Source organism: Myxine glutinosa, chromosome 1, assembly GCF_964187855.1.
Source record: "Myxine glutinosa chromosome 1, kmMyxGlut1.1, whole genome shotgun sequence".
In the NCBI taxonomy this organism is placed as follows: Eukaryota; Metazoa; Chordata; class Myxini; order Myxiniformes; family Myxinidae; genus Myxine; species Myxine glutinosa.
Window position 1 is genome coordinate 256,968,615 of NC_136261.1, and position 71,857 is coordinate 257,040,471.

A 71,857-nucleotide genomic window follows, 5' to 3' on the forward strand; every position below is an offset into this window, starting at 1 on the left:
TAAATCCTCTTAAAATTTTGTCAATTGGATTAAAATTGAGGATTTTAGAAATTAGAAAACAGTGATTGACCTTTGGCCTCTGTTGACGTTTTGGCCGAGGCTGATCTCAAAAATAGTTGGTGGTTGAATTCATTTGGCCGATCTGTAAATCCTATTCAAATTTCAAGTCAATCGGATGAAAATTGAGGATTTTAGAAATTTTAAATTGTTGTTGACCTTTGGCAAATGTTGACCTTTTGGCCTATGCTGATCTAAAAAATAGTTAGGGGTTGAATGCAGTTTGCTGATATGAAAATCCTATTCAAATTTCAAGTCAATCGGATGAAAATTGAGGATTTTAGAAATTTTAAATTGTTGTTGACCTTTGGCAAATGTTGACCTTTTGGCCTATGCTGATCTCAAAAATAGGTAGGGGTTGAATGCAGTTTGCTGATATGAAAATCCTATTCAAATTTCAAGTCAATCAGATGAAAATTGAGGATTTTTGGAATTTGAAAAAAAAATGGTTGTCCCTTGGCCTATGTTGACCTTTTGGACTCCGCTGATCTCAAAAATAGTTGTTGGTTGAATTTCGTTTTTTTAGAATTTTTCATCATTTTCTTCATTTCATTTTTCATTTTAGAAATTTAGAATTTAGAATTTAGAATTTTTAGAATTTAGAATTCAATTTAGAATTTAGTTCGCTGATATGAAAATATCTTTTAAATTTCAAGTCAATCGGATGAAAATTGAGGATTTTAGAAATTTGGAAAAAAGAGGTCGACCTGCAGTGCATTCAGAAAGTAATCAGACCCCTTCACTTTTTTCACATTTTGTTATGTTGAAGACTTATGCTGAAATCATTTAAATTCATTTTTTCCCTCATCAATCTACACTCAATACCCCATAATGACAAAGAGAAAACAGGATTTTAGAAAGTTTTGCAAATTTATTAAAAAGAAAAAACTGAAATATCACATTGACATAAGTATTCATCCCCTTTGCCATGACACTTGAAATTTCGCTCAGGTGCCTCCCATTTCTCTTGATCATCTTTGAGATGTTTCTACACCTTGATTGGAGTCCACCTGTGGTAAATTCAATTGATTGGACATGATTTGGAAAGGCACACACCTGTCTATATAAGGTCTCACAGCTGACAATGCATATCAGAGCAAGAACCAAGCCATGAGGTCGAAGGAACTGCCTGCAGAGCTCAGAGACAGGATTGTGTCGAGGCACAGATCTGGGGCAGCCTACAAAAAAATCTCTGCTGCATTGAAGGTTCCCAAGAGCACAGTGGCCTCCATAATTCTTAAATGGCAGAAGTTTGGAACAACCATGACTCTTCCTAGAGCTGGCCGCCCGGCCAAACTGAGCAATCGGGGGAGAAGGGCCTTCAACGATGACCAAGAACGTGACCAAGAACGCGATGATCACTCTGGCTGAGCTCCAGAGATCCTGTGTGGAGATGGGAGAAACTTCCAGAAGGACAACCATCACTGCAACACTCCACCGATCTGGGCTTTATGGCAGAGTGGCCAGACGGAAGCCTCTCCTCAGTGAAAGACACATGAAAGCCCACAGAATCTTGTTTCTCACAGTCTGAGAGTCCTTTTGGTGCTTTTTTGCAAACTCCGAGTAAATTTCATTTCCGAGTAAATTTGCGTAAATTTCAAATAAAACTGGAAAATTGAGGTGTTCTGAAACTTTTGACCGGTAGTGTACATTTACTTCTTTATGCAGCTGTATGAATCAAATTGGTGCCCCTTTCTATGAACTTTTCTCGAGCATTAATTGGTTCCTCCTCAGAACACAAGGGTAGTCCAGCAGGCACACGAGATTTTTTGAATGGCCTGTAGGACTTGCTGACAACGAGAGGGCGAGACACTTCTTGGCTTGTTCAAAGCTCCTTTATTCCAACAGAACTAACTAAACTACTACCGGAACTCACGCATCTTTTATAACACAAATCACTCTTAAGGGGGCGTGGCTCCAACAACCGAGCGCACGCCACGCCAATACCATCAATAGCCCCACTGGTCCCGTGCCTGTGGATTATGTCTCAATGGGGTAACCTCCACATGCCGCCCCACAGAATTCACTCGCACGGGCAATGTCAGTTTTCGGGGGGCCTTAACCACCCGGCCGAAACGACCCCTGATGACCTGAGCAGGGACTGTTAGCAGCTTGGCGGTAGGCGGGCCAACCGGGGACTTCCCCGACGGGGGACAGCCCCGCCGTGGGGGTTAAGCCAACCGAGGGGCTGGTCTAGGTCCAAGTGAGCCGGCTTGAGGCGGTCCACCGAAAGGTGGTCCGGTTTGCCGCCGATGTCGACCACGAAGGACTTGTCCCCGGCCTCCAAAACGCAGAAAGGCCCATCGTAAGGCACCAGGTCCACGTTAACATGGTCAAACCGTCGATCGGGCACTGTGAATGGCACCAATGGGGCCTGGGTATGGCGATGCACCTTCGAGCGTTGACACTCGACGCAGGTGTTGGCCCAGTCGCGCACATCCTTCCTGAGCCCGTGCCAAACGAACTTCGCAGCTACCAACTTTTGCGACGCCTTCCTGCCTGGGTGAGAAAGACCGTGGACGGCATCGAACACCAGCCGTCTCCAGCTGGTGGGTACGACGGGGCGAGGCTGTCCCAAAGATACGTCGCACAGTGGCGTGGTGCCCGTGTCCTTGAACGGCACGTCAGACAGTCGAAGCCCCGTGACCGCCGCCCTGCAGGCCTGAACATCCGGGTCGGAGATCTGATTGCCCACCATGCGGGCATAGTCGATGCCAAGGTGAACCGCGCCAGCTATGGACCGGGAGAGACAATCGGCGACCGTATTATCCTTCCCAGCCAGCAACATGTTGGATGTCCGTCGTGAATTCTGAAACGAAGGAGAGCTGGCGTTGTTGACGGGCAGACCACGGCTCCGAGACCTTAGCCATGGCAAAAACCAGGGGCTTGTGGTCCACAAACGCCGTAAATGGGCGGGCTTCCAACAGGTAACGGAAGTGTCGGACAGCTAAGTAGAGGCCTGGGAGCTCACGATCGAAGGTACAGTACTTTCGTTCGTTAGGGCGGAGCTGCCGGCTAAAAAAGGCAAGCGGCTGCCAGGCCCCGTTGACCCACTGCTCGTGCACAGCGCCAACCGCGTAGTCCTAAGCGTCCGTGGTGAGAGCAATCGGTGCGTCGGGCGACGGATGCACCAGCATGGTTGCGCTGGCGAGGGCCAGTTTAGCGTCCGTGAAAGCCTTGGCCATCTCATCGGTCCAGTCGATGGCGCGTTTGGTAGGCTTGCCCTTGAAGGCCTCATAAAGGGGCCGCATGAGCTGGGCCGCCCGGGGCACGAAACGATGGTAAAAGTTCACCATGCCCAAAAGCTCCTGCAGGGCCTTGACGGTGACGGGGTGCGGAAAACCCTTCACAGCCTCCACTCTAGACGGCAGTGGGACGACCCCCTCCCTCGTGATGCGGTGGCCGAGAAAGTCAATTGAAGCCACCCCGAACAAGCACTTGGCCGGGTTAATGATAAGGCCGTGCTGACTGAGGCGTTCAAAGAGCGCTCTGAGGTGAAACATGTGCTCCATCCTGGAAGCGCTGGCGATGAGGATATCGTCCAGGTAGACGAACAGAAACGGCAAATCCCGCAACACGCTGTCCATCAGGCGCTGGAAAGCCTGGGCCGCATTATTGAGCCCAAAAGGCATACAGAGGAATTCGAAAAGTCCGAACGGTGTAATCACCGTGGTCTTAGGAACGTCCTGCGGCCGGACGGGGACCTGGTAGTAACCACGAACGAGGTCCACCTTAGAAAAAAAAAAACTTTACCGGCCAAGCAGGCAGAAAAATCCTGGATGTGCGGGATTGGGTAGCGGTCAGGGTTAGTGGCGTCGTTAAGGCGGTGATAATCCCCGCACGGGCGCCAAATGTGGAGAGGCGAGGCCCACGGGCTGTCGGACCATCTCACAATGCCAAGACGCTCCAACGTGTTGAACTCCGCCTTTGCGACAGCGAGTTTCCCCGGGTTGAGGCGTCGAGCCCGGGCGTAGACAGGCGGGCCGGTGGTCGGAATGTGATGCTCCACCCCGTGTCTGACGACAACGGCTGAAAAGGTGGGCCATGTAAGGGCCGGGAACTCGGTGAGGAGGCAGGCAAAATCATCAGAGGTCGAGAGCGTGCAAGCAAGCCTCGTCGAGGCGGATCCGCTCAGCGAGCATGGAAGAGAACTGAATGTCTCCGCATTAATGAGCCGCCGATTTTTAACATCCACCAATAGGCCATTGGCGCAGAGAAAATCAGCGCCCAGCAAGGGGGTGGACACCCTCACCGTGACAAAATCCCATGTAAACCGCTGCCCGCCAAAGCACAGTGCCACGGTCCGTTTGCCAAAAGTCCGAATAGCACTGCTGTTGGCGGCTTCCAGGGCGGGGCCGTGACTCCCGGCCCCCCGGTCCAATGCCGACAAAGGTAGAACGCTCACCTGGGCCCCTGTGTCGCAGAGGAAACGACGTCCGGAGTCAGTGTCCGAAATGAACAACAAACTGCCTGAATGGCCGACGCTCATGGCAGTTAACGAGCGCCGGCCACCCAGTTTCCCGGCTCGCTGAAGCTGCAGGGTGGCCGGCATGCCTTGGCCTTGGGCCCAAATCTTGCGTGGTAAAAGCACAAGCCTGGAGCCTTCCGCCGCTGGGCCGTATTGGCGGCCGCGACGGTGTCCGCCAGCGGCGTAGGCTCGATGGGGCCGGGGTCCCATGCAGCTACACTGCATTGCTGTCTGGCAGAGAAAAACTTGTCTGCTTCCCTGGCCAGGGCGTGGAAATCCTTAACGGACGAGTTGGCCAGGGCTGTCCGTACCTGTCCAGGCAGCTGTTGCAGGAACGAGTCTTTGAAGAGGAAACATGGTCGGTGGCTGCCCAGGAGACATGTGGTCCATCAGCTCCGATGGCTTGGAGTCGCCCAGCCAGGGTAGAGAAAGTAGCTGGTGGGTGCGCTCGGCCTCAGTGAGCTCGAAGGTTTCGAGCAGCAGCGCCTTTAGCGTCTTGTACTTGCCGCCCTTCGGAGGATCCTGGAGAAGGCTCACCACTCTGGCCGCAGTGGAGCCGCTGAGCGCAGACACTACATAATAATACTTCGTGTCGTCAGCAGAAATGCTCCGAATGGCGAATTGGGCCTCAGCTTGTGCGAACCAAACGGCAGCTTGTCATTCCCAAAACTCCGGCAGTTTAATCGAAACTGCACTTGTCGCCATGTCCGTTTGAAGCTCCGAAAACGTTCGAGAGCAAGACGGGGCCACCAATGTAGGAGTTGCGGACAACGAGAGGGCGAGACACACTTCTTGGCTTGTCCAAAGCTCCTTTATTCCAACAGAACTAAACTACTACCGGAACTCACGCATCTTTTCTAAAACAAATCACTCTTAAGGGGGCGTGGCTCCAACAACCGAGCGCACGCCACGCCCATACCATCAATAGCCCCACTGGTCCCGTGCCTGTGGATTGTGTCTCAATGGGGTAACCCCCACAGGCCCTTATTTTGTATTGTTTGGCATTTTCTAGAAGCTATAGAATGACCTTTCTTTTCTATACTTTGCCACATGGCACATACCCTTATGTAAAGGCACCATTTCTATGCCCCTGGCATTTTTACCCAAGAAACTCCCTCCTGGATGACAAACAATGGCGATAACTCAATTCAATATGGAACTGTGTGTTTTGCATTTGCTTATAACACACGATAATGAATGTATTTTGGTTGGTCTATGGATTTTCAGACCAGTTAGCTCAAATTGTTTCTACAGAACCAGTTGAACTTAAAGGTTCCTATTGGTTTATATGGGTTTCAGACCAGTTGCATCTAATGGTGTCCATTGGTTTCAACCAAATCTGGTTAGGTTTTTAATGGAAACTCTACTTGTTTCTGTAGAAACCAATAGGAACCGTTTCTATGGGATTTTCGACCATACAATCATGAAAAGACCATACAAAAAACTTGAACATTGAAGCATGAAAGGTAAATACAATCAGACCTGGGGAGTAGTTTCTCTTTGTCATCAATGGGTGGAGGTTACGTGCCCAAGATACTGTTTGGGCCCAGGTTGTTTATTGCGTTTATGGTGATGTGGGGGTGGATGCGTTTTTTTGTAGTTTCTGTTGTTTGGTGGGTAGATGTTATGATGGATGTCACTGTAGTGTTTTATGATGTAGTTTCATGTGTCTAGGGGCATGTGGGTGTTTGTACATGTAGTGGCATGGGTGATTAGGGTAATGCAACATGCTAAATAAGGGGATGTAAAAGGCACTGCATCAACGGCGGTAAAGTTTGGAAAAAATTTCTACAACCTTTAAATTCTTTATTTTACTTCAAACAAACTATATACTTGAACACTGTTGAACATAAATAAAATAAAATACTTTATTTTCTTTTCACCAAAATTAACAATATCAATACATCAGAGTATAAAAAATACTTTACTGGCAAGAACATGAACAGGACCACAGAAATAGGTAAAGAAATACATACAACTGACTCACATTATTAAACATACAATTAAAATGTACCAAAGTGAAACTGACAGTTTAAACAAGATAACATCTCTACGCAGAACGTTCTCAGCTGAAATTGCAGGCAAATTCTCTGAATTTCAATACAAGAGTCCACCCCTGACAGCTGCAGTCATAACATACAAGTACGGTCTAATCTTGAAAGCATTCGTGGCAGAAGCTCTCTTCATACCTCCCTTCATAACTGAAAAAGCAGACACAAATAAAGCAACATTTGCAAAGTCCAATGGATGTGGCATTCAAGAAGAGCATATGTAAGCAAATTTGTTTTTTAATGGACTGAAAAAAATTAAGCAGGTTGTACTAACTTTAACTTGTACATTGAACAGTAGGAGCATACGGAGCTGGAGCAGTGACCACATATACGACAGCACTCCCTGCACAGGCGCCGCTCACAGCGAGAACAGTGCGACTGTGAGGGCTCAGGGCGCACACAGGTTTCGCATGATGAACTCATCCTGGCTGTGACGGTACAAAAGGGTGAGAAAGTTGTTGTGGCATCCCTCTGGCATATCAAATCCCAAAGAAGCTGCTGGAATGTTTTTCAAAGAAAACACAAATGTCAAAGTGAGGGACAGGATGCAATTACGAGTACTTCATAATCAAAACACATGAGTAAACTGGAAAGAGCAATCAGATGGCAGACCCTCGCCAGGCCTTGTTGTGTGTAATGTATTTGTGTGGCAAATAAATGGAAGGATGTACCAAATGAAAGTTTGTTGATTTCAAATAAAAGGTCTAAATGGTGTATTGGTAAATGTGTAAAGGTCAAAGATCTCAAAGGTTGTTACGGTCTAAAGGTTTGAAAGGATCAACATGGGTCCAAATGGTCTGAAGTGTCTTAAAAGACTGAAGTGGTCTTAAGGGTGTAACTTAAAGTCTTTTCTTTTCTGTCTTGACTCCTCTCCATCCTTGCTCCCCCGGCTCTGTCCCCCAAATATTCCTGCAGGACCCACAAGATCCGCCAGCAACACTCTTCTGGTGAAACTGCAAAAATAAAGACTCTTTGCTCACCTTCACTCTTTCATTCCTCTTTTCTCCCACCTATGGAACAAACTCCCTCACTCTCTTCAATCCCTCTCCTCCCTCCAGGTCTTTAAAACAGCTGTTCACCACCATCTCTTGTCTTCCCCCATCCAAAACCTTGATCTTTTCTACCCACGTTAAAACACCCCAAATCCACCCCTTTCAATCCCCAACTTCTTTCCTGAAATTCCTAGTCGTGAAATTCCTAGTAGTGTTCATTTGCTTTACACCGTGTACCCCTCCCTCCTCCCCAGCCCTCCCCCTTCCACAGATCGACTGACGTCCTTGTTCTCTGCTGTTGTTGTGCTTGTGTGCTTCCCTCTCCCTCCCCCTCTTGTCTCCCGCTCCCTTCATTGTATGTTTTATGTGTCTGTGCATGTTTTCATGTTCAATGTGTCAGCTCTTACATGAGCCCAGATTCTGTACACAAAAAAAAAGAAAAAAAGAAATTGTCTGTAGGGGTATGAAGGGTCTTAAAACGTCTAAAAACGTCTCCATTTCAAAGGGGCCAACAGGGTATTAAAAGGTCTGAAAGACATGAAGGTTTAAAGGGTAGAAATGAGTCTATGGGTATTAGAGGTTCTAAAATCTAAAGGGTATGAGGATCTAAGAGGATCTTAGAGGTCTAAGGGTTATAAAGGGTCTAACAGGGTGTAGATGGTCGAAGGGGATCTATAGGGTCTTAGGATTCTTAAGAGTTTGATGTGTTTTAGGGTCTTCAGGGGACTTGGGATCGTAAAGGGCCTAACCAAGGCGTCTTACGGGTATCAAAAACTCAAAAGGGGTCTAATGTAATTTATACACATACTCGATGTTCTGTGTGGACAGACAGACAGACACAGACAAGCAGACCCAAATGCTAGAAAGAGCAATCAGATGGCAGACGCTCGCCAGGCCTTCTGTGTAATGTATTTGCGTGGCAAACAAATGTAAGGATGTACCAAATGAAAGTTTGTTGATTAAAAATAATAGGACTAAATGGTGTAGTGGTAAATGTGTAAATGTCAAAGATCTGAAAAGTTGTTAAGGTCTAAAGGTCTGAAAGGATCAACATGGGTCCAAATGGTCCAAAGTGTCTTAAAAGACTGAAGTGGTCTTAAGGGTGTAATTTAAAGTATAAAGGGTACAGCTACACAGTTGACATCGCACGTGAAAAAGCCGAATTCCTCAACTCTGCGTTTGCCTCAAAATCTTGTGTCCCGAACCCATCTCTCTCTGTACGCACCTTACCCAGTCAAACTGGACTGGACTCTGTGTCCTTCTCTCCTGACAAGGTGGAGAAGTTTCTGTCAAGCCTCGACTCTGATTCTGCAACTGGACCAGACAGCATCACGCCACAGGTCCTAAAATCCTGCTCTGCTGCTCTACATCACCCTCTCTCTGCTCTCTTCACCCTCTCTTTTGCTCAAGGTCTTTTGCATTTGAATAAATCACATTCAGATCAGGGGTCGGCATCTGAACTATCTGCAGCGAGTGCCCCGGAAACATTGACGGAAAGAGAGTGGCAATCATATGTGTGGGAAAATTGCTTGCTCAGTCAGGGTCGCCCAGATAGCTCAGATGGCAGAGCACTGGTATGGTTTTCCAGAGGACCTGGGTTCGATTCCTGGTCTGGGCATGTAATTTTCCCACAAATATCAATTTAATTATTTAATCCTGTTCATTAATCTAGACTAGATGATGTCATCGGTGCCTTCATTATGACGTCATAATTTGACAGGACATTGCTTGGTCTGATCAGTTTGAAATATATTGAGCGTGATCTATGGAACAATTATATTGGAGAGTATAAATTTATGATGTCATCTCTCACTCGGTCTGGCAATCATATTGGATCAAAGGAAAAAACAAAACACTTCAAAAACAGAAGAGTTGGCTTGCACCAAGTTGACAGCGCAGGTATGAATACCATCCAGTTGCCCTCGACTGAGGAGAGGGTATTGCATTGGAGTCCATCTGTCTGTCTGTTTGTTTGTCCGCACAGAATAAATATGATTTTCTCTGCAACCGTTGGTCTGATTGACAGGAAATTTTTACCAGTGGTGCAACTCCACCTGGATAATTTTTCATGATAATTATGACATCATAGGTCACGTGGTATGGCCGCCATCTTCGAAAACCCGAAAACTTTGCACCTCTATATCACGGAAAGCACTGAATAGAAAAAAATTGAGACATGGCTCATTGTAAAGAACTCTCCATGGGGAATAAAATATGTTAATGATGATGTCATAGGTGCCTCCATTATGACGTCATAATTCGACAAGTACAAAACTTCATCCAATCAAGATGAAATTTCTTGAGCGCCATGTCGGCATAAACTAGTGGAGAAAAAAATAATAATGATGACGTCATCGGTCACGTGGTTCGGCCGCCATATTTGTTTTAACACAAAAGCCTTAAAAACCACTGAAAATACATCCTGGCGAGGGTTTGCAATCTCTGATTGCTCTTTTTCTTGTTTTATTTGTTTTTGATATCAAAACCAAGCACTGACGATCAGTGAGGCATGAAAATTTCAAAACAAATCTGTTTGCTTACCATCAACACATAATGTAAAAGGGGATAAATAGATAAACAATAGGTTTTTGCAACTTACAAGGAGATTCAGGCAGAGAGGTGCTCAGCAGACGGCCAGACCCATCAAGGCAGCGCTGCCGACCACCTGAACCTGCAGCCCGAAGACCTTGAAGTACTTCCTCTCCAGCTTTCCCATTAATCTCGGAGATGAGTTTGTGGTCAAGCGCCTGTTGTTTCGTTGAAGACGCCATGTAGGCTTGAGCCCCAGCAAACAGAAGATTTCGAGTTCGTTCTGCAAGTGAACCATCGAACACAGGATAAATTAACCAGTATATCCCATGGTCATCATCAGTGCCATACACTTTACAGAGCATCGGTAGTTCCAAAGCAGGTACTGAGCAAGGGTCGTGCTGGGTGGTTAGCCGTTGCCTTCTCAGTCAGTGCAATCGTAAGTTATTTGGTCATGGTACGTACGACAACTCCCCGACTCTTCACCAAAGGACCCCGTGCGAATGCAACGTCCATCAGCGATCAGTGCTGGCAGATTGGTCTCCTGGCTTAACGTCCTTCTGATGGATGGTGCGCACAAATTGATGAATCACCCTGACAGATTATACCTGGGCCAAGATTCAAACCCAAGCTAAACAGCTCATAGGCGAGTGTGTATGCCTCTATGCTATCCCTGAGCAACCCACACAATATCTGAAGTTTACATTAAAAATATCAAATGAATAAATAATATACCAAATTTTATGTTGGTGAAAAGCAGCACACCAATGAAATATTCTACCACGTCATATGAACAGCAACGTAACGCAACCCTCCCCACCACCCCAACCCTCCCCCGCCACTACGATCCACCCTCTCACCACCATCACCACGATCCACCCTCTCACCACCACCACGATCCACCCTCTCACCACCACCACGACACACCCCTCTCACCACCACCACGACCCACCCTCTCACCACCACCACGACCCACCCTCTCACCACCACCACGACCCACCCTCTCACCACCACCACGACACATCCTCTCACCACCACCACGACCCACCCTCTCACCACCACCACGACCCACCCTCTCACCACCACCACCACGACCCACCCTCTCACCACCGCCGCGACCCACCCTCTCACCACCGCCGCGACCCACCCTCTCACCACCGCCGCGACCCACCCTCTCACCACCGCCGCGACCCACCCTCTCACCACCGCCGCGACCCACCCTCTCACCACCGCCGCGACCCACCCTCTCACCACCGCCGCGACCCACCCTCTCACCACCCGCCGCGACCCACCCTCTCACCACCGCCGCGACCCACCCTCTCACCACCGCCGCGACCCACCCTCTCACCACCGCCGCGACCCACCCTCTCACCACCGCCGCGACCCACCCTCTCACCACCGCCGCGACCCATCCTCTCACCACCGCCGCGACCCACCCTCTCACCACCGCCGCGACCCACCCTCTCACCACCGCCGCGACCCATCCTCTCACCACCGCCCCGAACCACCCTCTCACCACCGCCCCGAACCACCCTCTCACCACCGCCCCGAACCACCCTCTCACCACCGCCCCGACCCACCCTCTCACCACCACCACCCCGACCCACCCTCTCACCACCACCCCGACCCACCCTCTCACCACCACCCCGACCCACCCTCTGACCACCACCCCGACCCACCCTCTGACCACCACCCCGACCCACCCTCTCACCACCACCCCGACCCACCCTCTCACCACCACCCCGACCCACCCTCTCACCACCACCCCGACCCACCCTCTCACCACCACCCCGACCCACCCTCTCACCACCACCCCGACCCACCCTCTCACCACCACCCCGACCGACCCTCTCACCACCACCCCGACCCACCCTCTCACCACCACCCCGACCCACCCTCCCTCCTCCACCCCGGCCCACCCTCCCCCCTCCACCCCGGCTCAACCTCCCCCCTCCACCCCGGCTCGCCCTCCCCCCCTCCACCCCGACACGCCCTCCCCCCTCCACCCAGACTCGCCCTCCCCCCTCCACCCCGACTCGCCCTCCCCCCTCCACCCCGACTCGCCCTCCCCCCTCCACCCCGACTCGCCCTCCCCCCTCCACCCCGACTCGCCCTCCCCCCTCCACCCCGACTCGCCCTCCCCCCTCCACCCCGACTCGCCCTCCCCCCTCCACCCCGACTCGCCCTCCCCCCTCCACCCCGACTCGCCCTCCCCCCTCCACCCCGACTCGCCCTCCCTCCTCCACCCCGACTCGCCCTCCCTCCTCCACCCCGACTCGCCCTCCCTCCTCCACCCCGACTCGCCCTCCCTCCTCCACCCCGACTCGCCCTCCCTCCTCCACCCCGACTCGCCCTCCCTCCTCCACCCCGACTCGCCCTCCCTCCTCCACCCCGACTCGCCCTCCCTCCTCCACCCCGACTCACCCTCCCTCCTCCACCCCGACTCACCCTCCCTCCTCCACCCCGACTCACCCTCCCTCCTCCACCCCGACTCACCCTCCCTCCTCCACCCCGACTCACCCTCCCTCCTCCACCCCGACTCACCCTCCCCTCCTCCACCCCGACTCATCCTCCCTCCTCCACCCCGACTCACCCTCCCTCCTCCACCCCGACTCACCCTCCCTCCTCCACCCCGACTCACCCTCTCCTCCACCCCGACTCACCCTCTCCTCCACCCAGACTCACCCTCTCCTCCACCCAGACTCACCCTCCCTCCTCCACCCCGACTAACCCTCCCTCCTCCACCCCGACTCACCCTCCCTCCTCCACCCCGACTCACCCTCCCTCCTCCACCCCGACTCACCCTCCCTCCTCCACCCCGACTCACCCTCCCTCCTCCACCCCGACTCACCCTCCCTCCTCCACCCCGACTCACCCTCCCTCCTCCACCCCGACTCACCCTCCCTCCTCCACCCCGACTCACCCTCCCTCCTCCACCCCGACTCAACCTCCCTCCTCCACCCCGACTCACCCTCCCTCCTCCACCCTCTCACCACCACCCCGACCCACCCTCTGACCACCACCCCGACCCACCCTCTGATCACCACCCCGACCCACCCTCTCACCACCACCCCGACCCACCCTCCACCACCACCCCGACCCACCCTCCCACCACCACCCCGACCCACCCTCTCACCACCACCACGACGCACACCATCACCATGCAGACCACCCCTACCCACACTCACTACCCAGACCATCCCGACCCACACTCACCACCACATTGCCCCTCCGTCCTCCACCCCGACTCGCCCTCCGTCCTCCACCCCGACTCGCCCTCCGTCCTCCACCCCGACTCGCCCTCCGTCCTCCACGCCGACTCGCCCTCCCTCCTCCACCCCGACTCGCCCTCCCTCCTCCACCCCGACTCGCCCTCCCTCCTCCACTCCGACTCGCCCTCCCTCCTCCACCCCGACTCGCCCTCCCTCCTCCACCCCGACTCGCCCTCCCTCCTCCACCCCGACTCGCCCTCCCTCCTCCACCCCGACTCGCCCTCCCTCCTCCACCCCGACTCGCCCTCCCTCCTCCACCCCGACTCACCCTCCCTCCTCCACCCCGACTCACCCTCCCTCCTCCACCCCGACTCACCCTCCCTCCTCCACCCCGACTCACCCTCCCTCCTCCACCCCGACCCACCCTCTCACCACCACCACGATCCACCCTCTCACCACCACCACAAACCACCCTCTCACCACCACCACGACGACCCATCCTCTCACCACCACCACGACCCACCCTCTCACCACCACCACGACTCACCCTCTCACCACCACCACGACCCACCCTCTCACCACCACCACCACGACCCAACCTCTCACCACCATCATGACCCACACTCTCACCACAACCCACACTCTCACCACCACCCCGACCCACACTCTCACCACCACCCCGACCCACACTCTCACCACCACCCCGACCCACACTCTCACCACCACCCCGACCCACACTCTCACCACCACCCCGACCCACACTCTCACCACCACCCCGATCCACCTCTCACCAACACCACCCCGACCCACACTCTCACGACCACCCCGACCCACACTCTCACGACCACCACCTCCTCCTCGACCCACACTCACTACCACACCATCACGCGCTATCACCATCCCTCCCCTCACCCTCCACTCTCTCTCCTCACCCTCCCCTCGATTTCCCTCCCGGTGTTACCGTAAACAGCGCTCATCTTGGTGTGACAGCAAACACCTTCATTAACTTGCCGATTCGCAACGTGAGTCTTCCTCTGGAGCGGTGAGCAATCGCCAAACGGATTCCGCCTTTTGGGCATCTCAGCAACTGAGTATGAACAAGACACAATGCAGTGAAAAGCGTGATTGGAGCAAGTCCTAAAGTTTAAAAAAGTTGTTTTTCGGAAAAGTTGTTCGGAAAAAAGTTGTTGCCGTCTCGGGAGCTGTACCAGGAAGAGACCAACATCACTTACCGAACTACCGTGAAAAACCCATACGTAGAACGCCTGCTCAGCGCCAATTTATATCTTACACATTCTGATATAGATGCACCAGTTTAGACAAAATCAGAAGGAGAGTATAAAAATAACAATTCTCACACGATTAAAGAAGGCATAAAAGTTACACAATTTTCCACGTGAAAAAATTCCAGTCTGGCTGGGATTCTATTTCCGTTTTCTGAGATCGTACAAATAACTTTCTCCTATTTAACTCTGCATGTACATTTATCCATTCTATTATATTTAAACTTTCATCCATTATTAAAAAGCAGGTCATAAAAACAACAAAACAGAAAGATTTTCAAAATGTGCATCCCGTTGGTACACCAACAGAGACGCTACCGCCAACTACACCGTGGGAAATAGACACCACTTGATTAATAAACATTAGCAGGGACCCACGGAACATACAAACGCACAATGTAGAATGTGACTTCAAGTCGTTAACTTCCCCTCAGAACCCTCGAGATATCAACCTCCTCCCCTTCAAAACCCCAAGTTACTCTTGGTAAGCCGTGAGGTAACACGCCGCGTCATAATTCTGTTTCCGGGTCCAAACACGAAAATGGAGCCTGTGACACTTTTCACTCTGACCAACTTCTTTTCTTCTGACCCCGAACGCGTGAAAAAGGGATTAAACTCGTATAATTCCAACCGTGTCAGTGCGGTGAATGTCCAAACAGGAGGAGCCATACAGGGAACTGTGCAGGCTTCAATGAAGAAGAAATTTTACAGGGTGGAGGTAAGTTTGTTTACATGTGGGCAAGCCTGGTTCTGACATTTGGCTGGTGGAGTATCAATCATTCATTATATAGGTGGCAGCATCTCCTGGGTGCTTGCATGCATAGTGCTGTTGCAATTACAACTCGGATGTCATCAATTCATATCAGGAACTTCGGGAGGGACAATTTGGATGAGACACCAAATGGATTAACATTTTGTTCTTTTTCTCTTTGATAAACCTTGTCCTGTGACTAATTGACGAGGGTGTTAATAGCTTCTTAACAAAACATATCTATTTATGTACCTGTTATGTGGAAATATAAACTTTACTGTAATTGATCTCTATAAATGGCAATTATCTATATGTAACTTTTGTACAGTTGCAGGTGGAAAATCAAATGGTTTCCAGCCACTCATGTCAATGCCCTATTGGCCAAGAGAAATGCCATCACATGGCAGCCCTCCTGATCTGGGTGGAGAAAAACATCACCAGAACTGACATGGAGTGTCAGTGGTCAAGACCCAAAGCAGTGAAGGAGAAAGAGATAGTGGCCAAGAGGGTGTCTGAGATGGCACCAACTACTAGTATAGGTACTTTTGATTTATTGATTTACAAACCACACCATATTATACTGCAATTATTGTTTTAATTACCTTTACATGTAGGTATTATGTTTTTACAGCTGGCATTAAAAGACCTGTGGCTGCTGAGGACAAGGAATGGGCCGCTGAACAGCTGACTAAGCTTGGCCGCTTTACTGGCATGCGGTGGATTTTATCTGCTGAACCAGCTGAGGTAATATCAATTTACCCTGTATGCAATATATATATTCTTTTATGAAAATTTGAAATATGTAGTGTAACTGCTTGTATTGTCATGTAATGTTAGTGCTTGGGTGAATTGGCCGTTAACGAGAAATGCTGGAATGTTCAAGGAAACTCCTTGTGGAAGAATGTCTCGGATGGTGAACCCGTTGTCGGCGAGAATCATATCACCTGGATGCAGTTGCTTGAGGATTCCACAGTCTGAAGTTATTGCTTTGTCTGAAGCACTCCCACCATAGAGGTCACTGGCGAAAGTCATCACGCCATTCGGAGCAACACCAATTAGTGACCTGAGTGTTGTTCTGCCCTTGTACTGACTGTACAGATGACACTGGGTGTCCAGTTTTTCTGTGTTCGACACTGCTACTTCGGTACAATCCAAGACAATTCTACAGTTCGGAAACGGAAGAAAACAAGATGGAAGACACTTCTCGTTCTTGGCTATGGACGGAATGTTGTTCTCCATCATCCCAACATACAAAATGTCATAGAGTGCGCCCACAACTGTAGTGAAGATGTTGGTCACAGAGGCAGTACTACAGTTAAATCTGGTTGCCAGATATAAATTGCCCAAGTTGAGTCTCAGCTTCATTAGGGTCAACAGCAATTGGTCAACAAGTGCCAACATCTGTACAGTCCAGGTGCCGTGGTAGGTCAGTTCAAATCTCCCCAGTAACTGTTCCAGGAATCTCACAGTGGTGACATCTGGCAAACCCGTATCGTACTGAACTTTATCAGCATCATTTTCTATTTGTTTGAAGGAAAATGTTTGTTTCTGTCTCTCAAGTTCTTTTTTCAGGGTTTCATTTTCCTTGATCAGCATGTCCTTTTCTATTTGTAAAATAGTCTCACCAGCAGTTACAGAACTTATACTGTTCACTGTGCTCGCAGCAGCCTCTGCTAGAACCAAGAGACCTTGGACTGCATCGTCTTCATTCTCATCCACAGAGTTCTCCAACAGCTGTTTGCGTTTCCGACCTCGCACATGGGTTTTCGGTTCAGGATTAGGAAAGTTGAAGGTCTTGTCCGAGTTCCATGATAACCGTGATGGTCCCTCAACCTTTCCATTGGAGAAGTTCCAGCTGCACGCTCGAGAGTTGCAAGTGGGGATGAAATCTTTGCTTCTGAAAAAAGCAAAGTTTATGTTAGTCTAGTAGTAAATACTGAATGATTGTTTTGTGAGTAAGAAGAGGGTGTGTATGGACGGGGTGTGTGGTGGGGGAATATGTACAGGGAGATATTTGTGTGTTTTTGAGGAGGGGTGGGGGGAGGGGTGATTTGTGGGTAGGGGGAGGGATACTGTGAAATATCTGAGAGGGATTAATTGTGTATGTGTAGAAGGAGGGTAATAAGTGTGGGAGTGGGAATAGAGGGAACATCTGTATGTGTGTGAAGAGGAGGGTTTGATATGACCTATTTATTTAGGAGGGTAGAGGTGTAGGAGGATAGTGAGGGATATTGAAGGGGATATATGTATGGGGTGGAGGGGGAGCGAGTGGTTGGGTATCTGCTGGGTATTGCAGTCTGTACACAACACAGCAGTACACTGACACTGTGTGGTGGCTTATGCCATATTATACAAACTAATTTACCTTATCAGCTTAAGCCACTTCAGCCTTTGTTTTTCATTAGCAGGAAATCGGTAGAAAGACAGTTCTTGGTTGGTTTCTTATCTATTTCCACACTCAGGAACGCAACACTGCGGCATGACCGAGCACTTTTCTCACTGAGTCCAGCTGGTGTTTGGCTCCAGTGGTTTTGTGTTTGGACCCGGAAGCAGAATTATGACGCACGCGTTACGTCACACTTACCAAGAGGATATACCAGGAGTAGCGACATTGCGTATCCCGGAATTTTTTTGTCAAGTAGGTCATCGGCACCATTATTTTGTTTCACAATGTCTAATTTGACATGCAGACTTACACTACTGCGTTGCCACTTCCACGCAGGTTCACCCTTTTCATTGCCTCCGCCACCGACGGTGGATGGAGGTTGTTTTCATCCCTGTCTGTCTGTGAACAAGATATCTCAAAAAGTTGTGGACAAGTTATGATTAAACTTGGTGGACGAGTTGGTTATGTGACAAAAACAAGCCGATTCGATTCTGGTTCAGGTCCGAATCCACATCCGGCAAATCAGTGGAATACAAAACATAAACTGTTCAGGTTTCAGGTTGGCGAAGGTATACATTAAGCCCAACAATGCACAGCGTGAGAGATATAGTCTGAGAGGGAGAAGCAGCGCCATTATGGGGAGACCCTACAACACCCACAATCTGGGTGAGTGCCGTTTTTTGCCGGACAGTGACAAACGATCCATTGGTCGATTCCGATTAGTTGCTGGTGATAATTGTGATGCGGATGAGGCTATAATGTCGGATGAGGCTATAATGTCGGATGAGAACAACTTCGCTGAACAGATGTCTGATGATTGTGATCGTTCAGTCCGTCGTGTTGAGTGCTCTCCGCTCAGCCGTAGAGTGAATGTCATCGAATCTCAGGGTTGAACACATTCTACCAGCACCATCCTGTCGCACTTACGCTCGACACTGGGGCTACGACCAATTTTGATTCGTGCTTCCACAGCTAATGCCTACAATCTACCAATCCATCCAGCCTCTCAGATATCTCGGCAGGCGGATGGTGTTAACCTCACTCAATGTCATCGGTGAGGTTCAATGCAACTTGTCAAGAGGGAACCTAGAGTTCAAATTTGATGCCTTGGTTGTCAAGAAACTTGACGTCGGAGTGCTTGCTGGCAATCCATTTTTGGTTACGAACGACATTGCTGTGCGACCCTCAAAGAGACAAACATCATTAAAGGTGAAGATTCTGTCGAGTATGGCTCACACAATAGTCAACGCAGTTAAGTACCCTCGGCCAGACGCACCCAGGCACTCCTACTGCGTAATCCTCACAAGACGGCTCTCCTCCCCAGAAAATACCTAAAGCTACACACTCCTGCCGGCACTGAGCCAGACACAGTATGTGGCTATGCTAGCTTGCTGGACCCCTTGGGCATGACCATGGGTTAGGTGAGAATGAATCCCTTGGACATTGCTGGACCCCTTCGACCGCTGGCAAAACATCAAGCGAGAGGATAGTGTGGTCTGATGACTTATTTCATGCCTCCAGGGCTGCCCAGAATGCTCTGAAAGACCGCATGACTATCACGATTCCTCGACCTGATGATTTACTGTGGATCGTCACTGATGGGTCTGTCAAGAACAAAGGCATTGCAGCTACAATGTATGCGCACAGGAATGGTGACTTGCTCTTAGCAGGGTTCTTCAATGTGTTACGGGGTCAACCTCGAGGGGAGCCCCGGCAGAAAGATGTATGGTCCTTGGGTGAAAATAAGTCAATCAATAACGAGTCCACACCAAGGGTTACGAACAAACCCCAATATATTCCCAAATCCTGCACAGGAATCACAATGCGTTTACAGCACTTCCATACAATCCTTATCTATAGTATAGGTGGTGCCACCTTAACTCACAACAGTGTTGGCAACACTCACGGCCCTTGCCCCCAATGTCTCTGCACACCTCCCAGGTGACGTCGAGTCGATCCAGCGATCGGGGAATCTATGTCCGATTCCAATCCGGGGCTGGGAGTGAGGATACTCGACAACCTCAGCGAGGATACCCGACTTCGCAGGTTCCACAGTAATCCGGCGCTCTCCTGACGCGCGGACTTCGCTTCACCGAGGCACGGTTCCCTTGTCCTTCACGTTCGGCGGCTCGGTCTCGAGCTGCAGTCTCAACTCTCAACCGTCTCCCTCCAATCTCTTTCGCGCGCCAGGCCCAAGGTGCGACCCATACACGCCCTCGTAGGCGTCGAGGCGAACAGTGCCAGGCGCTTGGTTCCTTCCAGGACCACACGGCACCTTGACACGTAACCGGCAATCAATCACCCCGTGCAGGTAACTCCTCTCGCCAGACGGGCTTTTCCAACTCCGTTCCGAAGTATCTAACGATCGCCTCCGCTCGCGTCGGAGCTCTCGAAGCTTAAGATGGCCGCCCTTTCTTCTCCTCCTCCTCTTCTTCACGATCCCGTTTCCGGTCTCGTTTTTCCCAGAAGGGCTCCTGACCCTTTAATCACAACAACCTTTAATAGAATATACATGAATAAGAAATGACCTGAATTGTAACCCCCTTAAACCCGGAATTCGTAACACTCCCCCCCCTTCAAGAAAGAAAGTTTGAACCCAGCGAAAACTTTCTTTGCAGGCCAACTTTGATAAACAAACCAGATAACTCACACCCCCAAATCATCAGTTCCCCCCGGGCAAAATTATCACTTAAAAATAAAGCAACAAAATTTCACAAAACCCCCAGAGATTCCAAAGGTAATTCACTCTGGACCCAGCGTCAACAACTTCTAGTTTCTCTTGAATGACGGTTAAGAGGTGGTGACCAAAACCCCAAAGTTAAACCTCTCTATAGCACTTTTTCAGGAAGCCCAGCTGAGTATTCACTACATGGACGCCTTAAGGAATGTGGAGTTCATGGTTAGTCCGGGGAGGAAAGTTCATTACATGGACGCCTTTAAGAACGTGGAGTTCACGGTTCGTCCGTGCAGGAAAGTTCACTACCTGGACGCCTTTAAGAACGTGGCGTTCACGGTTAGTCCGTGTAGGAGCCCAGGCTCGGCGGCTCCACCGTATATAGTGCTTAAACTTCTCCGGACTCCTAACAGTTACGGTGGGACCCCTGGTCCCAGCCGTTACCTGACTGGTGGTCTCCTTCTCAGCCACTGCTCTGACAATCATTATTTTGGGAGGTGCCGTAACTCTGGGAGCCTCCATAGTAATATCGGCTGCTGCCAACACCAAAACTACCGCCAAGTTGTCCTCTTCTGTAGACCTCTCGACGCCTACGAAATGCCTTCCCTACTGTTATGGTCCGACCCTCCAAATCCTTACCATTCCAATTCTTATCTGCCTCTCTGGCGTATTTTGTGCTTGCAAACGTGACAAAGCCGAACCCTCTTGACCGTTGCGTTTCCCTGTCTTTTACCAACCGCACTTCCACCAGCGCCCCATATCTGTTGAAGACAGAGGTCAGAACTGCTTCCTTTGTTTTGAAGTTCAGTCCCCCTACAAATAACTTGGTACGTTTGTTGCCATCCCGAGCTGGTGTGGTGTTATTTTCCCTGCTGGGCTCTTTACCAACCCCCGGGTTACCATAAACTTGACCCCCGGCCAAATCATTCCCGATAACCACAGATACTCCCTCTATAGGAAGCGTGGCTTGTAAACCGACGGTGACCGGTCCTGACACCAAATCGGATTCCAAATGGATGACATGAAGTGGCGCACTAACACAGCCAACGATCCCTTGCAACCGAACACTATCACCAGTTGCTGTACTCTTTGACAATGGCAAAATGCCTTCAAGCATTAAGGATTGATGGGCTCCTGTGTCCCTCAATACCCTAACAGGTCTTGGGTTAGTCAAGTCTCCCTCTCGTGAGACAAACCCCTCATAAATAAATGGTTGGTAACTCTTCTGTGGGCGATTTCTTACGTTTGCCATCGCATTCGGAGTTGTACTAGTCGGACTCCGCTCTGGGTTGTCCCTTTTCATGAGGTAACAACTGGACATCAAGTGTCCAGGTTTTTTGCAAAAGGCGCAAGTAGGCCCGGAGGAAAAACTCGTGGTCTGCCTCGGGAAATAAGTTTGTCTTGGGCCCGTAGCCCCCTGATTTCGAACAGTTGGGGTATCAGAGTTGTCCCCATAATCCTCTCGAGGCCGCCGCCATGTATTGTCGTTCTCCGCACGGGGTGTTCCATAACTCCCCTGCTGAAGTATAGGCGAGGAGCTAGGTTTGTGGACCCCTATCCGGTGTGTTAAGGCATAATCATCTGCCATGGTGGCTGCGTCCCACAACTTTGGTACTTTCTTTTCCTGCAGGTACACTTTGATGTCCTCGTGGACACACTGTTGAAATTTCTCCACCAGGATGAAGTCACGCAATGCTTCGAAGTCTTTCCCAACCCCTTTTGACTCACACCACCGATCAAACATGTTTTCTTTCACTCTGGCAAACTCCACATGGGTCTCACTCTCCCTCTTCCTGGCATTCCTGAATTTTTGCCGGTAAGCTTCAGGAACCAACTCATAGGCTTTGAGGATGTGCTTCTTCAATACCTCATAATCTGCACATTGGTCCATTGGTAGCGCCGAATAAATCTCTTGAGCTTTACCCACCAGCACACTTTGCACTAGTATGGTCCAGGCCTCCTCCGGCCAGTTTAACTGTCGAGCCACTTTCTCAAAGTGTGGAAAAAATTGAGTGACCTCCTTTTCACTGAAGGGTGGAACCAGCCTCACATGTCTGCCCACATCCCAGGTTTTCTGGCTAGGTGTCGACCCCGTCAGCAAGGGTGGTACCTCTCCCCGTTCTCTCATTAAATCCAGCTCCTTTAATTTAATTTCTTGCTGAAGCGCCATGTCACGTTCCTTTAATTCCCTTTCGGCTTTTCTCTCCTCTGCTTCGAGTTCCCTTGCAGCTCTCCTCTCCTCTGCTTTTCTCCCTTCTAACCTTTCCTGGAGTTCTCGTTCCACTCTCCTTTCCTCTGCTTGTTTCTCTTCTCTCCTCTCTTCTGCTTTCCTTTCCTCTTCTGATCTTTCCTTTTCTGCTTTCCTTTCTTCTTCTGCTCTTTCCTTTTCTGCTTTCCTTTCTTCTTCTGCTCTTTCCTTTTCTGCTTTCCTTTCCTCTGTTTTCATCCTTTCTAACCTTTCCTGGAGTTCTCGTTCCACTCTCCTTTCTTCTTCTGCTCTTTCCTTTCTGCTTTCCTTTCTTCTTCTTTGATCCGTTCCTGGCTCCGTAATTGCAACTCCAGTTTCCGGAGCTCAACGTCTTCTGGTTCTTCGGGTAGCCACTCCCAGGCTAACTCGTCCCATGTTCCTAATCCCACCATAGACTGTATCACCGTGGTCTGCAACTCTGCCTTCCTCAAATTAGTTCGGACCTCCAAGTTAAAATGTTTGGCCAATTTCAAGAGGTCCGATTTTAGTAATGCTCGGAACTGTGCCTCACTAGGGGTTACCGCAAAGTTCTGTGCCACAAACGCCATGGTGACTACTGGTAACACCTGTTAACCTTCACCCCAGAAATTTCCAACAAAGAAAAGCAACAGTATTACTATTATTGATTTTGTTTTTTGTTGTTATTGTTGTTGTTTTGTCGGCAGAGCAAAACAATTTTGGGAACATTGGAAAAGTTCCCACTCTTGGGAATTCTTTCCCGGACTAAAATTTAGAAAATTTTATAGATCCCGGACGTAGACCCAATTGCGAATCCGCAAATTTAATTTGGACGAGCCCCCAATTCTGTTACGGGGTCAACCTCGAGGGGAGCCCCGGCAGAAAGATGTATGGTCCTTGGGTGAAAATAAGTCAATCAATAACGAGTCCACACCAAGGGTTACGAACAAACCCCAATATATTCCCAAATCCCGCACAGGAATCACAATGCGTTTACAGCACTTCCATACAATCCTTATCTATAGTATAGGTGGTGCCACCTTAACCCACAACAGTGTTGGCAACACTCACGGCCCTTGCCCTCAATGTCTCTGCACGCCTCCCAGGTGACGTCGAGTCGATCCAGCGATCGGGGAATCTATGTCCGATTCCAATCCGGGGCTGGGAGTGAGGATACTCGACAACCTCAGCGAGGATACCCGACTTCGCAGGTTCCGCAGTAATCTGGCGCTCTCCTGACGCGCGGACTTCGGTTCACCGAGGCACGGTTCCCTTGTCCTTCACGTTCGGCGGCTCGGTCTTGAGCTGCAGTCTCAACTCTCAACCGTCTCCCTCCAATCTCTTTCGCGCGCCAGGCCCAAGGTGCGACCCGTACACGCCCTCGTAGGCGTCGAGGCGAACAGCGCCGGGCGCTTGGTTCCTTCCAGGACCACACGGCACCTTGACACGTAACCGGCAATCAATCACCCCGTGCAGGTAACTCCTCTCGCCAGACGGGCTTTTCCAACTCCGTTCCCAAGTAGGTAACAATCGCCTCCACTCGCGTCGGAGCTCTCGAAGCTTAAGATGGCCGCCCTTTCTTCTCCTCCTCCTCTTCTTCACGATCCCGTTTCCGGTCTCGTTTTTCCCAGAAGGGCTCCTGACCCTTTAATCACAACAACCTTTAATAGAATATACATTAATAAGAAATGACCTGAATTGTAACCCCCTTAAACCCGGAATTCGTAACAAATGCTAAACTCCGTAAAATATCAGGTCACATGGCGGCCTTGCGAAGTAGAGGCGCTGTGTATTGGGGCAGCCATGCGACACTTCGCGCCGTTAATCGTCCAGTCTCACCACAGTGTCCAAGTATTGAAGGACAGTTGTCCCTGCGTCCAAGCTTACAGCAAACTTATGTGCGGCGAGTTCTCAGCCAGTTCCAGAGTGACTTCATTCCTCTCCACTGCCAGCCGTTACCATGTGCAGGTTAGGCATATTGATGGTATCGCCAACTTTCCTTCTGATTCTGGGAGTCTGGGTGTGCCTTGACGCAAGCTGTCAAGTGTGCAGGTTTATCGAAGAAATGTAGTCCGCTGTTGTGCGTGGTGTCTCTGTAGGTGAAGTCCTGGTTGGTATGGCTAGAATGCCATTTATGGGCCGTGTTGCCTGGTATGCTACTCAGCTGGAGTGCCCTGACCTCAGACGCACCCATTCTCACCTAACCCAAGGTGCTTGCCCATCTAAAAAGTTGACAATGGTGGGGGATGTCAAGAGGTACCTCAGAGTGGTGACTGGGGACAATGATGGTCTCATAGTCAACAGGGACAACCAGCTGTTCCAGCCCTTTCGTGAACGGATCGTGATCCCCCGCTCAGTGGTTGATGGGCTGCTGACTGTTTTGCACATCAGGTTCAACCACCCATCGAGACACCAAATTAAGCGTGCCTTCAACAGATACTTTTTTGCCCTACACATCGACAGGGTCACCAATACAGTCTCCTTGTCATGTCACCAGTGATAGACAATAAAGTACTTACCTCTGCATCCACATCCCCAGTCATCCACTGAGCCACCCACTGTTGTTGGGGCATCGTATGCCGCAGATGTAATGCGCAGGCATCACCAGCATATATTTGTCCTCTGAGAGACCATATCCTCCCACACATGGACGAGGCTTAATGACTGTGAAAGACACGATCAGTTATGCAACGCTATCCTCACAACGTGTGCAGAGCTGCGCCCACTTGGAGATAGCCCCATCACCATATGGGTTTATCCCGCACCCGGATTCGTAGCCTTAGTTAATGATTCCCCATTAAAGAGGCATGCCATCCATTTACAGATTGGCCAAACCAAAAATCGTAATAAAAATCCTGTGGCTGAACGAGTGATTGAAGAGTTAGGCCTGGCATGCTTATGTCTGTCCCCAGAGGGTGGGCTTATATCAGAAGTTACATTAGCCCGAGCTACAGGTAACATTAATCAACGTATACGCAGAGATCGCCTCTCTGCTGGAGAGGTCTGGACACAATGGGACCAACTCACTGGCGAGCAGTTACCGATATCAGATAGACATCGGTAACTGTCTATCTGATATCGGTAATTACCGATATCAGATAGACAGTTAATTTTCAATCAGAATATGAGCAGGAAGGAGAACCTTGCCCCAAGCACCCGGTCGAAGTCTCGTGGCCACTCTACTACTACCACCATCCCATCCGCTTTGACGTAGGTGACCTTGTCTTCCTCAAGGGTGACAGAAACAAATGCAAAGCTCGTGACAAGTATTTGGTGACATGGATTTTTCCTGACAATGGATGGTGCCAACTCGGAAAATTTACCTGTTATAAACAAAGCCTATGATGTTCGAGCATGTGACTGCTATCCTGTTGTGTCGACATTAATAGGCCAGGCCCCCGTTCACCCAGTTCGAGGCCGGGATGTAACTTCAGAGTCCGAGTCCGAGTCACATTCTGAACCTACCTCACCTTACCATCCTCCACAGGACACGCCAGGCATGCCAGGGTCCATCTCACAGGAGGCCCCTTTGCATACAGTGGTTCCTGCCCTATCGGATTTGCTTATACTGCCTACACCACCAGAAGCTATTGCCAGACCACCAGATCTACCCACTCGTGGCGTCTCAGCTACTGGACCTGCCAGTCCGAAGGAGACTGCTTCTCCACCTTCAAGGAGGTCGGGCAGTTCACGCCACCCTCCGGCATGGCAGCAGAGCGGAGATTGGCTCATGGAGCCGAGTGAAGGACCAAGACAATTTTAATGTTGTTGGTTATATTCCACTCGGTCTTAGTTACAAGTGGTTGTAGTAACTCTCACAACATAGTCTTGCTCCATGTATGTACTTCGCTTACTTTAAAATGCTTACTTTAAAATGCTTATTTTAAAATGCTTACTTTAAAATGCTTACTTTGATGTGCTTACTCTAAAATGCTAACTTCAAAATGCTGGAGGAAGACATAAGTGGCAGTTACGCCATTATTGTTATTATTGTGGTTGTTGTTGGTGTGGTTTCTGATGGCTCCTCCCCGTGCACCGGGGTTTCGCGTATGCGCGCGGTCTCTCTGGGACTGGGCCTTGAACCGAGAAGCGTTACCTGAATAAACCTCCATGTGAGAACCTGACATCTTCCTATTATTGGCACAGTGCATTGTGGGGTAGAACGCTAAGAAGCTGGTATGCAAAGCATTGTGGGGTGGGACGCCTGGTAACTGGTTTTCCGTCCAAAGCACATTAGTGCAGATAATTTTTGGATGCATAATGAAAATGTTCCGAAGTAACTTTGACTTATATGCAAAACGATGGATAGTGGTGAGACTTATAATGTGAACCCCTGTAACGTAAAAGGTGGGGACTTGTGATATCTTCTCCTCCCTGGAAGCGACGCTAAACGATACACATTTACATAGAGAAAATCCCCCCATCCCCACCCCCACCCCCACGCCCAAGAACACCAGCAAAGATGTTAATAACACACCTATACACTAACTGGGGTCATGCTGATCCTATAGCAAGACTGGATGTAATCGGCCCAGAACTGTAGGAGGAGTAGCGTGACAAACAAACACACATCGGTCCATGAATCATAGTAAGGATTACAATATTGTTACAGTTGCGGTTTAGATGTTATGATGGGCCGAGCGGATGGTCCACCGCGACCGTTACAGGATCCCCGATTGGCCCGACTCCCCCAACGTTGACCAGATCGCACCACAGATATTCAATTTGGAAACCTCTAAAGTGACCGAAAGAGAAGGAAAAGAGAAGAAGACAGAGTACGGAGGAATAACAGGATTTATTATGTATTTTCACAAGCCAGAGCAACGAGAGCAATCGGTTATATTCAGCGAATGGAAGGAGCAGATACACAGTGCATCGTTAGCTTATACTATTCAATTTACTTAACCCCAGGACAACGATTAGGACAAACGACGTTCACACTTACACGGGGGAAATTGCAGGCAGGAATGGCGGAGGTGGGTTGCTGGAGAGGGAGGCAGGGTCAGGTCCCTGCAACCGGCAGGGCTGGAGGTAGCAGCTCCCAATTCTTCGCGTTTTTGGCGGGAAAACACTCGGTCGCGTCGACGCTGCTGATGCTGTGGACGTCACGCGCTGGCTCGGTCACACCTGCTCCTCTCCTTCTGGTGGAGCCGTCTCCCTCCTCTCAGCGCGTCTCTCCAAAGCTTGTTTCCTCTCCAAGTACCTCTCCTTTTTGGTTTGGAGCGTCTCTCATCTCACAGCTCACAGCTCACAGCTCACAGCTCAGCTCACAGCTCATCTCTCATGTCATCTCTCATGTCATCTCTCGAAGCAGTCCCTTCCAGTCGCTTTTATTACTCGGGGCGGAATCAAGCCGCCGGCTGCGAGGGCACGCCTACCGGGTCGCTAACCGCGGTGCTGGTTGGCTGTTAGGGCTGTCCGATTCCTCCTTTGATCATGACGACGTGCCACGCCTGTGAGTTGGCGGCTCCTACCCCCCTCTTCTCCGAGATGAGCACATGGGCAATGGCGGCTTGCGGGATTGAACACCACTCGCACCGCTTTTGAAAGGAACTTTGGAGAGCGGAGATGATTGGGGAAATTGAAAGGGGCCTACGCTTATTTCGTTTGATACAATGCAGAGTCAATCTAGTGGGAAACACATATTTAGCCTACATAGAATAAGGAAATAAACTATTTAAAAAGATATATCGTGGCCTGTGTGTAAGTTTCATGGAATTAACTAGGAGGACGGCTGCGACCATTATTTACATTACGAGGGTGTTACACACAACAAAACCATACTTTTCACATTCGTTACACTTTCTCCAAAATTGTTACACTTCTCCAAAACCGTTACACTTCTCAAATTCGTTACACTGCACCCTCCTTTCTTCAGGCCCGCCCTCGGGCCTACAAAACTTTAACTTAGTGTGACACGTAGGTGTAATTCCCTCTACAATTAACCTGACCCTGAGTGTGACAATCTTAAAACACAAATAAGTATGTCCCTCTATTGCATTGCACCCTGTCTAACAGACTCAAGCCCACAGCTAACCGAATTACGGAATTGTTCTCAAACTATACATTTACGGTGGGGAGCATTATTTACAGTGACGTTATTTCTTATTTACAACGCAACCCAGGACCTGTGTTTTTTTTTTGGTTTTTTTAGGGAACAAGAAAAAGAAATTCCTGTTGGGAGGGAGGAGACAACACGCATTGCATCGATGCACCAGTACCAATACCACCAAAGCACCCAAAAGCACCACAAAGCACCAAAAGCACCAAAAGCACCACTCGGTGCACAGTCACCACGGTTCATAATAAACACAACAAAACAACTGGTGGTGGTCTTCTCTTTCTCTGCTGGGCCGATGTTCTTCCCGACGTCTTCTGGCTTCATGCGGCCTACTTGGAAATAATAAAAAGCACAACTTGTGTTCATTTTTATTTAGGGCCTCAGGGGCCAACTAAGGGTGGTCCACCTGTTTGGCATAGGTGCCACCTTACCGAGGTCCGCAAGCAAGATTCCCTGGCCACTATGGCCGGTCTCCAACAGAGGTGCCCTGCCCCAGAACCTGGGGTCCATCAAGTGGTACTTGGCCGCAGAACAGCGGTCCATAAAGTGGTACATCAACGCAATGCATGCTGGTTCTGAGGATCTCGTGCGCACAATGGCCATCTCACGCACGCTCCCCTCGGCACCCAATGGCGCACAGGTCCTCAAGTGGGAGACAAAAGGGGGGAAGGCAAATGAGCGAGGGGTAAGGTCACAAGGGTACACGTCGATAAAGGCAATGCAGGGTGAGGTGCGTACGGAGAGCGAAGTGAGAAAAACTCGTCCCTACCGTACGTCACCCCCCCTGTCACCTACACTACCTTGCCCTTACCCCATATTTACAACAATTTACACCTTTACAAATTCGTCACTACGTCTTGTCTTCCCCATCTTTCCCTTCTACACCAAATTCGTCTCCAATCCCTCTACTTCAAAATTTGCCATCACCCAATTCATCATCAATCCTCATAAGGAGGAAGAGATGGAACATCAAGCACAATGTCACAGCCACGTCATGATGCGTCTCACAATCCAAAACATTTGCACATAAAAAATAATTAAACATGGCATGGTGTGGAGTTACCTCATCTCAGGTGAGTGGATGCAGATGGTGCGAGGAGATCCTTCATCCTAACTATCCTCTAAATGATTTTAACACACTTTACACTACCCGGGGTCTCTCCCTGCCAATCCATTGGCCAACTTACACGATGGGTTCTAAAAACCAATTCCCATTGACCAAACTGTGGTGCTTCTCAATTTGGGGTCTCACTCCCCCGATTAATCTCCCGGTGCCCTTGCACAATTTCTGGGCTGTGACGTGTAGCTCTCCCAGCAGGTCTACCCACCTGCACACCTCCACCACTGTAGTTGCCACCCGAGCTTACCTAGCTCCTCACCCTAACCTAACTAACTGGGGAAGACCCCTCTTGGCTCTGTCACCCCTTGGTGCCCTCTGGCACTGGGCTACCCGGGTCCGTCCTCCGGATCCTTGGGCCCCATCCACTACAACTACCGGCTCCCAGAGCCCACCTGCGGCCTCACCTGGCCGACATCCTCACAGTGGTGGAGTGCCCAACCAACTACACACACTAACAGGCTACATGCCCAGCCATTTCCACAACACTAATGCACCCATCCAAACATCATTCTTCCACTCGCACCACAGATGCCAATATCCAACCACAATTTACCTATACACTCTACCTAACACTTACACTACCCGCCCCGGGTATTCGTGATGGGGGTCCACTCTTCCCCCATTCACACCTTCGCACCATCCACTCCACTCCATTGTTTCCACCATACTCACTCCATGACCATCCATTCCAATCCGCCATATATCCCACACTCCATGTATTCCACACAACCATTCTCCATACACCTGTTGTTGCACACCTGTGCAATCACACCTGGTGCCATCTGCACCCTCCTCCTCTTCCTGGACCATTTGGTCAGCACCATACACAATCACCTTCACTCACTCATACACTGCTCCACACACCTGTTCAGTTGCACACCTGTGCAATCACACCTGTTCAATTCTCAACCACACGGCATCATCTCATCTAACTACTCCCCTCTGAAACTTGCGCTTCCCAGTCGTCCCTTTAAACTATTGCGCTCCCACGTCATTATCATCCACTCTACTCTACCTGCGTCCCCACTACAGGTGTCATTGTCACTAACTAATCTTAACGTTACCTAATGTCATCTTCGCTAGATCCCTACACACAATATCCTAACCCACCCGGGCTAGTTTTCACTGCCATCAACCCCATAATCTAGTGCTCCTTTGCCCCCCGTATGTGAGGGATGACAGAGTTGCCATCCCACCACATCGGGGAGGTCCTACTATCAATATGGCACACCAAATTTCAGCCAATCAAAAATTTTGCCAATCATCTGCCAATCACCGTACCAATCATCAAATTTTGCCTTTTTCTAATTTCGGGTCCAAAACACTAACCTCATCACCCGTCTACTTATTAGATCCTCTCGGTGCGCCAATTCATGTCTACAGCCCGGCTTCGTCCAGCCGAGCAATGAACGCGGGCTCTTTGGTGCCGGCGGCTGGATGCGTCCGGCACTCGGTGCAGGGACGGGGGCTTACCCGTGCCGAGATCCCACGCACCACCTCGGCGCGGAGCCATCCAATTGCCCGATCTCGACCTGCCGGAACGTCTCAATAAAAAGTGGTCGCCATGACGACCCTTCCTATCGGGCTGCCCGCTCCGGATAGTGGAGCCCGGACGCAGCCGTTCCAAGCGAGGCACAGCGTGGATCGCGTACGGCGGTCCTTTCGAACCCGCTGTGGCTCGGATCCCCGCTGGTTCTCGCGGCACGCGAAGCCCGGCACGCACCGAGGGCCCGATTCGGCTAAAAGTCGCTCTAACCGCTAACCCGGTTACCGTCGATGCCTCACCTGCATGCTTACACGCATACGCTACCCCTTTCTTGCTCATACCTCCAGCTGTTCCCATGCTCCTCGTACCTTTCCTTACACACCTCGGTACACTCATTCCGCTCACCGACTTGGTCACACACCTGACCACCGAACACCTTGGCACACATTCGTCGCTCGCACACCTCACCAACACACCTCTTCGCGCCCCTTCCTCGGTCACCTCCTCTGTGACCATCACAGGTGTGCTTTCACTCGCACACCCACCCACGTGCCTCATGACCAACTCAAGTGTGCATTCCCACACACGCTCTACCATTCCAGGTGTGCATCCTTCCATTCCAGGTGTACATCCTCGCTCCCCTGTCACAACCAACTCACGCTCCGTGTCACTCTCACTACTCTCACCTCCATTCTTGACAGCGCACTCACCCTTACTCTCGACAGCACACTCTTTCCTCATGCACCCGTCCGTTACACACCTTTCTCGCGCACACTCTTGCGCACACTCTCCCGTTACATCCTCTGTAACACTCACCACAGGCGTACACTTTCTCGTTACATCCTCTGTAACACTCACCACCGGCGTGCATTCCCCCTTACTCTTGACAGCGCACTCTTTCCCCATGCACCTGTCCGTTACACACCTTTCTCGCGCATGCTCTTGCGCACACTCTTTCGTTACTTCCTCCGTAACACTTACCACACCGCGCTTCCATGTACCCCCTCGCACACGCGCTACGACCGACTCACTCTCGACAGCACACTCACTGGTCGGCGCGCACTTTTTCCTCACACACCCCATGGTCGGACATTCTCGCACACCTCTTTTTTCGCACACCTGACCTGTCACACACTTCACCAACGGCCTTTCACGAACACCCGGATCCAAACCAATCCCCAAGCCGACTGAAGCTTTCCTCACATCATGTACATTTCCGATTATATCGCCACTCACCTTGGCACCTCGTCTCCGCACCTCTTTTGCCACCTGCAAACTCTTTATTTGGTTAGTGAGCAGCACATCACGATTCGAGCACAGACCTTGTACCAATTCCATTACTTCCTCCTTTATCTCCCTCTTAGTTTCCCTCCGTCTCTTCTTAATTTCACTCACCTCTTCTTCCACTTCCTCTAATTTTTGCTTCACCTCTCTTATTTCCCGGTGCGTCTCCTCAAGTTCGTCCTCTAAGGCTACCGTGACCGTCTCTATGTGCATCCTCACCTGCCGGTCCTTTGTCTCCATTATCTCTGTCACCTCGTCCACCCTCTTCGTCAACCCCTCATGTACCATCTGACATTGCCTCTGTGTCGCTATTAAGTCATTTTTAATTTCTTTTTGTGTCGCCTTTAACCCTCCTAGTACCGCAGTGTTCTTTTGAACCTGCTCCACTAGTTCTTTTTGTCCCTCCGTCAGCTGTTCCACCTCCTCCGTCAGATCTTCTATTCCCCCTTGTAACCTAGCCGTATTATTCCTCACCTCTTTCTCCATATGCTTCTCACCTCGCTTTACCTCCTCGCGTAGCCCCGAAACCTCCTCACTTACACCTCGTCGTATCCCCTCTTTCATCTCCTCCATCTCTTTTGTAGATGCCACCCTCATCTGTCCCAATTCATCCCTCTGAGCATCCAGTTTACTTTCTAACCCGATTTGCACCTCCTCTATCTGGTTCCCCATTCGTTTGATTTCCTTGGCAGATTGTTCCCCTATTTCCCGCAATTTGTCCTCCATCCTATTTTCTAACCCCATTAACCCATTTTTCACCTCTTTTATCCCGTTGTCTAACCCCTCAAAATTATTGTCTAACTTCCCAAATTTCTTGTGTAACTCCTCAAAATTATTGTCTAACTTCCCAAATTTCTTGTCTAACCCCTCACCGGTACCCCTCGCTTCGTCCCTCATTACCCCCAATTGCTCACTCTGAGCATCCATCCGGTTCCCCATTCCTAAAATTTGGTTTCTCATCCCCCTGTTCTCTTCCCTCTCCTCATCCGCCTTGACCATGAAGGCTTGCATCTGCTGCATGAATAGGCCCCAGTTCATTGGTGCTGCGGCCGCTGCTACGGTCACGGGCGCGGCAAAATTTGGTGCCGCTACACCCACGTACGCGAGGACGCCATTTTGCGTGCCTGAAGCCTCGTGCGCGAGGGCGCCATTTTGTGCGTCTGATACCCCCTCAACCGCCTCCTCATTGCTCTCCTCCTCCCTTTCTTCCCCTAAGTCCTGGGTTACCCCTAACCCGTCTATCTCCCCCACCGACATCCGATCGCCTTGATTGTCCATGGCGTGATCTCAAAATTCGGGTTTTATAAAACAAAATTTCGGCAGCTCGTAATTTTGACCAAAAAAATTTTTTTTCCTACACGTTTTAAAAATTTGGTTCGGGCCTCGAATCTCACTCCTCGACACCAATTGTTACAGTTGCGGTTTAGATGTTATGATGGGCCGAGTGGATGGTCCACCGCGACCGTTACAGGATCCCCGATTGGCCCGACTCCCCCAACGTTGACCAGATCGCACCACAGATATTCAATTTGGAAACCTCTAAAGCGACCGAAAGAGAAGGAAAAGAGAAGAAGACAGAGTACGGAGGAATAACAGGATTTATTATGTATTTTCACAAGCCAGAGCAACGAGAGCAATCGGTTATATTCAGCGAATGGAAGGAGCAGATACACAGTGCATCGTTAGCTTATACTATTCAATTTACTTAACCCCAGGGCAACGATTAGGACAGACGACGTTCACACTTACACGGGGGAAATTGCAGGCAGGAATGGCGGAGGTGGGTTGCTGGAGAGGGAGGCAGGGTCAGGTCCCTGCAACCGGCAGGGCTGGAGGTAGCAGCTCCCAATTCTTCGCGTTTTTGGCGGGAAAACCCTCGGTCACGTCGACGCTGCTGATGCTGTGGACGTCACGCGCTGGCTCGGTCACACCTGCCCCTCTCCTTCTGGTGGAGCCGTCTCCCTCCTCTCAGCGCGTCTCTCCAAAGCTTGTTTCCTCTCCAAGTACCTCTCCTTTTTGGTTTGGAGCGTCTCTCATCTCACAGCTCACAGCTCACAGCTCAGCTCACAGCTCATCTCTCATGTCATCTCTCATGTCATCTCTCATGTCATCTCTCGAAGCAGTCCCTTCCAGTCACTTTTATTACTCGGGGCGGAATGAAGCCGCCGGCTGCGAGGGCACGCCTACCGGGTCGCTAACCGCGGTGCTGGTTGGCTGTTAGGGCTGTCCGATTCCTCCTTTGATCATGACGACGTGCCACGCCTGTGAGTTGGTGGCTCCTACCCCCCTCTTCTCCGAGATGAGCACATGGGCAATGGCGGCTTGCGGGATTGAACACCACTCGCACCGCTTTTGAAAGGAACTTTGGAGAGCGGAGATGATTGGGGAAATTGAAAGGGGCCTACGCTTATTTCGTTTGATACAATGCAGAGTCAATCTAGTGGGAAACACATATTTAGCCTACATAGAATAAGGAAATAAACTATTTAAAAAGATATATCGTGGCCTGTGTGTAAGTTTCATGGAATTAACTAGGAGGACGGCTGCGACCATTATTTACATTACGAGGGTGTTACACACAACAAAACCATACTTTTCACATTCGTTACACTTTCTCCAAAATTGTTACACTTCTCCAAAACCGTTACACTTCTCAAATTCGTTACAATATTTTCCAATTCCCCCTTGAACTCGTAGTTCACTTTTCCGATTGCTTTACTCAATCTAATCCTCCCGTTATGTTAATCGTTCTTTTAATTTGACCTTTAATTTAATTTATTTTGCCTTCTTAACTCCAGAGATTTTCCTCACGGAGAACCCAGGCATGGCCATGCGACCCTTCGTGGAGATCCCGCTGGTTAATAATTTTCATTGCACTCTATGAAGTTAGGTTTTTGACACATTTCTTAACCTTTTCTTTACTCAATATAATCATCTGAACAGTACAAAAAGTTAATTTCAATGCTTTGGCAATTTCACATTTTCTTGTATCAATACGGAGAAGGAGGGATGAAATTGAATCTTTAATCTGAATTTAAGCCCTACTTAAACAAATACACTTCGTTATAAGAATCACTAATGTCGTAATTTTTTCAGATTCCAGATTTAGACACTTAATTAGTCCACAAGATCCAATCCTCAAATCAGAACACAGATTTCAATTATATACTGTACTTTAATTAGTCCGTGAGAGACCATCGTTGTATGAAGGCAAGGCATTTTTGAGCAGATCTCTGCGAGGTGAAAACAGGCTGACCAAGAGTAAGCCTTTTTTGTTGTTGTTAATTCTCTTCAGAAGAGGTGTTTAAATTTATCCAAATACCCAGTTTCCATTCATGCACTCCCATGGAGTTCTCTTCATATGTAAGGGAAGTTTTGGGTTGCTGGGTTTCATGGTTTTGGAGTTATTGAGGAGAAACACACATACACACATTCTCTTTAATTATTATAGGTTCCTGGTTCGAGGGGTCAAATCTGGCTGTGGTGGCTGCTTCATTTGGTGGTTCTCGAGACCCGTTAAGGGGATAATTGTTTGCGGTCTTCACATAACATATAAGACCATATCACGTGCCTTAGGTTGCTCAGTCTAATGAGATCCAGACATGTGACGCCTATCGGCATAACGCTCGCCCGATTCAGACTCTGCAGTCTGCACAGGAGGGCCATGACGACACGTCTCACGCAATTCAAACCAGGACAACTAGGACGAGTCTGTCTCCTGCAAAAATATATTATCTGTTTTGCACATACAGTGTATAATTTTATGGAGAAACATCACCATCAGTGTTACCAAAGTTATTATAACCTGTACAAGGAGATAATTGAAGTACATGGAAGAATTCGTAAATTGGAAATTTATTCTGGAATTATATGATAATTTTGTAAATGGGGAGAACTTGTGTTGGTTCACGAGTTATCAAACAGAGTGACCACTATATTCGTCATGGGTGTGTGTCTGTCTGCCTGCCTGTCCGCAGCATAACTACCCGATGATATCATGCGATCTTGATGAAACTTGGGTGGGAGGTTGATATCATGAGCTAGTTGTGTCCTGCCGAGAGTGGGCGTATTGCGCTCATTGTGGGCAGAGCCACGCCCGAAAAAGATGTCTTTTTAGGGGGTAATTAAGTTCAAGCTACATCTTCTCCGAGGAGTTTTGTGGAATCTGACAGGGGTTTCAGTATTTGGTTAGGCCAATGTCATGTGTCTAGCCCCACGGAGTTCGATTTTTCATTTTCGCCCCATGGTCAAGGTCACAAGGTCACGAAATTTAGAAAAGTCGATTTTTGATGGTTTTATTATATTGTTCGCTTCCTGATAGGGTTAAATGTCGTACATGATCTTATATTATCACATACATCATGAAATAGAAGTTTTCCAACAAATTTCAGAATCTTCGACCTTTGACCTTTGAAGGTCACAAAGGTCAAATTTTCAAAGTTGTCGGAATCGAACCGAATTTTCGGTATTGTGTAGCTAACTAACCTCATAACTGATTATACATTATTTTCTATCTCATTTAAAGGTCAGTAACCTTCGTTTTGACATTTCCGGGCCTGGCCTGTCCGGGCCTGTTTCGGTTATAGTCGGTCCTTTGTCATTGAATACCGCTCGCTTGTGAACCATCGTCGTCTCCTGACTTGTTTTCATTTATTTTGTGCAAATCCATTTGAAGGTGTTGGATTTTTTTTTTGTGCAAAGTCAAGGCTCATGGGAGAGCTAGAACCCAGAATTAGTCAGGACACAACAGAATAAAAGGAACAGTAGAAAGAGAGGGGAAACACCAATAGCAGGGTCGAGGGAGAAAATAGACAGAGACGGACAAACAAGGGGTGCGGGTAACAATGAGAAGAGGGGACAATGCAGAGGGTGGACAAGATGGTTACACAAACAAACTCTCAGGAAGGAAAAGCTGTAAATTTGGGGGTGGGTGGTTTAACGCGGGTAGAAAGGATTTTTTGGATGTGGGATGATTTGATATGGGAGAAGGAGATTGAAGAGAATGTGGAAGTTGGTACCACAGGCGGGCCAAATAAAGAGGGACAAATGAGTGGACATTGTGGGGTAGAACGCTGAGAAGCTGGTATGCAAAGCATTGTGGATATGAGCATGAACAGTGATTCTGGATTTTTGGAGATTCATCAGAAGGTGGTTGGATTATCCTTAAGGAGAAGCCATTAAGTCAGTTGTCTCGCCTGATAACAATCGTTTGCACATGTACAAGTGTCATTAAAACTGCTTTTCGAAAGGAGTCGGTAATTATGTGCCTGATGACCTGGCCAATTTCCAAATGCGTCTGTCCAACTCTTCAGGTTGCGAAGGCCGAAGGCAAATTAACCACCCAGTGCATTGTTTTCATAATAAACAGGACCTTCCATCACACAATGATACTTGATTTTTCCTTAAATCTTCTCCTTTGTCCTCTTCTTTTTTTCTGTGACGTTCCCCAACAACTCCGACCTTCTTTTGGCTGAGGGACGTCATTCGACAAAGTCTTTCCAAACCAGTGGCTCAGGCCTGACGTTCTAATGGAACAAATTTGGGCATGAATTGGTAGTTTAAATAAATGAACAGTGTTATAATTAATTTTATTGACATACACGACATGACCAAAAGTATGCGGACACCCCCCTCTAATGAGTGGATTTGGCTGTTTCAGCCACACCTATTGCTGACAGGTATATATAATCAAGCACACAGCCATGCAATCTCCATAGACAAACATTGGCAGTAGAATGGGCCGTACTGAAGAGCTCAGTGAATTTCAACGTGGCACTGTCATAGCATGCCACCTTTCCAACAAGTCAGTTCATCAAATTTCTGCCCTGCTAGAGCTGCGCCGGTCAACTGTAAGTGCTGTTATCGGGAAGTGGAAACATCTAGGAGCAACAACAGCTCAGCCGCACAGTGGTAGGCCACACAAGCTCACAGAACGGGATAACCGAATGCTGAAGCACGTAGCGCGTAAAAACCGTCTGTCCTCGGTTGCAACACTCACTACCGAGTTTCAAACCGCCTCTGGAAACAACGTCAGCACAACAACTGTTCGTCAGGAGCTTCATGAAATGGGTTTCAATGGCCGAGCAGCCACACACAAGCCTAACATCACATGCGCCACGCCAAGCGTCGGCTGGAATGGTGTAAAGCTCGCCACCATTGGACTCTGGAGCAGTGGAAACGCGTTCTCTGGAGTGATGAATCACGCTTCACCATCTGGCAGTCCGGTGGACGAATCTGGGATTGGCGGATGCCAGGAGAATGCTACCTGCCCGAATGCATAGTGCCAACTGTAAAGTTTGGTGGTGGAGGAATAATAAACTTGGGTTGTTTTTCATGGTTCGGGCTAGGGCCCTTAGTTCCAGTGAAGGGAAATTTTTCAGGCTACAGCATACGATGACATTCGACACGATTGTGTGCTTCCAACTTTGTGGAAACAGTTTGGGGAAGGCCCTATCCTGTTTAGCATGACAATGCCCCCATGCACAAAGTGAGGTCCATACAGAAATGGTTTGTTGTGATCGGTGTGGAAGAACTCGACTGGCCTGCACAGAGCCCTGATCTCAACCCCATCGAACACCTTTGGGATGAATTAGAACCCCGACAGCGAGCCAGGCCTTCTCGCCCCTCATCTGTGCCCGACCTCACTAATGCTCTTGTGGCTGAATGGAAGCAAATCCCTGCAGCAATGTTCCAACATCTAGTGGAAAGCCTTCCCCGAAGAGTGGAGGCTGTTATAGCAGCAAAGTCCAGCTCTGCTCAACAAAGTCGCCTCTTATGGTATCCATGGAAATCTCCACGCATGGCTTGCGGACTTCCTCTTTGGTCGTAGTCAACGTGTAGCCCTGAATGGATTTCTCTCATCTCCCCTTCCTGTTCAGGCTGGAGTTCCCCAATGCAGTGTTCTGGGCCCTGTGCTTTTTCTGGTCTTCATCAATTATCTCTCCGACTCTCTGGAAAATCCTCTCTATCTCTTGGCTGATGACTCCACTCTCTGCCGCTCCATACCCCCATCCCTCAGATCGGCAGTCTGCAGCCTCCTCACTCTCTGCAGACCTGGACAAAATCACAGAATGCTCAAACAAGTGGAACATGTCTTTCAATCCTGACAAATCTCACACTCTCACAATGTCTCTCCGAAAAGACCGACTGGACAACCCTCCAATCTACTTTCTCAAAAATCCTCTTAAAGAAGTTCTGTCACTCAAGCTTTTGGGTCTCACTATCTGCCATGATCTTTCCTCGGAAAACCACATTTCAAAGCTGGCCTCCAAAGCCAGTCGCCGACTGGGCATCCTCTGTCGTGCAAAGTCCTTCCTTGGCACACCTGAAATCCTCAGCACATACAAGGCTTTCATCCACAGCTAAATGGAATACTGTTCTCCCCTCTGGGCCAGTGCTCCTGCCTCACACCAAGCTCGTCTTCACGCTGTCGAAACCAAAGCTTTCAGAATCATTGGAATCTCCCGAGATGAAGTTAACTCCGAGGGCCTTTCACTCACTCACAGCAGGCAGGTAGGTGGTCTTTCTGTCTTCTACCGACTCCTCTCGGCCTTGCTCCCCCCGCTCTCTCTGGCTCTGTTCCCCAAATATTCCTACAGGTCGCACAAGATCTGCCAGCAACCCTCTTATGGTTAAACTGCCAAAATCAAGACTCTCTATTCACCTTCACTCTTTCATTCCTCTTTTCTCCCGGCTCTGGAACAAACTCCCTCACTCTCTTCAATCCCACTCCTCCCTCCAGGTCTTTAAAACGGCTGTTCACCACCATCTCCTTTCTTCCCCCATCCAAAATCTTGATCTTTTCTACCCCCGTTAATTGACCCCAATTCCACTTTTTTGAAAGGCCGAATTCTTTCCTGGAAGTCCTAGCAGTGTCCACGTTTTTTTATTTACTTCTGCCAATACGCCTCCTCTCCCCCAAGCCCTCCCCCTCCCACATATCTCCCGATGTCCCTGCTCTCCATCTTGTTCTCCCGCTCCCTTTATCATATGTTTTATGTGTCAGTTTATCTTTTTTGTGATCAATGTTAGCTCTTACACGAGCCTCGATCTTGTGTACAAAGAAAAAAATGTGTGTGTGTGGGGGGAGAGGGGATCCAACGCCATATTAATGCCCATGATTTTGGAATGAGGTGTTTGACGAGCACATACGGGTGGGATGTTCAGGTGTTCACATACTTTTGGTCATGTAGTGTGTGGTAAAATTGCACGCCCAGGCCAGGAATTGAACCCAGTTTTTCTGGTGAACCGTACCAGTGCTCTGCCACCAACCATACCAGGTCGCACAGATAGCTCAGATGGCAGAACACTTCTCCAGTTCACCAGAGGACCTGGGTTTGAATCCCGGTCTGGGCGTGTAAATTTCCCACATTCGTCTATTAATTAATTTGTAGATTCTTCAGGGTGCGATTTGCATACTTTACGTGAAAGACAAAGTGGGGTCTATATGGTCGAACCAGCAAATGGAGATGGGACACCCTACTAAATGTCCATACGTACATAATGTTATATAACATCATGCATTTGAGGAAAATATAGGGGCAGTTTATAGTCAGGCATGGAACCAAACCCAGATTAAATATGTCCTCACATGCATGATGTTATATATGATGTGAGCGCTACCTCAATGTAAGTGAGCGCTACCTCATTACCATCCTGTCAAACATGCAACGGTAAAGTTTCACATTATTGTTTCTTATTCCTTCTTGAATTGACCCGCCAGAGGGCGCCAAATCTCTATCCTCAGCAACATGTTTATTTTGCCCCTGTGACTGAAGGCCTGGGCCGAGGCATTATTTTTGTTAATGTTGATGTTCCTTAATCGTCAGGTATTTATCTGTTAATGCTTTCTGTTAGAATTCCATTGTGGACATTAAATATACCATGATCCGTTTCTAAAAGCGTGGTTCATTTTGTTTGGTATTTCATACGATAACAAGACAGATGTGTTCAGAGTAGGCAAGTTATCGCCGGCACCATGGCCAAATCATCACAGTATGTATGGGAGTATGTATGCATCCAGGTGTAGCTGCTACATGTGGAGGCACATGTGCCCCTGCTGGCCCACCTTAGCTGACCGTATCGAGGTTGAAGGGCCGAAACGGGATGATGCTGAGGAACCGGTCAGTGAGGCAAACTTGTGACCAGGTGTGTTTTCAAATTAGGCGTGTGTATATATATATATATATATTGAACAGGATTGAAAATAACCAATTGACAATTGGGAAATTAAATGCACAGACCGGGAAATTGAACGTAAGCCCTGTGGTCTTCTGGCGAACTGAATGAGTGCTCTGCCATCTAAACTATCTGCTTCCTGGATGACGAACAATGTCTACAACTCAATTCAATATGGAACTGTGTGTTTTGCGTTTGTCTATAACAAAGTATAATGAGTGTATTCTGGTTGGTCTATGGGTTTTCAGACCAGTTAGCTCTAATTGTTTCTACAGGACCAGTTGAACTTAAAGGTTCCTATTGGTTTATATGGGTGTCAGACCAGTTGCATGTCATGGTTTTTATTGGTTTTAACTGAATCTGGTTAGGTTTTTTACTGGAAACTCTCCTGGTTCCTGCAGAAAACAAGAGGAACCATGATTTCCAATGGAGACCCAAATAAATGTACTACTGGTTTCTATGGGTTTATTTGGGATTTTCGACCCGGGGCATGAAAGGTGAATACATCAGACCTGGGGAGTAGTTTCTCTGTGTCATCAATGGGTGGAGGTTTTGTGCCCAAAATACTGTTTGGGCCCGGGTTGTTTTTTGTGTTTATGGTGATGTGGGTATGGATGTGGTTTTTTTTGTAGTTCCTGTTGTTTGGTGGGGAGATGTTTTTTTTTTTTGTTTTTTTTTTTGCATACAAGATCGAAACTCGTGTAAGAGCTAACATTAATCACAAAAAAAACAAACGGACACATAAAACATAAAATAAAGGGAGCAGGAGCCAATATGGGGAGAGAGGGGGAATACACAAGCACAACATTTGAGAGCAGGGAGATCGGGAGATCCGTGGGAGGGAGAGGGCTTGGAGGGGGGGGGGGAGTGGGGGGTGGGAGAGGTATGAAACACTAGGACACTGGTCGGACTACAGGAAAGAAGTCGCTATTTCAAAAAAGTGGATCTGGAGTGAATTAAGAGGGGTAGAAAAGATCAAGGATTTGGATGGCGGAAGATAAGAGATGGTGGTGAACAGCTGTTTTAAAGACCTGGAGGGAGGAGTGGGATTGAAGAGAGTGAGGGAGTTTGTTCCAGAGGCGGGAGAAAAGAGGAGTGAAGGTGAGCAGAGAGTCTTGATTTTAGTGGTTTCACCATAAGAGGGTTGCTGGCAGATCTTGTGCGACCTGTAGGAATATTTGGGGGACAGAGCACAGACAGGGCTTGGGGTAGCAATCCCGGAGAGGAGTCGGTAGAAGACAGAAAGACCACCAACCTGCCTGCCGTGAGTGAGTGAAAGGCCCTCGGAGTTAGCGTCATCGTGGGAGATTCCAATGATTTTGAAAGCTTTGGTTTCAACAGCGTGAAGACGAGCTAGGTGTGAGGCAGGAGCACCAGGTCAGAAGGGAGAACAGTATTCCATTGAGCTGCGGATGAAAGCCTTGTATGTGGTGAGGAGCTCAGGTGTGCCAAGGAAGGACTTCGCACGATGGAGGATGCCCAGTTGGCGACTGGCTTTGGAGGCCAGATTTGAAATGTGGTTTTCTTAGGAAAGATCATGGCAGATAGTGAAACCCAAGAGCTTGAGTGACAGAACTTCTTGGAGAGGATTGTTGAGAAAGTATATGGGAGGGTTGTCCAGTCGGTCTTTTCTGAGAGACATCGTGAGAGTGTGAGATTTGTCAGGATTGAAAGACATGTTCCACTTGTTTGTCCAGTCTGTGATTTTGTCCAGGTCTGCAGAGAGTGAGGAGGCTGCAGACTGCCGATCTGAGGGATGAGGAATGGAGCGGCAGAGAGTGGAGTCATCAGCAAAGAGATAGAGAGGATTTTCAAGAGAGTCAGAGAGATCATTGATGAAGACCAGAAAAAGCACAGGGCCCAGAACACTGCCTTGGGGAACTCCATCCTGAACAGGAAGAGGAGATGAGAGAAACCCATTCAGGGCCACACGTTGACTACGACCAGAGAGGAAGTCCGCAAGCCATGCGTGGAGATTTCCATGGATACCATAGGAGGAGAGATCCCGCCCACTTGTAGACCCCGTCCATGTCCTTGCTTTTGAAGACAGCATGGGTAATGTGTTCTATAAATCTCTTCAGTTAATTGTTGTAAAAGTAGACTGATGGATCCTAATCTCTTTGTTCTGCATGTTATTGATAACGAGCTCCACCATTAGCTTTACAAAAGTGTATAAATCAGACACCTTTACACAACTCTTCATTCAATGTGTCCACAAACCGGTCTATTTAGCATAATTTGATGACGGTCAAAACATCTTGGAGCTTCAAAACAGAAGACTTCACAACTCCCTTTGATTTGTGATTTTGTTCTTTGGAAATGGAACAACAACATTGCTATTGGTGGGCTACTCTTGGTTTCTGGACAACTCACACAGGCCCACATGCTCAGGGGTAAGCTTTCAGCGTTAAATAAAATTGCCTTTATTGACGGGGATGCCCAGAAGACAGCCTTCAAAACAAATACCTGCAATCAAATTGTCCACAGAGAAGCCCAGAAGGTACAAACTCCATCAAAGTTCTCCAACAGAACCAAAGCAAGAATCGATCCTCGAGCATACAATGACCTCTTTGAAGTCTCACGGATTATCTTTATTTATTTTTTTTAGTTTTTGTGACTCACAGGCAAAATCCGTTTCAGTAATCATTGGATTGGTTACTGCATGGTTGTATTACTATAGGCAAAAGAGAAGGAATCATACCTTGCATCTTTTATTCTTTCTCGCTCTTCACTTGTTTTATTTAACTTCTTTATATTCATACAATTAGTTATATCTTTACTCTATCATTTGCTAATGAAGATTTTTGTGGTTTTATCACTGGCATTTGTTATATCAATAAGCTTTAAGGGCTAACCCCCACTGTTCACAAGTTTCATATCTTAAGCATTATCCCTTCTGATGTGATTAGTGATTAAAGCAGAAACAGTGCTGTTATAAGAGTCGGAGTCTATGGTAGTGCTCTGTTAAAATCCCTCTCCTCTAAACCTTTCCCTTTTCATTCGACACCACCACTCAAACTTCCTTGCACTTCCTTTTCTCCTATAGGGTCATATTCATTACTTGCAAAATCGAAGATTTTTCAAGTATATTGGTCGGTTGTGTTTGTGGTTCTGTCTGTCTGTCTGTCTGTTTGTTTGTCTGTCTGTTTGTTTGTTTGTCTGTTTGTCACCGGCCTACAGGTCACAATTTTCAACCGATCTTCACGAAACTTCACCAAAATGGTTGAGTTGGTCAAAAGCAAGAAGCCTATTGTTTTTGGGGTCAATAGGTCAAAATGTCAACATAGGCCAAAGGTCACCAACATTGCTAAATTTCTAAAATCCTCAATTATCATCCAATTGACTTGAAATTTGAAGAGGACTTGCATATCTGGTACCTAAATTCAACCACAAATTATATTTTAGGTGAACATAGGCCAAAAGGTCAACATAGGCCGAATTTCTAAAATCTTCAATATTCATTTGATTGACTTGAAATTTGAAAAGGACTTGCATATCTGGTCACTGAATTCAACCACCAAGTATATTTGAGGTCAACATCGGCCAAAAGGTCAACATAGGCCAAATTTCTAAAATCCTCAATTTTCATCCAATTGACTTGAAATTTGAAGAGGACTTGCATATCTGGTCACTGAATTCAACCACAAATTATATTTTAGGTGAACATAGGCCAAAAGGTCAACATAGGCCAAATTTCTAAATTCACCAATTTTCATTTGATTGACTTGAACTTCTAAGAGGATTTATATATATGGTCACTGAATTCAACCACCATCTATTTTTTAGGTCAAATAAATATATATATATGTATATTTCTATTTTTGATATCTATTTCTATTTCTATTTGATATCTATTTGATATCTATTTGATATTTGATATATATTTGATATATGATATCTATTTTGATATCTATTATTTAATAAAAAATCTATTTTTAAGGTCAACATAGGCCAAATTTTTAATATCCTCAATTTTCATACGGTTGACTTGAAAATTGAACAACATTTGCACATTGAGTCCCTAAATAGGGAAACTAACTATTTTTGAGGTCAAAAGGTAAAAGGTCAAACTCAAAGTCAACCTTCCAAAATCATCATTTTCCATCTGAAAAATCGTCACTTTTCGTCCTGTTGACCCGAGCTTTGATCAAGATTGTAAATTTTAATCTTCATGAAATGGACAACTTGCTGTATCATTGGAAAACTTTGGGTGGGGGGGGGGGGGGGGGCGGATTTTGCAAGTATCGTGCTACGCATGACGTCTTCTTGTTTGTCTGTTTGTTTGTCACCGGTCTACAGGTCACAATTCTAAACCGATCGTCCCGAAACTTCACCAAGTTGTATAGGTCGTCCCAATTGAAAAGCCTATTTTTTTGGGGTCAAAAGGTCAACATAGGCCAAAGGTCACGCAACTTTGCCGAATTTCTAAAATCCTCAATTTTCATCCGATTGACTTGAAATTTGAAGAGGACTTGCATATCTGTTCACTGAATTCAAACACCAAGTATATTTGAGGTCAACATAGGCCAAATTTCTAAAATCCTCAATTTTCATCCGATTGACTTGAAATTTGAAGAAGACTTGCATATCTGGTCACTGAATTCAACCACCAAGTATATTTGAGGTCAACATAGGCCAAACGGTCAACATAGGCCAAATTTCTAAAATCCTCAATTTTCATCCAATTGACTTGATATTTGAAGAAGACTTGCATATCTGGTCACTGAATTCAAACACCAAGTATATTTGAGGTCAACATAGGCCAAATTTCTAAAATCCTCAATTTTCATCCGATTGACTTGAACTTTGAAGAGGACTTGCATATCTGGTCACTGAATTCAACCACCAAGTATATTTGAGGTCAACATAGGCCAAACGGTCAACATAGGCCAAATTTCTAAAATCCTCAATTTTCATCCAATTGACTTGATATTTGAAGAAGACTTGCATATCTGGTCACTGAATTCAACCACAAATTATATTTTAGGTGAGCATAGGCCAAAAGGTCAACATAGGCCGAATTTCTAAAATTACCAATTTTAATTTGATTGACTTGAAATTCTAAGAGGATTTACATATATGGCCACTGAATTCAACCACCAACTTTTTTGAGGTCAACATAGGCCAAGTTTTTTAAATCCTCAATTTTCCATCCGATTGACTTGAAAATTGAACAGCGTTTGCACATTGAGTTACTAAATAGGGAAACTAACTATTTTTGAGGTCAAAATGTCAAAGGTCAACTCAAGGTCAACCTTACAAAATCATCATTTTTCATCTGAAAAATCGTCACTTTTCTTCCTGTTGACCTGAGCTTTGATCAAGATTGTCAATTTTAATCTTGATGAAATGCACAATTTGCTGTATCAATGGAATTTTTTTTCTTGGGGGTGGGGGGCGGATTTTGCAAGTATCGTTCTCCGCATGATGTCTTCTTGTTTTTTGTTTGGGGAGGTGGAATTTTTTTAGACTTGTGTAATATAGAGCACATGGAAAAATAGATGGCAAATGGGAAATACCAATCACAAACTGCACAGTGTTAAATATCAATCCTGGTATTTATGAAGCTGCCATATTTTAAAAGCCTTTTCAGCATATTGCATATGACGAAAGTTAGTGCATATCATGCACTAACTGGAAAGGCACTCTATAGAGCGCATACCTCCGCCAGGCTGAACAGTTTTACGTTTTATATCCACTGAGAGGCCAGATCTGGATTCGGACCTGAACCAAAATCTAATCAGCTTGTTCTTGTCACCTAACCAACTCATCCACCAAGTTTTGTGATAACCCTTCCACAACTTTTTGAGATATCGTGCTGTTTATCGTTTTTGGCCATACCGCTCAATGGTGAAGAATCACTTGAAAAATTATTGGATCTGGATCTGGATCTTCACCAAAATTGAATTGATTCATAATTGTCATACATCCATCCTCTTCTGCAAAGTTTGTCTGAATCGGTCTGCAACTTTTTGAGATATCGTGCTGTATATCGTTTTTGGCCATACCGCTCAATGGTGAAGAATCACTTGAAAAATTATTGGATCTGGATCTGGATCTTCACCAAAATTGAATTGATTCATCATTGTCATACATCCATCCTCTTCTGCAAAGTTTGTCTGAATCCGTCTGCAACTTTTTGAGATATGTTCACAGATGAACCAAGAGACAGAAAGACAGTGGTGAAAACATAACCTTCGTCCACCTTCGGTGTTGGAGGCAACAACAAAGATTGTAATTATCGTCCTGCTCAAAAATGTCATTTGGATGATTTGGCTAATGATTCAATCCTTTGTGTGTACCCACTAACTTTATCTGTTAGTCTTTTAACTTCTATGTTTTAATTCCATTCTTATAAACTTGATCTAACTTGACTACTTTAAAATTAGTTGACTCTTTGACAAATCATCAACCCTCTTGCAATTCTTATGAAACAAAACAAACTTTGGAGCCATAGTAAAAAGTAATTGAATCTTTCATCTGTATGCATCCTTAAACATAGTTTCAGATCGCTCTGTCAACACACACACAAACACACAAACATAAACACACGTGCGCACACACAAACAGAAAAGGTATGTCTCACTCACCTTGCAAAAAACTTCCAAAAACAGGTGCGTATAGAGATTGTCATGCACCAAACCGAAACAACAATGAATATAACTCCAACGGCTGCAAAAAAGACAAAAGAAAATGCAAGATGAAATACCAGCAGGTATATAGTGACAACAGGGAGAAAGACGAAAGAGCAGGGGAATATAAAAAAGAGTTGGACAGATTGGGGATAGATAAAGAAGGATCACTGGAATGGCTAAGGGGAGGTCAGCTCAAGTGGTATGGAAAATGAATCATTAGTAATGCCCAAGACGAAGGACACTACACGAATGGATGAGTCAACTCATATCATGATGTAAAACACTCAGGTCAGAGCAGCTGTACACCCAAAGGCACAACAAGGCATGTTGAGTAATCCACTGGCACATCTGCATAAATTTCAATATCCCAGTTCCACAAAACTCATGGAAACATCAACCAAAACCAATCATTGAAAACAAGGACGTAATGCTTGCGTATGGCCTGATGATCTCATCCAGCGTGAAAATAGAAAACAAAGCATTGCGACTGGATGTCGTACTCAGGAACAAAAAGGAAAGACAGCCTTGCTGATTGAGCTATCAGTACCCAGCGATTTTGGCCGAAGTAATACAGAAATCAAGAAAATGACCAAATACCAAGACCTCAAGAATGAAGTGAACAAAACTCTGAGAACAACACATTTTCACAACTTAGCCCATGAATTGCAATCCTTCACTGAAGCGGAGGTGGATACTTGGAGGACTCCGTTCCACCTTATAATATATAACCCAAATTATGGAGAAGACCACCAACGACAACGACACACACTTTTTCATTTAAATGTTTTGATAACAAATAAAGCAGTTGTACAATATTTAACTATTTAGAAAAATATAATGTTGACTGTAAATACACAAGGTAAGCAGTGCATTTCACCCAAATGTGTAGTGAAGCGTGATCTACCCTTTATCCCTTTGGTGAGTGCTTTTATGAAAAATGTGAAACGTTTATTTCAATTTTACATCTACTATATAAGAGAGCTGTTGGACTGTCTGTCTGTCTGTCTGTGTGTGTCGCCATTTTTCTCAGAAATGGCTGAATGGATCTTTGTCAAACTTTCAGATATTTATCAGTGAGGGCTTGGGAGTGTTTTAGGCAAAAAAAAAAAAATCTGAAAAAAGCAGTTCGTTCGTTTTTTTGGATATTTTCAAAAAAAATCGCTTAATGGTGCCTAAGCCTTTTAAAATAAATGACAGTTATATACAAGTACACATTCACATAAATAAATACAAAACAATCACCAGACATTTGAACACAAATAAATCAAACCATTCCGGAAGTGTACGAAGTTGGTAGTAGGGCTTCTTCTTCTTCTTCTTCTACTCCTGCTACTTCTTCTTCTTCTTCTTCTTCTACTTCCTGATCGGCATCACACTTAACTCAGAAACGTGATGAACGGCACATTCACCAGCATATATTCAACGAAAAGGTAAAATGATGATTTGATATTTGTGATGGATTCTGATTTGGATGTAATTGCTTTTCCATTATATTTGCCCTCATTTCAAATATGTTAATGTTGTGGTGGGCACAAGGGACAATAATTCCGCGCACCAGTGGGTGGCGCGAGCGTCCAGGAGGGGAACTGAAATGCATGCCCCGCCTTTTGGCCGATCGGCCACGCCCGGGGGCAAGGCGTGGCCTCGGGACATATATGCGGGCTCTAAGCTCGAGCCCGCCCAGTGCTGAAGTGCGAGCTCTTAATAAAGACTCTTGTATTCACGCATTGTGGCCTACCTCTCTGGCAATCGAGTCGTGTGTGCACAGCACCACAATGTTTCGTTTTCGCTTGAGCAACGATGGGTACTCCAGCTATAAACGCTTTTATATACTTTACTCAGGGTACAAATACAAATACAACTTTGTCTGGGGGGTAACATAGGCTATGTGGCCGTGGCCTCATTCGGGGATGTGGGGGACGGGAGTCGGGAGAGGGTCGTAAATTCTTTATGTAAACGTGTACCATGTAGCGCCACCGGGTGATGATGGCAGAGGGTATTACAATTTCCTTTTTTACCTGGACAACACTGAGATTAAGGTTAAAGCACTCTTTCCTCGGGAAAATATTTCCTCCTTCCCTCCCCCCCCCCCCCCCCCAAAACGGAGGGTGAACCCCTCCTCAACCCTCCCTCTCCTGCATTCCGCATCCGCCCTCCCCTGTGGGGGCAATGCCGGGTACTCCTGCAAGTCTACTCTATAAGAGAGCTCTTTGTCTGTGTGTCTGTGTCGCCATTTTTCTCAGAGATGGCTGAACTGATCTTTGTCAAACTTTCAGGGGTTCATCAGTGAGTGCTTGGGAGTCTTTTTCGTAAAAAAACAATTTTTTGAAGAAAAAATTGTTTGGATTTTTTAAAAATCGCTCTATGTGCCTAAGTGCCTTTAATTTCAGTGCCTAAGCCTTTTTGATTAATGACAGTTATATACACGTACACATTCGCATAAATAAATACAATACAATTACCAGACATTTGAACACAAACAATCAAACAATTCCGGAGGCAGTCAAAGTTCGTGGTAAGGCCTCTTCTTCCTGAACGTCATCAAACTTAACTCAGAAACGTGATGAACGGCACATTCACCAGCATATGTTCAGCGAAAAGGTAAAACGATGATTTGACATTTGTGATGGATCTGATTTGGATGTAATTGTATTTCCATTATATTTGACATAATTACAAATATGTTAATGTTTCTTTTTCACTTGAGCAATGCCGGGTACTCCAGCTATAAACGCTTTTATACTTTATTTGGGGTACAAATACAAATACAACTTTGTCTGCAAGGTAAAATAGGCTATGTGGCCGTGGCCTCATTCGGGGCTGTGGGGGACCGGGGGAGGGTCGTAAATTCTTTATGTACATGTGAACCATGTAGCGCCACCTGGTGATGATGGCAGAGGGTGTTACAATTTCCTTTTTTACCTGGACAACACTGAGGTTAAAGCACTCTTTGCTAGGGAAAATATTTCCTCATTCCCTCCCACCCCCCCCCCCCCCAAACGGAGGGGCCTGTCAAAGCCACACCTCCCCCCCCCCAAATATGTATATGTAGTATATCTTTCCCCTCCCCCTTCCACTCACCATCCTCCTTCGACTCCCCTCCCCCTTCCACTCCCCCTCTCCCTCCCACTCCCCCTCCTCCTTCTACTCCCCTCCCCCTTCCACTCCCCCTCTCTCTTCCACTCCCCCTTGATTCCCTTCCTCAACCCTCCCTCTCCTGCCTTCCCTCCCCCCTCCCCCCCAACTACAAACACACTTCCACATAGCCGAGGCTATGTGGCCTCGGCCTCATGCAGGGGTGTGGGGGACTAGGAGAGGGGCATAAATTCTCTACGGAAATCTGTACTGTGTAGCGCCACCTGGTGATGGTGGCAGAGGGTATTACAATTTCCTTATTTACCTGGGCAACACTGAGGTTAAAGCACTCTTTGCACAGGTACATTTTTCCTCCTTCCCTTCCCCTCCCCTCCCCCAAAACGGAGGGGCCTGTCAAAGCCACCACTCCTCCAAAGGATGTATATGTAGTATATCTTTCCCCTCCCTCTCCCCTCACCTCTCCTTCCCCTCCCCCTTCCACTCCTCCACTCTCTTCCTCACCCCTCCCTCTCCTGCCTCCACCACCACCCCACTCCTCCCCGCCCCCCAGGGTACAGCTGCTCTGACATGAGAACTCCTGCTAGTGCTATATTAACAATATATTTCTTTCCAAGTTCTGCTCACATGTGTTTTATAGCATTAAAACAATGCGTCAGCAGCACTTTTTTCCTTCATGAATTTCGATGGTGGAAGGGATTGCAACAAATAGAGCTAAATTAAAAGAACATCGCTCCAATGCCAAATAAATAAATAAAATATCCTCCAGCCTGTGGAACCTGTGCTTTTGGCCTTCCGTCCTGTTGGTGGATGGGTGAGGAGGAGCACATGGATACAAAATTGGAAGGGATAGGTGTACAATTAATGATTGATTAAATACGAAATTGAAATAAATAAATAATAATCATAACCTAATTAATTTTTTAATCAATTGGCTAAGAGCATACATAAACCACCACTGTTTCATCTGAATCTATAACTTTTTGGAAATTATCAATTAAGTAGTTAATCCGATAATTGAAAAGTGAAAAGTTCGGCACTCATCATTGCCGAGTCCCCTTCGGCACCCAGTGATGATGCACACAGCACCTGAAGATGGAATCAGAAAGGGCAGACTACAATAACTGAGTAGATATTGCTGTGTCCCCGGGGTTAAGACCCCTGGGTGACGGATGGCCGACCGAGCTTTAACTCCGAGGTGTTTACCCAAAACGATGGCGGTGTTATCTCTTTATGGTGCGCGAGGGAGATGGAGGTCCCTGGTCTTATTTGAACGGACGGCTGCGACAAGGGTTTTCCGAACCCACGGACAAATAAATGTACAAGGCATATCAACGATACAACAAATGAAATGAAACAAATATTGGTTTAATGAAAATAAATGCAATACGATATCAAGAATGTTGAGGTAAAATAAATCCTGCAGTGAGACGTCTCCACGCAGACACGTGAAAAGATTGAAGAAATAATATAATGTTTCTGCCAGCTGGCAGCTAACTCTGGTCATGATGAGCACTTGGTGCGGTCGCCTCGAACCACTGTGTGGGAAACGCACAAGATGGTGCAGAGTCGTGCCCATAGCCAGCCAGCAGTGTGAGGCTAGCAGACAGGATAGCCTCCTTACGATGGGAGTTGTCCACAAAAACTCCTCCACAGCTCCGATGTTTCTCTCAGGCGCACACGGCACGAAGCGCAGCCGTCATGAAGCCAGTTTAAGGAAAATCCAAAAATTTGCCCGCTTGCCACGCAGCCAGCACCAGAGAGAGAGGGAAGTGTGACCGCTCTTACCAAGAAAGGGGCATTTACACAAAGAAAGGAAAAATCACGGGCATTTACACACTGGGAATTTATCCTTTTGCCCTATCTAATTAGCATAGCTCCACCCCTCGCATGGAGACACATAAACGCTTACACCGACATTCGGCCCTGACTTAGATACATGAAGGTTCTTTTTCATGACATTGGGAGCACGCTACTCTATACAATTCTACCTCGACTAAGGTATTTCATTACCTACCCCCACACACATAACAATATGTCTACCTGACTCAAAGCTGTCCTCCTGGTACATCGCAGACTGGACGTTGAAACAAAAGGTGTGCTATGAGTCTGTTGAGACTTTAAGCTGGGGTTCCATCTGCTAGCATTGTTTGCTTGCAGATATTAAAGATTTGAGGTCACCTTCTTGTGATGGTGCCCAAGGCACTCTCTTTGACCTGAAACACCGGCAACCTATTGGACGCGGTATTGCACCATATAGACGGTTATGCCGTTGCCCCTCCATGGACTTAACTGGTCTGCCTGGTTTCATGCAAAAGACACAGATGCAGTAGATGAGCTTGGCATGGTGTTAAAATGTACTGTTTCACTTCAGTGCACCAGTGAGATGCTGTTACTGCTCCAGAAAACAAAGGCTGGCCCATCCATCTGTAAGTGTGTTCCTCAGGTGAGTCACTTCAGACCCCAGCTCGACTGACCAAACCTCAGAGCCCTTGTCCCTAATTATGAATCCAGCTTGATGTCTTTCCTTACCTTACACAACTTGTGGTTTAAAGGTAATATGCATGAGTGTCAAGCCCACAACTATGAGTTCCCTGCCAAAAATACACTTTGTTAGTTCCAAATGATTATTGATAATATTATCCCCATTCTACCCCCAAATCGCCAAACATTTCACCTTTTGGACTACCCATGCTTATTAGCCATTAAGAAAGCAGAGGATTGAGTTCATACATTTTTTTAAAATGTTTTAAGTATGAAGCAATGCTTTAAGATAACCAGTCCGCTTGGACTCATTTTGCGACCCCGGAAAGATGACAGGCCGGATCAACCCACCTGGTGTTAATTAAACAGCTCTACAGGTGCTCGAACCTAAGACCCTAAGGTCTCAACCCACCTTAACTGTTAAGCCAACCCCAGATGTAGTATGAAGCAGTTACTGTACAAGATATTCTGGTATGATTGCCTGCTGTACTATTTTCTTTTGGCGTAACAGCGTTTGTCTGTCCGTATGTCCCTCACAAATGTCCACCAATCAGAGCTGAGGATCTGGTCACATGACAGGGGGACAGTGTTTAGTAACCATTACGATTGTATATTTTACTAAAAGGAAATATAATAACCTTGTGTGGAACGTTTTGGGGTCCCATCAGGTGTCGTAAGGTAGGTAGGTTTCAGAAATTCCTCAATACAATTATGATTTTGAAATACGATCGACACGGACCTTGCTCCCGAATCCGGAAGTGAACAGATGACGACGGTTCGCTGGTTTCACAATATTTCATTATACAGGAGAGAGGTTGAGAGATTCTCACTTCCATGGTGACAGACTGCATAGAGACTTACAGCACTTAAAAAAATTTTTAATACTGACTATTTGCCAAATGCTAACATGGTAACTCCACACAGGCCATACTATCCTCTTCAACTAAAGTATCAATCGGTAAAGCCCAGCTATGCTGCTGTTAGTCGATGTCGGTCTTGTTTCAAATGTACCTTTGCTTGCTTTTCTCAGAATCCTTTGTTTGATAATCTTAATTTATAATCTACTACTTATTTAATGGCCCCAATTATTCCCCACATCCTTTGAGGACCAGCCACCCAAAGGTTTTGACCGAAGTATTTCACAAATCATCTGGCCAGTCCCGACGTTAGATTGATGGTGGAAGGAAGTTAAAAGTTTGTTTTTTTTGTATACAAGATCGAGGCTCGTGTAAGAGCTAACATCAATCACAAAAAAACAAACGGCCACACAAAACATACAATAAAGGGAGCGGGAGACAAGATGGGGAGAGAGAGGGAAGCACACAAGTACAACAGTAGATAACAGGGACATCGGGAGATCTGTGGGAGGGAGAGGGCTTGTGGGGATGAGGCATGGGAAGGGAGGGGGGGGGGGGGTGTGGGAGATGTATAAAACAAATGGACACTGCTCGAACTTTCAGGAAAGAAGTCAGTATTTCAAAAAAAGTGGATTTGGGGTGTATTAACGGGGGTAGAAAAGATCAAATTTTGGATGGGGTAAGATAAGAGATGGTGGTGAACAGCTGTTTTAAAGACCTGGAGGGAGGAGTGGGATTGAAGAGAGTGATGGAGTTTTTTCCAGAGGCGGGAGAAAATGGGAATGAAGGAGTGAAGGTGAATAGAGAGCCGAGATTTTGGCGGTTTAACCATAAGAGGGTTGCAGGCAGATCTTGTGCGACCTGCAGGAATATTTGGGGGACAGAGCACAGAGAGAGAGCTGGGGGAGCAAGGCCGGAGAGGAGTCGGTAGAAGACAGAAAGACCACCAACCTGCCTGCCGTGAGTGAGAGAAGTTGTTGTTCAAGGTGCCGCAAATAACTCGCCTACTCTTCGCGAAAGACATGAGCGAATTATCAGTGGACGTTAGATGGTCAACATTACAGTGCACATGAGACATATGCATATGTTCGATGGTGGACCATTATATGCTAGACGTTAAAGGTGAGATCTTTAAACTCCACCATCTAATGCTAGCAGATGGGACACCAAAAATCCATCCAAGGGACAGCAGACTTTGCACCCAAATTACCTCGTGTGCTTCATATCCTGAATGGTAGTGTGAACACAGGACACCTTTCGGAAGCATTTTACACAAAACGTTCTCCATCTACAAGCAATTGCGTGCTTCAAGTCTGCCACCATTTGGCTGTAGCTTTTCACCAGCTGGAAGGATAAAAAAAACCCTAAACAGTGCAATTTCCAGACCAAGCCACTGTGGAGCTGTCCGGACGAATTCATCTTCCACAATTATCATCGCCCATAATAACAATAACCATTGATACCTGTTAGGGCCAGGTACGGCGCTCCTGGGAAATTGAAAATTGCAACGCGAGATGACAATATTTTCAACATTTTGACATCAAAAGCAACATTTCTTGATTGCTTTCCCAGATTGGAAATGTTTCCAAAATTACTGCGAAATTGTCGACTGATCATTGCACTTTTTCTTTTTCCATCTCGTTCGCTTTCGAGCGCACACCGTCACTGAAAAGGCCTGACGCATTCATTGGAAACCTCTTGGTTTGCTCAACTTTCCAATGTGGAATGCTTCAGCCCCTAGCTGTCTTAACGCCAAAAAGATAATAAAAATGGTACATCTAATAATGTTGTCTCTAAAGACAAAAACAAAATTTAATTATATTGTTCACCCTCAGAGTTTATTACTTCCAATGGAATTTTTTTAGTTCTAACTTTTTTGTTAGTTCTAACAATCACTTTTTTTAGTTCTAACTTACCGTGCAGGCTTAAAAATGTACACAAAGGTTCATGCAATCCACTAATGACTAATAAGTACCTGAGACAAGCCAGACCAGGCATTGCTGTCCTTTGGAGAACCCCAAAAAGCAGATCTTCAATCAAAATTTTTACAAGGACAGTCAAGTTTGGCAGACTCGTGCTCTGTTAATAGATTTTGGAGCTAAGGTCGCACGTTCAAAAATATAACCACCTGATAAAAGATTGTTTTCTTATCTTCCCCCATCCAAAACCTTGATCTTTTCTACCCCCGTTAATTCACCCCAAATCCACTTTTTTTGAAATACCGACTTTTTTCCTGGAAGTTCTAGCAGTGTCCATGTGTTTTATACCTCTCCCACTCACCCCCTCCCCCGCCTTCCCATGCCTCCTCCCCCCAAGCCCTCTCCCTCCCACAGATCTCCCGATGTCCCTGTTCTCTACAGTTGTACCTGTGTGGTTCCCTCTCTCCACCACAACTTGTCTCCCGCTCCCTTTATTGTATGTTTTGTTTGTCCGATTGTTTTGTTTTTTTGTGATTGATGCTCTTACACGAGCTCTCACACGATTAGCTCTTACACGAGCCTCGATCTTGTATACAAAAAAAAAAATTGTCATCCAATAAAAGGTTGTTGTTGTGCCAATAAAAGGATAAGGCTTAATTTTTGAGAGTATTTTAAGTTTTTAATTCTGTACAAGTTTTCAATGTCCTTTTAAAATTACCACGTAACTCGGGCAGATGAATTGAGCACCCAGGCAAGATTGCATTTATTATATGAATCTTTGTTACTGGAATTTATAGCAAAGACCCGCTAGATTCTGGCCCAGGCGGGAATGCTGAACAGTGCGTTGTCAAGACTACTAAACAGGTCTGACGTTTCACAAACTGTCTGGAATTTCTGATCTGCTGATGGAAAGAGGAAATCAACACAAGTCAGCAGCACAAAACAAGGTTTCTCTCTCAATATTGTATGAAAGATAGCCTATAGTCCATCACCAATAGCAAAATAGAGTACACGTCATGAATCACACCGGCCGATTTATATACTGATTGTTATATTAAGGGCTTGAGGGCCGTCTGAAAAAGCAAACTTGGCTGCCCTTTGGGTTTCATCGTGATCGATTGCAGCCATTTCTGCCCTTTCGTCCATTGTAGTTACTTCTGCAGCTGATTCGTTTGACTTGATTTGGTAATTAGAAAATAAACTGTGCATATTCAATTTTCAGTGCCTTCAGAAAGTATTCACACCCCTTGGCTTTTTCACATTTTGTTGTGTTACAGCCTGAATTTAAAATGCTTTAAATATAAGATTTTTTTTGTCACTGATCCACACAAAATATTCCCTCATGTCAAAGTGGATTTTTTTTTTAGATATATTTACAAAATAATAAAAAATGAAAATCTGAAAGGTCTTGAGTCAATAAGTATTCAACCCCTTTGCTATGACACTCCAAATTGAGCTTAGGTGCATCCAATTTTCGTTAATCATCCTTGAGATGTCTCTACAACTTGATTGGAGTCCACCTGTGTCCAATTCAATTGAAGAAGAAGAACCATATTTAGAGGCCATTTTTCCCCGCAGAGCAGGGGTTGGCCCTTTTTCAGGCACCGTGGTCCCCTTTTTGAGGCAATGTTTTATGGCCGGATGCCCTTCCTGCCGCCAAGCCTGGTAGTTGCATCTTGCGACACACAGGGAATTACTCGTGAACTGGTACTCAATTTGCCGACCTCAGAAGGCATAACAGGCCCCCTCGTGAGTCAACCCCCCTGGTGTTAATTCAGTGATTGACCGGGATTCAGAACCCAGGATCCTAGAATCCCAAGCCGGCACCCTAACCGCTAAGCCAACAGCCAGCATATAAAACAATTGATTGGACATTATTTAGACAGAAACCTACTTTTCTATATGAGGTCCCACAGTTGACAATGCATGTCAGAGCAGAAATTCTACCAGAAGGTCCAATGAACTGTCCGTAGAACCGGGATTTCCAAGATAGAATTGTGAGGACGAATAGATCTAGGGAAGAGTGTAAAACAATTCCAGAGTGGTGAAAGTTCCCAAGAGCACAGTCAGCTCCATTATTAGGAAATTTAAAGAACATGGACTTCATTAAAACCAGACTCAAATCGTCCTCATCAAGGGGACCGGACAGACATCAGGACAAACACACAAACTGACATCGTGTTTAGAATGGTAGATTAAAGATAATTTTTTTAAAGAGAAAGACAATAAAATGAATTTTTCTTCCACAGCCAAAAAGAAGTAACAATGTGTTAATTTACTTACTCCCCCTTTAAAGGTTATTTTTTCAGCCATGGTATGTCAGGTAGGTGAATGGGGCACACGTAAGCTCTTCGAATAGTCTCAAAGGTTTCAAAGAAAATGATAGCTTCCTAAACTAACAGTAAAACAAACATATTGATGTTCGTGATTGTGATTTGTAATATGAAACTCCCTAACCACCCCCTTTACTCCTCACCACCCCTTCTACACCCAACAGATATGCCAACTAACACCCCTTTCGCTTGGCATGTGCAATATACAGAGCCCCTTAAAATACATGCACACGAGTCCTGAGTCATTCAAATGAATTAAACACTGCGATGTCACTAAATGTGATTATTTCTATGTCAAATGTTCAATTATCATGTTGAAAATTTGCCAGAAAACATGAGGGATTTCATAATATTCTGTAATACAGTATTAGGCCCCATTGAGATGGTCACAAACTTGTGAATCCTTGAAATAAGACAACTCTGGCTGATGTTTTGGAGCAAGCCTGCTTCTTTTATATCTCACGGATCAATAAACAATAAAGCCCAGGCAGAAGGGATGACAGCGTGTGGGTTGTCTGTATAATAGATGCCGGTCGGGAAGATCGACCGTGGAAGACGCAAAATTTATTTGTCTGGCCGGGCATGTCCAATGCCCTGTATGCATGTGGATCCCTGTGATTAGAAAATCCTACAATCATGAGCACAATAGCTTGCAGCAATTACCTGTACTGTTTCTTTCGAAGAATGGCACAATAAACATTTTAAACAGAATTTCTCCACCTAATTATTTTATTCGACTAGAAAGCAGAAGTTGCCCAGGAGGGAGGCAGTGGGGTGGGCGATACTCAGCGCTGCCCGGCTGGGTAAGCTTTTCCTGGCGGTGGTTTCGTGACGTGTTGAACATTGAAAATCTATGGAGATATTGTCCTCATGGTGGTTACCTGCGGGCCGGCGGCAGCAATGCCTGATCCCACATCCAAATATTTACTTTATAATAATATACCACTTCTACTTTTGCTTAATATAATAATAATATACGATATTTCTATATACTATATTACTATATTAATAACCAAATATATACTATAATATACGATACTATAATAATAATACTATAATACTATATAATACGAATTGATACTACATACTATACTAATATTATATTAATATACATAATATATTACTATTATTATATATTATTATTATAATTATAATAATATATTATATTATTATTATATTATAATATTATATATTATATTATTATTTTAATTAATATATTATGTTATAATATGTAATATATATTATTATATTATTATATTATAATATATTATAATATATGATTTAATTAATTATATATTAATTATGTTATATTATAATTATATGTTATAATATATAATTATTATATATTATTATATTATTATTTTAATTAATATATTATGTTATAATATGTAATATATATTATTATATTATTATATTATAATATATTATAATATATGATTTATATAATTATATATTAATTATGTTATATTATAATTATATATTATAATATATAATTTATTATATAATATTATATTATTATATTATATTGTGGCAGACACGATGGCTCGCTGGCGCAGTGACATAATTTCGCGCACCAGTGGGTGTCGGCCACGCCCCAGGTGAGGCGTGGCCTCCAGATATACACGCGGGCTCGCAGCCCCGAGCACGGCAGTGCTGACGAGTGAGCAGTGAATAAAGAGCTCGACTTAACCTAAAGCGTTGTGGCCTACCTTTGTTTAACGTGTGTGCCCAGCACCACACTGGTGACCCCCACTGGTTCAGCCGTTGCTGTCCTCCGAACGCGCCATGGCCATCAACGCTGTCGCGATCAAGCTCCCGGAGTTCTGGGAAGCGCAGGCCGACACCTGGTTCCTACAGGCCGAGGCCCAATTCCAGCTCCGGGGCGTCACGGCGGACGACACGAGGTACTTTTACGTGGTCGCTGCCCTTGAATCCGGCACGGCCGCCCGAGTCGTGTCCTTCCTCCGGCACCCGCCGGACGAGAGCAAGTACGCAGTGCTCAAGCGACTTCTCCTCGACACGTTTGGCCTCACAGAGGCCGACCGCGCTGACCGTCTTTTGGACCTTCCCGTCCTCGGCGACACACGACCGTCCGCCCGCATGGATTACATGCTGTCCCTGCTCGGCGACGGCCATGCGGATTTCCTTTTCCGTGCTCTCTTCCTCCGCCAGCTACCTGTACAGGTACAGCTCGCGCTGGCCGGTTCGACCATTACGGAACCGCGCACCCTGGCCAGGGAGGCGGACAAGTTTTTCGCAGCCCACAACACACGGCCGGCATATAGCACGGCCGTCGTGGATCCCGGCGCCACGCACGGCGCGAGTGGTTCGGATCGCCACGTGGAATGGCGTTCGGATCCTCCCGAACACGGCGCAGGTTGTTCGGATCAGCGCGTGGCCGCCGCCACGCCCCGCCCACCACCGTCGTCACAACCGGCGCGACAACCACCACCGGGCCAGACCTGGTGCCACTTCCATACCAGGTTCGGTCACAAGGCCAGGTCCTGCCGCCAGCCTTGTACTTTTGGCAGGTCGGGAACCGGCCAGGCCGGCGCTCATTTCCTGCCATGAGCGTCGGCCATACTGGCAGCCTTCTGTTCATAACAGACACCTCCTCGGGTCGTCGCTTCCTGTTCGACACGGGAGCGCAGGTGAGCGTCCTCCCTGCCTCCGCGTCCGACAAGCAAGCTGAGGGCCGGGGCCCCGCTTTGCTTGCCGCCAACGGCACGCCCATCCGCACGTTCGGGAAGCGTTGTCTCTCGCTGCGGTTCGGGGGGCAGCGCTTTCATTGGTCGTTCGTTACCGCTAGTGTCCCCATTGGCCTACTCGGAGCGGACTTCCTCTGTGCGCATGGGCTGTTGGTGGACGTGAGGCACAGACGCCTTGTCCAAGCCGAAGCCTTCAGCTCGGAGGGGAACGGGGGGGGGGGGGAGCGAGCCCCTTGGCAAAGCGAGCGATTTTTTTTTTCATAGCGTCATAGCATCATAGCGTTCATAGCGTCATAGCGATTTTTTTTTCATAGCGTCATAGTGTTCATAGCGTCATAGCGTTCATAGCGTTCATAGCGTCATATCGTTCATAGCGTCTCATAGCGTCATAGCGATTTTTTTTTTCATAGCGTCATAGCATCATAGCGGTCATAGCGTTCATAGCGTCATAGCGTTTCATAGCGTCATAGCGATTTCTTTTTTTCATAGCGTCATAGCGTTCATAGCGTCATATCGTTCATAGCGTCATAGCGTCATCACGTGATCGCTCTGAGCGAATCAGCGCCCACCTGCTCTGATTCCGTTGATTCCGTGCGCTGAAATGCACTGAGGTAAATATGAATAAAAATATGGATCGTCAAATATTTTGAGTTCGGCCATGTTCGTCCCACGCTCAATGGCCATGTCTATGTCAAATATCAAGCACGTAAGCCTCTCCGTTTAGGAGTCTATCGGTAACATTACACACACACACACACACACACACACACACACACACACACACACACACACACACACACACACACACACACACACACACACACACACACACAACTGTGTTTTAAATATATATAGATAATATTATATTATATAATTAGTATATTATTATTATTCATTATTATATATACCAGCGGTAACCAGTGAAAATCACGGGCATAAATCGTGTTTATCTTCATACAAACTAACTTGCCCTTCCTCTTCCTTTCCACTTCCTTTCAAAATAATTGTGTCAGTTGGCACCAACATTCATTTTGCGGATCTCCTGAATATCGCTTTGTATTCAACTGCAGTATTGTCTCTTATAGTGTGGTTACTGGTAAGTATCCCCTTTACATTTCTGATCGCATTTGTATTAAAAGGCGTAGCATGCCTCTCGAGTCGCTGCGCGTCCGGCACACATCGGGACGCATTCTTCTCCTCCTCAGTATCAAGTGCAGCGTCTCACTGTGCATAAAACAAAATGGCGCGGGTTATTCAAAACTTTAAACTGATTTGCAGCTTTTATTCCACACTTATAGACATTTGGAGGCATAGGTATGCTTATATGGAAGGGTTAGTCATAACTACATAGTATCACACATATCTTCGGGCGACAGGAGCAATAGCTGGAGAGAAGTTCCGTTTACAAACTTCAGAAATAAGCGTTTTAATGATGTAGATATTATATTCTATTATATTATTATATACTAGCCGAAACCCGTGGAACATCCACGGAAGGGAGGATGTGGTGTATGGATAGAGTGTACCATTATGGATGGCATAGGGGATTTGCTTGTCCGAGTAAGAGTTAGGAAGAAAGATGAGAATGAAGAGTGCATATATGAACAACGATCGCCGACACCGGCACAAATGCATGCTCTGGATTGTCCACTCAGTGGACGGCTTGCTTTCGCCTTCGCCTGTCCAATCAGCGGATGGCTTGCTTCGCCTTCGCCCAGCAGACGCCAATACGATGGCGTCGTAAAATGGCGTCGTATCGGCAGTTAATCGGATGCTTTTGGGCCCCAACGTCGGCTAATTCAGATTTTTCGAGTAGGTCTGTACGTGATAAACAAAGAGCGCGGTTCGTAGATCGTAAATCCATTAGTGCCGTGGGCATCAGGTCACTGGGTGCGGTGTAAAAGGGATAACAAAGTCGAGTCCTTATGCTACTATTATATAGATTATATAATATGACCCTACTGCAAAGCCGCAATGGGCCGGCGAAGCCAAAGCCTCGATTGAACTTTTTCGCAATTGTTTATGCATACTTCCGCATCCGCAAGATGGCGGCCTCCATGGAGCGATTTGGTGCGTCAAAGCTTCGAAAATCTCAAAGGATCCAGCAAAATCTGGCTTTTCAACATAATACGCGTTCATTCACAACACCGGCTTCGCAGGCTATTATATAATATTATATGTTAATATATTATTATTATAATAATTATATTATTATATTATTAATATGTAAATTAATAATATACGAGTACCCGACTGCAAAGCCGCAATGAGCCGGCGAAGCCAAAGCCTCTTGCCACTATTTTACCCATCACTGTAGCATCAGTAGATTAGGTAGTTGGTAGTAGGTAGGTGTAGTAGGTACCGTACCTAGTTCAAAATGACACCATTTGCATTCTGGATGAGATTAAAATTGATAAAATTTCCTTCTTGATTAATTCAGTGAATTCGGTCTCAACTTCGGATATTTCCGGCTGTGAAAAACTATTCCCTACGGCCGCGAGATTTCTAAAAAATAATTCTTCGTCAATTTTAGAATATTTGACACCGTTTTCACCCTCCGAAACGCGTAATAAGCTTTTTTGAAATAATTTTTGAAATGCTCGAATCTCATTGGTTCCGGTGTTTGGTGACGATTTTCGTTGAAGATAACGAGGTTGGTCTTAACGTATTTTAATTACACATTCGAGGTGCATCAGATTGTGAATCAAACAAAGACGGGTGAAACAAACTCCTATTGAACGTTTTCTCAATTTTTTTATGCAAACTTCCGCATCCGGACCATGGCGGCCTCCATTGAGTGATTTGGTTTTAGAAATATTTTTTCAAATGCTCGAATCTCATTGGTTCCGGTGTTTGGTGACGATTTTCGTTGAAGATAAACAGGCCCGTGCGGGCCGAGGTTGGTCTTAAAGTATTTTAATTATAAATTAGAGGTGCATAAGAATGTGAATCAAACAAAGATGGGTGAAACAAACTCCGATTGAACGTTTTTCAATTTGTTGTGCATACCTCCGCATCCGCAATATGGCGGCCTCCATTGAGCGATTTGGTGCGTCACAGCTTCGGAATTCTCAAGCCAAGGGATCCAGCATAATCTGGTTTTCAACATAATACGTACGTGTTTATTACTACTATAATAAATATATACTATATGATCATATAATAATCATTAATGTTAATAAATTAGTATGATAATATAGTATTTGATAATAATATACTTTATAGTGAAGGAGCTGGGGCTCCCACGTCGATCGGAAGAATGGACGCGACAAAAAGCTGGAATTCATCCGAGTTGCTTTAATCAAACCAAACACTCAGGCACTCTGAAAAGCCCGTTTATCGGGCAGCAATATATATACATATTATCCCGGAGCGTTTGCCCAGGAAAGGCGAGAGGGGGCGTGGCCCAGCGTCCTGGCTGCGGCCTGGCAAGTTGAGGGCGAGCCTGCCCGGGCATGCCCGGGCATGCCCGGGCGTCCCGACCGAGGCCTGGCAAGTTGAGCGCGGGCCTGCCCGGGCGTCCTGGACGAGCCCGGCATGGTGATCGCTCCGCGTCCTTGATAGGTGCAAGGCGATTGTGAAAACCCAGCGGTAGCCGCTACACACGTCCCCCCAGAATCGACTTGCACCGGCAGGGTCAATTTGAGGGGGGTCCTGATGACCCGGCCAAAGCGACCCCTGGCGGGTCGTGGGAGGGGGTCCGGTGTGGTGGTGGGCGGTCGAGTGGGGGGCACCGTGGACGGGGGGCGGCCTTGCCGCGGCGGAAGGGCCACCCGTGGTGGGTGGTCGACGTCCACGTGCGCCGGCTTGAGGTGGTCCACCGCAATCCGGTCCGACCTGCCGCCGATGTCGATGACGAACGACTTGTCGTCCCGTCGCAGCACCCGGAAGGGCCCGTCGTACGGCGGCCGGAGTGGCCCCCGATGTGCGTCGTGACGCACAAAAACATACTTCGCTGTGCGAAGTGCTGGGGGGACGTAGGACTGGGGGTCACCGTGGTGGGATGTTGGCACGGGGGCAAACCGTCGGGCGGCCTCCTGGAGGTCCGAGCGCTGGTGAGCTGCGGACCAGGGACTGGTAGCGTCGGGCACGAATTCGCCCGGGACGCGTAGCGCCTGGCCATAGACAAGCTCGGTGGTGGATGCCTGGAGGTCCTCCTTGGGGGCCGTGCGGAGGCCCAAAAGGACCCACGGCAGCCGGTCGGCCCAACCGCCGTCTTGAAGGCCGGCCATGAGCGCGGCCTTCATGGAGCGGTGGAATCGCTCGCACAACCCGTTTGCTTGGGGGTGGTAGGCCGTAGTACGGTGGAGCTTGACCCCCAGGTTGCGGGCGACCGCGCCCCACAGCTCGGAGGTGAACTGTGGTCCGCGGTCTGAAGAGATGTCCGCCGGTGCGCCGAAGCGGGCGACCCAGGTGGCGATGAAAGCCTGCGCCACGTCGGCGGTGGTGGTGGAGACGAGGGGAACTGCCTCCGGCCACCTGGTGGTCCTGTCCACCATGGTGAGCAGGTGTGTGAACCCCCGTGACGGGGGGAGGGGGCCCACCAGATCCACGTTGATGTGGTTGAAACGTCGTTCGGGCACGGTGAAAGGTGCCAGCGGGGCCTGGGTGTGTCGGTGGACCTTGGCCCATTGGCAGGCCGTGCAGGTGCTGGTCCAATCGCGGACGTCCCGACGAAGGCCGTGCCAGACGAATCGCGCCGACACCAGCTTCTGGGAAGCTTTCCGGCCCGGGTGGGAAAGGCCGTGGAGGGAGGCGAAGATGCGGCGTTGCCAGGTGACGGGCACGATGGGGTGAGGCTGGCCTTGGGAGACGTCGCAGAGCAGGACAGTGACCGCGAAGGGGATGTCGGCCAGGCGGAGGCCCGTGTCCGCCGCCCGGAGGGCTTGCACCGTGGTGTCGGTGGTTTGGTCCGCCGCCATAAGCGCAAAGTCCACGCCCAGGTGGACCGCGTTCGCGCTGGCCCGGGAAAGACAGTCGGCCACGGCGTTGTTTTTGCCGGCGACGTGCCGGATGTCCATGGTAAACTCCGACACGGCGGAGAGGTGGCGCTGTTGGCGGGCCGACCACGGCTCCGTGACCTTGGCCATGGCGTAAACCAACGGCTTGTGGTCGACGAACGCCGTGAAAGGTCGGCCCTCCAGGAGGTGGCGGAAATGGCGGACGGCCAGGTGTAGACCGAGGAGCTCCCGGTCAAACGTGCTGTATTTGAGCTCGTTCGGCCGGAGCTGCCGGCTGAAAAAAGCGAGTGGCTGCCAAACCCCGTTCACCCATTGCTCATGTACGGCGCCCACCGCATAGTCGGAGGCATCCGTGGTGAGGGCGATGGGAGCATTGAGCACCGGGTGAGCGAGCAGTGTTGCGTCGGCGAGGGCCCGCTTTGAGCTTTGGAAGGCCGCATCCATTGCTGCGGACCAGGCGATGTCGTGCTTGGCCGGCTTGCCCCGGAGGGCTTCGTAGAGGGGCCGCATGAGTTGAGCAGCGCGGGACACGAAGCGGTGATAAAAATTCACCATTCCCAGGAATTCCTGCAGGGCCTTTATGGTGCGGGGACGTGGGAACGTGGTGATGGCCTCGACCTTGGTTGGCAGCGGCACGGCCCCGTTCTTGGTGATGTGGTGGCCCAGAAAATCAACGGCCGTCGTGCCGAAGTGGCATTTGGCCGGGTTGACGATGAGGCCCTGCTCGCTGAGGCGCCCGAACAGTGTTCGGAGGTGGAGGAGGTGCTCGGCCCGGGACGTGCTGGCGACGAGGATGTCGTCCAGGTAAACGAAAAGGAACGGCAGGTCACGCAGCACGCCGTCCATCAAGCGCTGGAACGCCTGAGCCGCGTTCTTGAGACCAAACGGCATCCGCAAGAATTCGAATAAGCCGAACGGCGTGATGACTGCCGTTTTAGGGACGTCGGCCGCCCTGACAGGTACCTGGTGATATCCCCGTATGAGATCAATTTTCGAAAAAATGACCCGTCCCGCCAGACGGGCGGAGAAGTCTTGGATATGCGGGATCGGGTACCTGTCGGGGGTGGTAGCATCATTGAGACGGCGGTAGTCGCCACACGGGCGCCATCCACCCCCCGGCTTTGGCACGATGTGCAGTGGCGAGGCCCACGCGCTATCGGAGCGCCGCACGATGCCGAGGTGCTCCAACGCGTCGAATTCGGCCTTCGCCACGGCGAGCTTGGCTGGGTCGAGGCGGCGGGCCCTGGCGTAGACCGGCGGGCCCGTGGTTGGTATGTGGTGCTCGATCCCATGCCGTACTGCGACGGCCGAAAACGTCGGCCGCGTGAGGGCCGGGAACTCCGTGAGCAGGCGAGCAAACTCGTTCGCCGCCGGGACGGCGCATGCCAGCTCGGTCGGCGCGGAGCTGCTCAATGTGCATACCAGGGAGCTGAAGGTTTCGGCGTTGATTAAACGACGCCGTTGGATGTCCACCAGCAGTCCGTGTGCGCAGAGGAAGTCGGCGCCTAGCAGAGCCATGGGCACGTTTGCGGTTACAAACGTCCAAGCAAAGCGTTGGCCGCCGAAGCAGAGGGTGACGTTGCGCGGGCCGAAGGTGCGGATGGTCGATCCGTTGGCCGCAACCAAGGAGGGGCCGCAAACCGCGGATTGCCTGTCCTGGTCAGAGGCGGGTATGACGCTCAGTTGGGCGCCGGTGTCGCACAGGAAGCGCCGTCCGGACGCTTTATCCGTGATGAACAGTAAGTTGCCCGTGTGGCCGGCGCTCATGGCTGGTAATGAACGCCGGCCCGGCCGTTTCCCGGCCTGCCGAAGGTGCACGGGGGTCGGCATGTCCGGGCCTTCTGTCCGAACCTGGCATGATAGTAACACCACGCTTGGTCAGGTGGAGGCCCCGGTCGTCGTGCTGGAGGTGGTCGGCTCGGTGTAGCGGCCGCCAATTGCGTCGGCAGTTCGGTCGTCGACCGTGCCGGGTGCTCGGGCGCCATGGGTGTTGCGTCGGACGGGTCCCATGGGTGTTGCGGGTCCCATGTCGCCGCTGCGATGCGCTGTCCTGCGGCGGAGATCTTGTCGGCTTCTCTGGCAAGGGCCCGGGGATCTGTGATCGTCGTGCTTGCCAGGGCGAGGCGTACCGGGTTAGGCAGCTGATGGAGGAACAGCTCCCGGAACAGGAATGCCGGAGAGTGCTCGCCGAGCAGTGAAAGCATGTAGTCCATTCGCTCGGAAGGGCGCGTGTCGCCGAGCTCGGGCAGGTCGAGCAGGCGCCGTGCGCGTTCCGCCGATGGGAGGGCGAAAGCGTCGAGGAGAAGCTTCTTAATCGCGCCGTATTTGTCAGCGGCTGGCAGGCTCTCGAGGAGGCTCAGGGCGTGGGCCGCGGTGGCCGAACCTAGCGCTGCTACCACATGGTGGAAGCGGGTGTCGTCGGCCGTGATGCCTCGCAGGGCGAACAGGGAATCCGCCTGTGCGAACCAAACCGCCGCGTGAGCCTCCCAGAAGGTAGGCAGTTTAAGGGCGACTGCCGTGTCCATGTCGGTAGGTCACCAATGAAGGAGCTGGGGCTCCCACGTCGATCGGAAGAATGGACGCGACAAAAAGCTGGAATTCATCCGAGTTGCTTTAATCAAACCAAACACTCAGGCACTCTGAAAAGCCCATTTATCGGGCAGCAATATATATACATATTATCCCGGAGCGTTTGCCCAGGAAAGGCGAGAGGGGGCGTGGCCCAGCGTCCTGGCTGCGGCCTGGCAAGTTGAGCGCGGGCCTGCCCGGGTGTCCTGGGCGAGCCCGGCATGGTGATCGCTCCGCGTCCTTGATAGGTGCAAGGCGATTGTGAAAACCCAGCGGTAGCCGCTACAATAGCATCCTTTTGGTGGCCTCAAAACGGCCTTCAAGGCCAATGTGTGGTAGCTTAAAACCTTGTCCAGATTGTGAAGCACCTACATCCAAAATTTGGGGAGGTTCCAGGTGCTGTGACAGAATAATGTACAAATGCAAAAACAAACAAAAACTCTTTAAAATATGTCTATGGACTAAAATTCTGAAATTTTAAGATTTTGCTCCCCCTCGCCCCCCCCCCCCCTCCGCTCCCTAAACACCTCTAAGACATCATATAATGCACTTTCTCTGCTCTCATTTTATACCTAACCCATCTTTTCTAGTCATACCTTCATTAGATGTGACGCTTTGTTTAAACAGGACATGAAAATCCCATCCATACTCATATTAATGTCATTTTGCTGCATTGAGCTTTAGAATTATTGCCACCTTCATACGCTTTTTTACATTAATATAAGGCATTGCAGCTGGTATGTGAAATACATTGAATAATAGACATGAGTTTACTTTTTTTAATGTATTACAAAAATTACAACACCATGTGAGCAGACAATGGAAAACCAGGATATATATATATATATATATATATATATATATATATATGTGTATGGGATATATATATATATATATATATATATATATATATATATATATATATATATATATATATATATACATATATATATATATATATATACACACACACATATATATATATATATATATATATATATATATATATTATAATAAGCTACGGTGATTCTGTCTGTCTGTCTGTCTGTCCGGGGGTGTGGCTTACTCCGTTTACAGAGTAGCTCCACCCATTTTTGGAGAGGCTTCATGTAAACAAATATCCACCATTTTATTAACTCGAATAGCTTTGAAGCCTGTTTAGTTAGGCCCGTGCTGTCTTTCTCTCTCACACAGGTTTATTTCAACTCTAATTCGATATATCATTTCATTTTTAACAGTCGCTAACATAGTTTTAGACTCGGTTGAAAAAAAACGGAAAGAGAATCCCATGAAAGTTTCCGTTTACAGAACGAAATGATTTCTCAAAGGCCTGTAAAATAAAGCCCATTCATTTAGTCACCCTCACGATTTTATCTCGAATTCACCATCTGATTTAATTTTTGTCGATGGTTTTAGACTCGGTGTCAGAAATAATTGAGAGCATTCACGCACACACGGGAAAATGCAGAGATATATTTTTTAAAATCACGCCACGATGATACATGAAAATACACCGCCTAAAATAACATTCGGGGAAAATGTCGACATATATTAAAAATTCGCTTTTTCTTTTCCGTTAAAATATATTACTTTTACTTTTGATGACAGTCGTCACAAAAACGACATATATTTCTTCGTTCTTATTTCATTCAACATGATGATCCGGAAGTAAAATATGTTTCAGGAAATTACCGAGAGATATTTATTCGTTTTTTTTTTATTAGTTATGTGCGCATACACTTTAAATAGGTTTATTTGAAATCTTTAATTTTCACAATGTAATTTACTTGCCATTTGATGATTACGAGACACTTCCTCTTGATGATCGTGACAATTCATGTGTTGCGTGGAAATTTCCATTTCCAAAATGAATGAGATGGGAGAGGGGAGAGGAGTGAGGGGCGAGGAGTTGGAGAGTGAGAGGCGAGGGGTTGGAGAGCGAGGAGCTAGGGGTTGGAGAGCAAGGAGCGAGGGGTTGGAGAGTGAGGGGCTTGGGGTTGGAGAGGAGCGAGAAATTGGAGTGGAGTGAGGGTGCTGGAGAGTGAGGAGCGAGGGGTTGGAGAGCGAGGAGTTGGAGAGTGAGGAGCTAGGGGTAGGAGAGTGAGGAGCTTGGGGTTGGGGAGTGAGGAGCTAGGGGTTGGAGAGGAGTGAGAAATTGGAGAGGAGCGAGGGGTTGGAGAGTGAGGGGCGAGGGGTTGGAGAGTGAGGCGCGAGGGGTTGGAGAGTGAGGAGCGAGGGGTTGGAGAGTGAGGGGTGAAGGGTTGGAGAGTGAGGAGCAAAGGGTTGGAGAGCGAGGAGCGAGGGGTTGGAGAGCGAGGAGCTAGGGGTTGGAGAGCAAGGAGCGAGGGGTTGGAGAGCGAGGACCTAGGGGTTGGAGAGTGAGGAGCGAGGGGTTGGAGAGCAAGGAGCTAGGGGTTGGAGAGCGAGGAGCGAGGGGTTGGAGAGCGAGGAGCTTGGGGTTGGAGAGCGAGGAGCTAGGTGTTGGAGAGTGAGGAGCGATTGGAGAGGAGAGTGAGGAGCGATTGGAGAGGAGAGTGAAGAGCGATTGTAGAGGAGAGTGAG

The 71,857-nt window shown here is 47.7% G+C and overlaps 3 protein-coding genes and 1 non-coding gene across 6 annotated transcripts; 2 read left to right on the top strand and 2 right to left on the bottom strand.

Annotated features, from left to right (window-relative positions):
- Positions 1-6,379: 6,379 nt before the first annotated feature.
- Positions 6,380-14,751, bottom strand: SIVA1 (SIVA1 apoptosis inducing factor). Of its 2 annotated transcripts, none has more exons than XR_010986336.2 (5): positions 14,542-14,751; positions 14,271-14,396; positions 10,168-10,380; positions 6,851-7,074; positions 6,380-6,726 (listed from the first exon to the last, which is right to left on the bottom strand). XR_010986336.2 is itself a non-coding variant. In XM_068130651.2 (5 exons), the coding sequence occupies exons 2-5, from the start codon at positions 14,386-14,388 to the stop codon at positions 6,675-6,677; spliced, it is 537 nt and encodes a 178-aa protein (XP_067986752.2). In that variant the 5' UTR covers positions 14,389-14,396; positions 14,542-14,751; the 3' UTR covers positions 6,380-6,674. The 2 variants fall into 2 exon arrangements, 1 of the variants encoding a protein (XP_067986752.2); XM_068130651.2 differs by having other exon boundaries at positions 6,851-7,004.
- On the top strand, positions 9,114-9,186 carry TRNAT-GGU (transfer RNA threonine (anticodon GGU)). The gene has a single exon. It is a non-coding gene; the product is annotated as a tRNA-Thr (tRNA).
- A 151-nt stretch (positions 14,752-14,902) lies between the features above and the next one.
- On the top strand, positions 14,903-26,733 carry LOC137419396 (uncharacterized). Of its 2 annotated transcripts, none has more exons than XM_068105468.2 (4): positions 14,903-15,310; positions 15,672-15,882; positions 15,975-16,087; positions 26,097-26,733. In XM_068105468.2, the coding sequence occupies exons 1-4, from the start codon at positions 15,134-15,136 to the stop codon at positions 26,370-26,372; spliced, it is 777 nt and encodes a 258-aa protein (XP_067961569.1). In that variant the 5' UTR covers positions 14,903-15,133; the 3' UTR covers positions 26,373-26,733. The 2 variants fall into 2 exon arrangements, with proteins under 2 accessions (XP_067961569.1, XP_067961570.1); XM_068105469.2 differs by having other exon boundaries at positions 15,011-15,310; positions 15,678-15,882; positions 26,097-26,494.
- On the bottom strand, positions 16,127-18,363 carry LOC137419121 (uncharacterized). The gene is made up of 2 exons (XM_078771095.1): positions 18,305-18,363; positions 16,127-17,240 (listed from the first exon to the last, which is right to left on the bottom strand). The coding sequence occupies exons 1-2, from the start codon at positions 18,361-18,363 to the stop codon at positions 16,127-16,129; spliced, it is 1,173 nt and encodes a 390-aa protein (XP_078627221.1).
- Positions 26,734-71,857: the final 45,124 nt, after the last annotated feature.

Bases quoted from the DNA above. Each gene is read 5' to 3' on its own strand.
- SIVA1 (XM_068130651.2), bottom strand. From the start codon at position 14,388: ATGCCCAAAAGGCGGAATCCGTTTGGCGATTGCTCACCGCTCCAGAGG. The intron at 7,005-10,167 runs GTAAGTTGCAAA...GTACCGTCACAG, and splicing joins CTCTCTGCCTGAATCTCCTT to CCAGGATGAGTTCATCATGC. The intron at 6,727-6,850 runs GTTAGTACAACC...CTGCTTTTTCAG, and splicing joins TGTTCAATGTACAAGTTAAA to TTATGAAGGGAGGTATGAAG.
- LOC137419396 (XM_068105468.2), top strand. From the start codon at position 15,134: ATGGAGCCTGTGACACTTTTCACTCTGACCAACTTCTTTTCTTCTGAC. The intron at 15,311-15,671 runs GTAAGTTTGTTT...ACTTTTGTACAG, and splicing joins AGAAATTTTACAGGGTGGAG to TTGCAGGTGGAAAATCAAAT. The intron at 15,883-15,974 runs GTACTTTTGATT...ATGTTTTTACAG, and splicing joins GGCACCAACTACTAGTATAG to CTGGCATTAAAAGACCTGTG.
- LOC137419121 (XM_078771095.1), bottom strand. From the start codon at position 18,363: ATGGCGCTGCTTCTCCCTCTCAGACTATATCTCTCACGCTGTGCATTG. The intron at 17,241-18,304 runs GTATACCTTCGC...TGCTTTTTTCAG, and splicing joins TGTGCATTGTTGGGCTTAAT to AAGCAAAGATTTCATCCCCA.